The 72,089-nt window shown below is 31.5% G+C and overlaps 3 protein-coding genes, 1 long non-coding RNA gene and 1 other non-coding gene across 5 annotated transcripts in view; 4 read left to right on the forward strand and 1 right to left on the reverse strand.

Annotated features, from left to right (window-relative positions):
- Positions 1–12,715: 12,715 nt before the first annotated feature.
- LOC114406612 (putative SWI/SNF-related matrix-associated actin-dependent regulator of chromatin subfamily A member 3-like 1) lies at positions 12,716–17,245 on the reverse strand. The gene is made up of 3 exons (XM_028369370.1): positions 15,804–17,245; positions 15,279–15,561; positions 12,716–13,771 (listed from the first exon to the last, which is right to left on the reverse strand). Exons 1-3 carry the CDS (start codon positions 17,190–17,192, stop codon positions 12,972–12,974), a joined length of 2,472 nt encoding a protein of 823 aa, XP_028225171.1. The 5' UTR covers positions 17,193–17,245; the 3' UTR covers positions 12,716–12,971.
- Positions 17,246–47,633: 30,388 nt separating this feature from the next.
- On the forward strand, positions 47,634–48,900 carry LOC114406613 (transcription factor RADIALIS-like). The gene is made up of 2 exons (XM_028369371.1): positions 47,634–48,076; positions 48,591–48,900. The coding sequence occupies exons 1-2, from the start codon at positions 47,814–47,816 to the stop codon at positions 48,619–48,621; spliced, it is 294 nt and encodes a 97-aa protein (XP_028225172.1). The 5' UTR covers positions 47,634–47,813; the 3' UTR covers positions 48,622–48,900.
- Positions 48,901–64,611: 15,711 nt separating this feature from the next.
- Positions 64,612–68,557, forward strand: LOC114406615 (serine carboxypeptidase-like 45). Its single transcript, XM_028369372.1, has 10 exons — positions 64,612–65,167; positions 65,561–65,665; positions 65,756–65,851; positions 66,013–66,105; positions 66,455–66,525; positions 66,601–66,954; positions 67,299–67,411; positions 67,843–67,941; positions 68,073–68,190; positions 68,304–68,557. Exons 1-10 carry the CDS (start codon positions 64,918–64,920, stop codon positions 68,448–68,450), a joined length of 1,446 nt encoding a protein of 481 aa, XP_028225173.1. The 5' UTR covers positions 64,612–64,917; the 3' UTR covers positions 68,451–68,557.
- A 2,349-nt stretch (positions 68,558–70,906) lies between these two features.
- Positions 70,907–71,134, forward strand: LOC114407950. The gene has a single exon (XR_003665757.1). It is a non-coding gene; the product is annotated as a small nucleolar RNA U3 (small nucleolar RNA).
- Positions 71,135–71,991: 857 nt separating this feature from the next.
- LOC114406616 overlaps positions 71,992–72,089 on the forward strand; it is a 2,501-nt gene continuing 2,403 nt past the window's right edge. Inside the window, exon 1 of the long non-coding RNA XR_003665459.1 lies at positions 71,992–72,089. This exon is cut by the window's right edge and continues 100 nt beyond it. This is a non-coding gene — a long non-coding RNA (uncharacterized LOC114406616).

A 72,089-nucleotide genomic window follows, 5' to 3' on the forward strand; every position in this document is an offset into this window, starting at 1 on the left:
ATGGCAAATCATTAGTAGCAGACAAGGAGAAACAAATGTAACTAAGGTTCTAGAACATGGAAGTGTATCGAGTGAAACGAGGGTGTGAGACGACTGAGGAGTACATCTCAACCATATAATTAAAATAAATGTTGAACATTTTGAACTAATGAAAACAATTTGACCATTTCTATATGGTTGTATGGTCAAAACTAACTCTTCGCACCTCTCATGCACTCACTGGATATCTTTTAGGATATAATGCCAAAATAATGCAGCTTTACGACCAGATAATTTAAATTGAAATTTTCATTCTGCTGAATATTGAGTATGACAACATATATATGCCCAGGCATTTTGCTAAAAAAATGGAGCCAAAACTGCCAATACGTTACTCAATGCTTTGCCACAGGTAGCATATATATAAGCAATCAGTTACAAGGGATTACAATATTGAAAACAAAAGTGTGGGAACTACCTTCAATTCCGTCTGAAGTGATTCAAGCGCCTGATTCATGATCAATCTTTCACTAGTCCCCATAAATATAAACTGCAACTATTGCAAACTGGTTTCAAACAGGAAATCCTCTGAAACAAGTATTTCTCATAGCCAGATTTATTTCATACAAGGTCGATTTACTTTGAGGTTTTATCACACTTTTTCTTCATTATGGAAACAAGGAACAATAAATATTATGTTTCTCCCATAAGCAAACAGATAAAAATTCATATGCATACTGCTGTATTTGGAGCTTCCTTTTCAATTAATCCCAAAATTGCTTTCACTAGACTTGTATGAGAAAAAACTTAATGATTTTATTGCAACCAAATGTACGTATTTTATATGCTTCAATATAATTAAGGAGGTGGGTTTGTTAGTGTTATCAATAGTTATATAATTATATTAAAATCAACAATATTTAGTATAAGTGAAAAGAACCTATATCTCTTAATCAAGTGGTCTCCTTCATTGTTTCCCCAAAACTAATAAATTTATCATATAATTGTTTCTCCAAAAGTTATATTCTCTTGAAAAATTTAGAGCAACTCAATTATATTTCTGTTTTGTCCATGCTGACGAACAAAAAGTTAGGAACTCAGGAATCCATACAGTCCCTTTCTCATCAAAACAAACTGATTTCAAAAACATTTTGCAATTGAGTATGGAAGATGTTGGTACATTTGAGTATGATTCACATGAATCCACTGAAAATTTAGGCTTTGAATAGCGATTAGAATAAAATAAACAATATTATACCAAAGTGGTTCTAGCTATTTGTGCCATTTTAAGCAGTAATTACTAATAAATATTATACCAAAGTGGTTCCAGCTATTTAGGCCCTTTTAAGCAGTAATTACTAATCATATTGCACAGCTAACATCCACACAAAATCAAATTACAATACATGTTTACATAGGACTTCAAGAAACTCAGAATATGCAATGGGTGAAATGTTGAATTTGGCAATGAATGAATGCTTGATCACATCTATAGCCATTTCAAATAGATAAACCAAGAGATGTTCTGCACCACACAAAATAACTATGTTAGGGGCCAGATCGAGCCAAGCAAGGAAATTTATTTCCACTAGATAAACTTATGCAATATATATTAGATGGTATAATTTTAAATAATCTAACACTGATAAAACTTCCAAACCAGGGTCCTTCTGCCTTCAGAATATTTTGAGCCAAAACAAATAAGATAAGTGCTGAGATGTGGAATCTCTCTATGGAATCTGCTAGTCAGCAGTAAGATAAAGGGACAAAGAAAAAGAATATGAGACCAAATAAAAAAAAGGATACAAAATGCAATCAAAGAAAAAACAACTATTGTAGGAAAGATAACTCACCAGAGTACACCATACTGTGAACATTATCCTTACTATATCCCTTAAACACATAGCTTTTGATCTCAGAAAAATTATTTGACACCAGCAAAGCTGGCAGAGCATTGTAGTGAGAAACAATACAGACTGATAAAGTGATTGCCTGAACTAATAAGATAAAAGAATGAACAAGTATAACTAGTCAAGGAAAATAACCAGCATTTTTGTTTTATCCCTTTCCTTTATAAGATGAAATAATTACCCGTAAAAAAATTATTAGTTAGTGAAAAAGAAAAAGGATATTTGAAGCAACAAAAACTAAAAATTGGTCAGAAATAAATCTCCATATCCAGAATTTCATACTTTCTGTTTTCAGGGGACATCTTGCAAGTTCTTCTGCTGAATGAAATAACATTGGCAATACATCCCCAATAAAATTTTGAATGGGAGATTGGTTCAAATTCTTCAGCAAACACAGGACCAAGGCAGGACAGGTATAATAAAAAATTCAGGCATATATCATTTAGAATGTCTCGTTAAGCCAACTGTTTAATATGGGTAAAAAAATCATCTTGTTCTCATTCCATAAAAAACATTATGATTTCTGAACCAATGAACCAATGAAATTGATACTACATGATTAGTCCATCATCTAAAAGGATTGCACTAGATCGACACTGCTTAAATTACAACCCTGAACCAATGAAATTGATACTACAGGATTAGTCCATCATCTAAACTCATAGTCACAAGCATACTCAACATAAATTGAAGAAAGGTGGTGAACCTCGTTTTCAGAAGCCTCCAAATGGTCATCAAAATTAGATACATCTAAATTATAAATATCAAACAACTATTAGACTAATATATAAAATACATATCAAATCTTAGATACATGGCACAAACCTCCAGTTCCTGAGCCATCAATTCATTGTTTGTTGCAATGGTAAACAAATAAAATTACTCTAATATCGATGAAACTTACAACTTTTTTAAGGCCAACATTAAGTGTTTCATTTACTTTCACTAGGTGGAGTGTTACTTGATAATCTTCTTGAGCAAATACAAGGTTGTCTCTAGCTTAACAAATCAAACAAGGCTGTCAATAGGACTATGAAAATTATCAGTTGGACACAAACATGCAATATCGACACTCTGCCAGCACAAAAAGACCCTTATACTCAGTATGCAACTGCACATTGCAATTACAAAGCATTATGCAACTGCACATTGCAATTACAAAGCATTGTCCAACGGCTTTGGTGTAGACAAATTGAAAAAAATATATATTATCTAAATTAAAGGTCAATTGCTAAACAAAGTTGTTTATAATGTTTATAGTAAACATCAAATACACCATACTAGTTCGTCCTATATCATCTAAAGCTGTCTAAATGCATTGCTTTTAACTTGTAAATAATATGTTGCCCATTTCTTGCGAAGCGTTGTTATGACCTTGGTGTCTAACATTGTTCCATCATAAAACCACTACAAAATGTAAAAAATACAAATTAGTGACCTACATGAAACACTAAATTAGAAAGTGATACCAAACTAACAATTGAAACTTGTTATAGTAAATATACCATGTTCCATTCATTCTTCAAACCCCACTGACTATGTTCCACATCCAATGCATGACATAATATTCACTCACAGCCTCCAATTTGAACATGGCTCTAAATTCAAGATGAATTACATATAACATGTTCTACTGACAAAGTTACAAAATGTCACTAATCCGAAAAAACCATTGATTAAATGACTAACCTTTACTTCAATCCACCGAGGTGTAGGTTGATCCAATTTACCTTCCAAACTAGTGTTTAATGTCTTCATTGCACTGGTTAAAAAATAACATCAACCTATACAAGACCAAAAATCTATTTATGTTTCTTACTTCATAATACAGTAAATGAGTTATACTTTAAAACATAACTTGTTAATTGCAGCTTTTATGTTAATATCTGGTTTCTTATGCAAAAAACAAAACCAAACAACAATATTGTCCCTAAGACACACAAGAAGAAGTTGTCAATGTGCCTTAAAGTTCACAACTATAATAAGGTACGTATAATGCAAATATTTTTTGAATGTACTAGATAAATTTAACTTACTGATTCATGTAAGCTCCTAAGTACACCTCTCGTTGTGATTCCTTGAACCTTGTTTCAATGTAATGTTGACATTCATGATGTCTTTCCTTTACATTGTGTATAGACTGAGGCCTAAGGAAATCATACACCTAAGCTTGTACTCCAATCATCCATAAACCTATTTGGAACATTTGACATTAATATCCACACTTATATATGATAAGGGATATTATGCTTAGTTAATAAAAAATAGAACTTGTAATTGAATTTACTTACATCATCCACAACTGCATATAGATATGTTCAAACATTTGTCACCTGCTATTATTTCAGTTACATCAGAATGTGTGATGAAGAAGGATGCTTTTACATTAGGAATCCCAAATTTCGTCCCATCCAATGACAACTCAACATGCTTCTGGTAAACATACCTTTCGAATCAATTCACCCAGCGGATCAACTGCAACCACTTTATTGGACTTTCCGACAACTCCAACCGGTTTTGGCACATGATTGTCTAAATTCTATATGGTTAATGAAAATAAAAATTAAGTTAATGTTATGAAAAAAATTTAACAATGTAACATTGATTAAATATCTTTGCAGGAAAACAAATACCTCATGGGATACAGGTTTTACAAGATGTGTCGTCATCTAATGAATGTGTCAAGGGCTTGCATGACATACTGAATCTCTGACATCAGAAAAAGGGACTTGAGCATCATCGTCATAAGCTTTTGCAACAGTCACCCTAACCACACCATCTGCATAAGGGACATTGTGTATGATGGTCGCACTATCATATCCTTTTCCCAAGGCCATCGGGCATGTACGGAGATCACATACTACATACAACCCTATAATAGCCATATCAATAGCAGGAGGCTCTTCACCTAATGGATTTGCAATAGCTTCAACACAGCTCCCATTCGTGCTCAAACGTGCACCTAATAGTTGTATATTGGCCTTGACCGGGGTGAGTGCTGCTATGGCTTTTGGGACAACTCAACTTTGATGGCCTTCTTAACCTCTTGTCTGATTTTCTCTAGACTCTTCTTGTGTTCCTCTTTTACTTCTTTCCTCAACTCATCCTTCAAGTTTCCAATCATTTCAAGGAATTGTTGTTGGCTGATCAATGTACAAGGGTTGTTGGAGGCACGTGATGCATGTCCAAAGTATTGATTGATTGTCACACCAGTCCATACCTCATGAACAAGACTTGGATGCTCTGGTTGTGACATCTATGGGGAACAAAGTTGCCTTGTGTCGTTTTGATAATTGTTGTGCATAAGTATATTTTGTAATTAAGTCACATAGAAATTGTTATGCAATTAATAACCTTAACATCAAAAGAAATGGAAGAAAATAATATTAATCAATGACAATTTCATTTCATTTATTTTAGAGGAAATTACACTTGCACCCCCTGTGTATTTTTCAAATAGTACCCGACACGCCTCCTTTTTTGTACCCTACAAAAAACTCTCTTAACCCACTTTACACCCAGACCCCCTCCCTCCTAAACCCCATTTAATAATTTAACAAAAAATAGACATGTGTTGGTCACATAACTTTTAATGAAAAATTTATGTCTAAAATACCCTCATCTTCTTGTTCTTAACTCCATACAAGACAATACCATTTTCAACTTGAAAATATTTTAACATTCTTCCTTCTTTTACTTTTTTTTATCAAATTGGACGTGAACTCACCTTATTAGTATGCATGTGTTAACACCATTCCTTCTTCTTTTTTTAGTTCAATTTTTTGGGGTCATTTGGTTGCTGCTTTTTTGTTGGATGTGTTCCCAGCAATGCCCTATTGATTGAATATGGTCATTTGCTTTAGATTTTAGTATTTTGCTCCTATATTTGTGTTTTTAACTTTTTTCTTTGAAATATTTATTTTTGATGGTTAGGTGTTTGATATAATGTCTCAATCAACAATTACATCTTCTTCAAGTGTTAGCAACAATAAAGTAAGAATTAAATATTAAAAGAAAAATTGTTATTGCCTCAAGAAATGTCCATTCACAGGGTCAATTATTAATTTGTTATTGAGCATTTAACAAATATGTTAGGACAATTTTGTCTACTCACATATTTCAATTGATGTTAATTAACGTCATTAACAAAAGGAAGGTAAAAGTAATGTAAAAAAAATGAAGGAATATCAGGTGTAATTTGAGAAAAACATAGGGGGTGCAAGTGTAACAAAGATGTTAGGACAATTTTGTCTGCTTACATATTTCAATTGATGTTAGTTAACGACGTTAACAGAAGGGGAGTAAAAGTAATGTAAAAAAAAAGGAAGGATGTCAGGTACAATTTGAGAAAAATATAGAGGGTGCGAATGTAATTTACTCTTTATTTTATTCTTTTATTCATTTAATAAATCATATTAAATAAGGAGATATTTAATAGAAAACGAGTCTTAAATTCACAATTAGTATTAGGTATTGGAGACAAGATAATGAATTTTTATTATATCATTAATGAGAATTTGAATCCAAACATTTATTAATTGGTTATTATGCAAAACTAAAGGTATTAGTCTATAATTATTTCTTAATTAATTGTAATAAGTTTGATAGTTTTTCAAAATTTATTAATATATTACTAATGTTATATCTATATTGCCTTTAAACTCAAAATATAAGAAAAAAAACTAATTGTTACATTAATTAAGTAATCAGTTAATTTCATTTAATTGTATTAATCACATTTAAAATATATTCCCTTAGTTTCTTTTTAATTGTCAAATTTTGGAAATAATCTGTTCTATTATTATATCGTTTGAAAAGTTAAATATCACATTAGTCATCTTTTCTTTTCTTTTATCTCTACTTGTCTCTTAATCTTTAATTAATTTATACATGTATTTATTATGAAGTGAAAAACAAAAGAGATAAAATAGGAAATTCAACAACTATTTACTTATAATCAAGAAAATTTATTCCATTTATTAGTTTCTACAAAATAACTTTAAAAGAGAGATAAAAAGGAACAGAGGGAGTAATAATTTTTCTTAAAATGTCCTTAGTTTGAGCTTGATTTGAAAATAAGAAAGAGTCATTAGAAGAAGAACCTTAATTAATTAAATGATATTTTTGAGATTATATCATTAAATATGATTAAAGAAATTAATTTTTTTATATTTGAGTCTAATGAACTTTTTCTTTTGTTGCTTGCAATTGAATCCGAAAGTGCTGTAAAAGATTAATTGTAGGTAAACTAAATAAGATAGAGGATTTTTTATAATAATTGTAGCGGGCTGCCCCAAGCTTCTTTAGGGAATTGCTTGGGGCATCCAACATTTTTGCTGGGGCACCCAATAAGTTTCATAAATGCCGAAAATACTCTTATATGTATTCTTGGTTATAAATAACAAGAGCAGTTTTTCATTTCTACAGCGCCATTTTTTCCCCCGCAAAATCTCGGTCACTTAATGTAAGTTGCTTCCGTTAAGGTCGATTTCGAAGCGTATTTGGTCTTCGGTGGTGTACGTGCGTTGTTCAGGAGTATACGGTAAAGTTTGGTCGGCTTTCATTGCTGGAGAAGAAGAGTTACGAGAAATTTTTTTACAAACCTGCGGATTGGCAATCCGTATGAAATATACGGATTGTCAATCCGTATGAAACATACAGATTGCTGATCCATAGGTTCGTAATTTTTTTAAAAAAATTAATTATATGAATTATAATTTTATCGATTTTAAAAATAATTTTTTTTGTAACAATTTCAACAATTGTGTGAAATTTTTTTAATAATTTTAGAAATTATAATAATATTGATTTTGCGATATTATTGTGGTATAAAAAAGATATTGATTTTGTGATATTATTATATAGTGGTATAAACAAATGTATTTAGTAATTAGATTGTTAAAAAAATTATAATATATATAAATTTTTTAAAAAATACTAAAACTAACATTAGATTAATTAAATTTTAATTTAGTGATTGATTAAAAATAATTTAATTCATAAACATGACCAAATTAATTACTAAAAGATATTGTTTGTCGCTCAATGTTACTTCAATATTGTAAAAAATTTATGATCAACACATAGTAAAACAATTATTATATAAGAAACTGGTAACTAACAAAGGGATAATATTAGACAAATTGTTTGTAGCAAAAGCATTGGTAGGGAATTCATAATAATTAAAAGGAATAATGTTCCAAGTCCTAATAATGTTCAAAGTCGTAATAATGTTCCAAGTCCTAATAATGTTGAATTTAATTCATAAACATGGCCAAAATAAAATATCATTAACGATTGGATCAAGGAATTCGAAGACAATTTTCATACCAGCTTTGAAGGATAGGGTTTCACAAAAGTATTTCCATCCAGCTCCAATTTTAACTATCTTTCTCCAGTGATTGAACACAAGCCGACATTCTGCAACGTCCTCTAAATGCAAATAAGTCCAGCCTTTGTCTTTAAGAAAATAATACATGGTGCTTAGAATGTCCTGATATTAAGAATAGTGTTATGTCAACAATTTATGAAATTTAAAACTTAGAAGATAAAGAATTGTTAGCAACTAAATTAGAAAGTTACTTACCAGGTTGCTGCAGGTAACTTTGTGCGGAGTGAGATACACCTTGAAAGTGACAGAATTTGGCACATGATGGTATAACGAGTGTCATCTTGAGAATGATTTTGGAAGGCTACTGCTCTTGAATATGATGAGAAAGAATACACTCTTACCATAATGAGTTAACGACACTTGATGATCTCCGGTCAAGTGATAAAAATCTCTTAGTGTTGTCCACCTTGCTATAATAGCTGATTTGTCCAAATCTTGGTTGTAGACAACGGTATGGAAATTTCCATCCTTGTCAATGAAATGCCATAAACGGTCAAGTACGTCTTTCCACCTCACAACAAATGACCTACTAACTTCACCGTAAATCTACATTTGATATAACAAAATAAGGTTGGTTAGTTACACAAAATAACAGAATAATGATATGTTAATTACATCAAAATGAAGATGACCTAGCCCTTCGCGTTAACGGTGTTTAAAATAGTATCTAGTGGAACCGCGAACTTCAACATGATCTTCGCCATTTTGCAGCATTGTTCGTGCTCTTCATTTGTTAATTCTGACATAATTCACATTCAAGCACGATATAACAAAATTGACATTCAATTAGCAGTCATGATGAACGCCAATTCATTCTTAGCAATTGGCAGAATTATTAATCTATTAACTCAACATATATTCGAAAGAAAAATGATTTCAAATAAAACTGTTAAGTAGCAGAAACATAAGCTGAAACAGACATATAGATGTTGTTCCAAAGCATATAGTTACATCAAACAATTTAAAGCATTGGGAAAACATGACAAAAATTAGTCATCAGAATTACATAATTTTTTTCACCATTAATGTCAAAGTAGGTGAATGAAAACTAAGCTCCAACACAAGTGGCATATTCTTAATGAGACGATGAGCCAGACAATACCATATTACTACTTATTAGGGTATTTGACAACAATTGACCAAACATAACATCCTACTACCAAAGCTAACTAACTACAGACATGTCACATGTATGAATAAACATATCAACATAAAAGGTAAACATTCTTACTAGGCAGAGTCTCAAGAACCATTTCCAGTTTCTCGTTGAGGGTGCTTAACCGTGATGGCGGTGGAGCATAGCCTGAATGTCCTGCTTCTTGCTTCATCAATTTTGAAATATATTTGAAATTTTGGTCGGCAATTCGTAAGGTGTCTACACTATATTATTTTCAATTAAAAAAAACAAAAAAAAACATATGGATCATTGATCCATATGGTTCATACAGATTATTGATCCGTATGGTTCATACGGATTGATAATCCGTATGGTGTCTACACTATATTTTTTTTTTCCAATTAATAAATTTTTTTTATAGAATAACCAACACTAAAAAAATTCTAAAAATTAACTAACAAATTTTTTTCAAAACATAATTACACAAAAAATTTTAAAAATATTTTTAATTAAATTTTTTTTAAAAAAAACATACGGATCACTGGTTCATATGAATTGTCAATCCGTATGAACCATGCGGATCAACAATCCGTATGGTGTCTACACTATATATATTTTTTACAAAATAACCAACACTAAAAAAATTCTAAAAATAACTAAAAATTTTTTTACGAAACATAATTACACAATAAAAAAATTTAAAAATATATTTTGGAGTTTATTATTTTCAATTAAAAAAAAATTTAAAAAACCATACGGATCAGTAATTCGTATGGTGTCTACACTATATATTTTTTTTCCAATTAACAATTTTTTTTACAAAATAACCAACACTAAAAAAGTACTAACAAAAAATTTACGAAACATAATCACACAAAAAAAAAAATTTTAAAATTAATTTCAAGTTTGTTATTTTTAATTAAAAAATACCTTACAGATCAGTGATCCGTATAAACCGTACGGATCAATAATCTGTATGAAACATATGGATCATTTCATACGGATCAATGGTTCATACAAATTATTGATCTGTATGAATCATCCGTATGACCCATATGAATTACCGATCCGTATGGGTTTTTCCCACAAAACTCCATTTTTTCCAGCAATCATTCAACAACAACAAACAGTCATTCATACGAACAACAAACAACACCAAATACAATCATTCAACAACATCAACAATAACAACTTGAGAGGGAACCACTTACCTCAAATAAGATGACCCACCAAGAAGACAAAACGAAAGGACCACTGGAAAGAGGAAGAAACGATGTCGAGGCTAACCCAAAGACGAAAGAAGAAGAAGCGGTGTTGGGGCTAAGAGGAAGACGAAAGAAGAAGAAGCGGTGTCGGGCTAAGAGGAAGACGAAACAAGAAGAAGCCGTGTCGGGCTAAGAGGAAGAAGAAAAAAAAGAAGAAGCGGTGTCGGAAGGAAGACGAAAGAAGAAGAAGCACCGCAGGAGAGAAATGAAAAGTGACTCGTACGGACGAGTCACTTTAGCTTTTTATATCAAAATGGTGAAGGGCATTTTAACCCTTTCACCAACGTTGCTGGATGCCCCAACAAAAATGTTGGGTGCCCAAAGCAGCAGCCGCTTCTTTAACGCCCAGGCGCATAATTCACAAACCAAGATGTTAGAGAGTTACTTCTTGCATTCCCTTTTTTGCTTCTTGCATCCCAAAAAGACTCAACACAAACAAAAATACCCCTACTTCTCCAAACATGTCCCACCTCCACTCAACCACCCAAAACAACACCACACAAAGACCCAACACCATGCAAATTGAATGTTGTTTTCCAGAAAAGCTTTTCCATGAATTATGTTAGCATATTTTGGAAAAAACTTTTGTAGAAATTTTTAATGTTGTTTTTTGAAAATAATTTTATAGAATTTTGTTAACATAATTTTGAAAAAAAAATCAGAATGAGTGTTGTTTTACGTATATGCTTTTCCAAAATTATGCTAACATAATTCTAGAAAAGATTTTTTGGAAAACAAAACTCATTATGGAAATATTTTTTCAGAATTATATTAGCATAATTCTGGAGTGAGATGGAGGATTTGGTGGTGTTGTGTAGTGTTGTTTGCATGGTGTTGGGTGGTGTTTGTTGTTGGCTGGTTGCGATTGTGGTGCTTGTGTGATGTTGGATGGCTGCAGTGGTGGTATTAGGTGGTTGGGTGGAGGTGGGACTTGCTTAGGAGAGATAGGAGTATTTTTGTCCGTTGGGATTTTTTTGGAAGTGCATGAAACAAAAAAGTGGGTGGCAGGAAATAATTCCCAAGATTTAATTTAATTTGGGTTTTGGTGATATGTGAACCCATATTATGCTATTTGTTATCGCTACTCTTGACTCATTAAGAAATATTCAAGTTATATCTTTATGCATTTTTATGTTTTGGTAACTATAGCTTCTTCCTCAAAACCTATACCTAATCCAAACTCCTAACAGTGTCAAGGCGGGTATTAAAAGATTCATAAGCTTCTTCTTCGTACCTACACGTGTGTTTTTCTTTTTGGGACTTATTATTTCTCTTAAAATGGCAAAGACAAGCTATATAGAGAAAATAAATAAGTAGTGCAACATTTGTCATCTCTATCAGTATACTGTATACTACTTCGACTTCATTTTCTTTTTCCAAATCAATTAAATGACAATAACTCAAAATGTTAGAAGACTCTTTGAAGGATGGACACACGAATAGAGCAAGAAAAGGAGAATATAAAAAATTTTCTTAAGAAATGACTTGATTTGATATTTAGCTTGTTTAGTTTCCCACTTTCTCTCTTGACTTATATATGCAAATGTATTAGTAGATTATTTATAAATGCGTGTTTTTTTTTAAGCAAATAGTTTAGAAGTATTTAAATATAAATATTTTGAACTATAAATCACAAATTAGTTTAGTATTTTTTTATCACATTTACCAAAATTATTTTATACAGAAGTTTATTTGTAGTGTAATATTACACAAACAATACATACAAAACAAATATACTTATTAGGCATAATTAGATTAACCATTTCTGGCATCAGTCACGACTCAAGAAGTTATTACATACAATAAAAACTAATGAGTGTGACTAAGTGTGTTCGGGCATCCCAAAGTCACCAAGCATGCATGCCAACTTATCATTGTTTTCTCTAGTTAGAATTGCATCATTGGTAAAGTTGTTTTTGTTTTTTGCTCAGCAAAAATATAATAATATATAAGTAGGCGCACCAGGGGTACCAAACCCTTTTACAAGTAGGCATCATTGGTAAAGTTGTAAAACATGCAAATTACAATGCACAGATTCCAAAACTCATTTTAGTGTAAATTCTCCTTTAAACCAAAAAAAAAGTAAATTCCTGCAGAAATTTATAGCTGTTTACCATCATTAAAAAAACTACTCATTTGATCCAACAACTTTACACTTGCTTAATTTTGTATATCAAAAAGCAGTCATACACCCTTTGTCGTTTCAGTCAAACAAAATTGTAGGGCAACAGCAAAAGTTTGAGGGAATCAAACAGACAAAATTCACATTCAGCAACTCACTGCCCCATTCATGTAACCAATAACCATCTCTAGTGATCTAAAAGGAAATGTATATCATTTATGCCCATGCCCTTTAATCCTGTCCCAGATGGTTCCCTAGGCAGTTGTTTCTTCTTCTCCTGTAACACCAATATTTGTTCTTCAATGCTGTTTTGAGCAATCAATCGAACAATCTTCACAGCCTCTTTCTGACCAATGCGGTGGACACGATCCATCGCCTGTTCCTCAACTGCATGGTTCCACCATGGCTCCATGAAGTACAGTCTAGAGGCAGATGTCAGATTTATACCTGCACTTGAAGCCCTGAGGCTTGCAAGCAGAACTGTTGGCCCATCTATTCCTTGGGATTGAAACTGCTCAATAACATTGGCCCTGTGTTTAGCATTCATTGTCCCATCAAGACGCAGGGTCTTGAATCCAGCTGCATTCAAAGGCTCTTCCATTAACAATAGCAGCTTTCGAAATTGTGAAAATACAACAGACTTTGCAGCTGGATGTTGGTCCCTCGATTCTGTAAGAAGTTTTATCAATGTAGACACTTTGGAGGGTAACACTGTTTGTGATGATGAGCACTCTCCAGCACTATCTACCTTGGAAGATTCGGGAGGGGCTGAGAACAAGTCAGATTCTTTGAGGCGGCGCCGGCAAAGAGGACAACATGGGTTTTTATTTTGTAGAGCTCTCAGAATACAGATTCGGCAGAAGATGTGAGCACAACGTGTGATCACAATCTCTATCGGGGGAGACAAACAAATTGGACAGTCAAAATCTTCACCATCTTGCACCTGCCCAAGTAATGCTTGCAGCAGTTCAGGATTATTGGAGGCATCTGCTTAGAAACAAACCATGAACTGTTAGTAAAATAGAACCTTGTTATACATGATTCATAACTCTCCTGAATACTAATTTAATTGTAAGTTTCACTGAGTCAAAAACAGAAATCCATCACTAATGACATAGCCAAATATATTGTTAAATATCAGTTAACTACATAACAGACTTATTGACAATAATCATTTTGCAAATGGTCAAAGCAAATTCAATCAAGCATAGCAAACTCATAATATAAAATATTAGAAAATAATAACTTAATTATAAATAATCACATCCAAGGAGAGTCAAATCAAATGCAATGATTACAAAGAGACATTTCTAATTGCATAATAATTGTTTTCCTTTTAGCAGGCATTCCTTCCTTTCCCATTTGAATTAAGCTGCTAAGAAGTCATTCACCATCTAGAGTTTCACAGCCGCAAAGATTAAAAAATGGGACAGAAATTGCCAAGTTGGTCTACAAATCATCAAGTAAATTACTACCTTCCTATTTCTATTATACCCCTTCCCCTGGTCCACGTTCCAGAGCATAATACTAAATTCCAAACAATTCACATATTCATTTGGACATACGATCACAGATTCTATTTGTGAAAATCTAAATGTGAAGATGAAATGAGTATAATCTTCCATTTCTCAGTACATGTAACTGTGACCTCATTGCTTAAAATAAAATATTCTGCCAATATGCATGTAGCTCAATTTGAAGTGATGATAGAATTGGAGGGTTGATCCTCCATCAGTGTCCACATCCTACTCTCCTACCCAAGAACTTGCATTTCCATTGTATGCACACATTGATTTCAGTTCAACAGCTACATAATTGAACTTGGAGGAAAGTACTTTTCCACACCCCAATAAGAAAACAACAATTTTTTATAAGATAGGTACATAAATTATTCAACCACATAGATCTTCCTCGGTTCTATCTTAGTTCATTCATATAATGTCATACAAACAACGCTTCAGAGAATCAGAACTTCATAAAGCTGAAATATTTCCATTTAGATGAACAGCAATTTATGCATTCATCCAGAGATATGTTCTCAAGACCACAAGACACTCTCAACCTCCCAATGCCAACCCTTTAATTAGCTGAAGACATAATAGCTAACTTCAACTACTAAACAGTTTATCAACTAAATCTACTTCTTTAATCTCTCAATGGCCTGTGAGAACAACCCAGAGACAAACAGTTGCTAATGTCAGTGGCAGATGCTACTCCTCTCTTGTACCTTTCACTATTTGATAAAACAAAAGTGGTGATCTGACCTCTAAGGATGGTGATACATGCATGAAATAATCAATATGGTACTATTTTGTTATTTGTCATTGCTGGTAAAAGTTTCTTTGAAATTGAATGAGAAAAATCTTAGACATATAATGTTTTTAAACTAAATTCAGGATGAAGCAATGATGGAACTGAAAAAGAAAGCTTGAGAAACCTAAGTAGACCAAGTAGAGGAAACTATCAAGTAAAAATCTGAAAGGAAAAAACATACCTTCAATATTTGTAAGGAGTAGCGACTGAACATTCCACAGTTTTGAATCAGTACAGATTTGGCGAAGTCTTAGAATCCTACTTAGTACAGCAGAATAATGGGGCACTAGACTGTCATCATGGGCATACCTACTCAAAAATATCTTTGTATCCTGTTTCAACTGATCATACATTTGACGTTCATCAAAAGAAAGCTCGACATAACAAATCTCAATGGTTTTGGGTGGCAGCCCCACCAATGTCATATCTTTTGTTCTTCGCAAAGCAATTGCCTCCATCAAAATCTACAAAATAAGCCAGGAAAACCATAACCTTACACAAAAAATAGAAGATAGAAAAATAAAATACACCAAGAATAATTAGTAAGCATCATTAAATTTAAGCACCAAAATTCAGATTCAACCCCATTTCAGCATAAAAATCAAGCCTAAGCCAATGTTACACTGCAGTTTATGCATACTTGCAACGGCAACCAACCAACCTCTGATCAGAAAAATAACTAATCATACATCAATGATGATGTTACCTGCAAACGTACAAGCCCTTTGTCTTTGCCCTTATTAAGAGATCGTTGCACCAACTCTCTCCATTGTTGTCTCACTGAAAAGGGTTGAAACCGCAAAAAGACCATTATAGAAAACAAATCAATGCAACCACTCTGAATTGGCGTCCCTGTGACAGCCCATCTGCACTGAGCATTCAACTTGCTAACCGCCAAACTCTGCAGAGCATTGAAATTCTTGATGGTGTGTGCCTCATCCAGCACAATTCTCCGCCAATACATATTCTTAGCCGGCATCTTGGGCATACAGTGTTCGCCAGCCAAAATACCATATGTGGTCAACACCAGATCATACCTATTGAGATCAAAAGGATCATCCGTCCTCCTTTCTCCATAATACATGTAAGTCTTCAATGCACCAGGCACAGTGTGTTCCTCCAATTGTGTGATCCACGTCGACATAACAGAAGGAGGACACACCACCAAGGTTGCATTTGTTCTAAATCCCTTCTCAGGGGAACTGCTCTCACTTTCATTCTCACTTTCACGCATTCTTCTTTTCTCCAAAGTAACAACCTTTCTGTCAGTTCTCCACTTCTTCGAGACACCCATTTGGCTCTTTTTATCAAAAGCAATCAAAGAAAGCAAAGTTAGGGTCTTTCCCAACCCCATTTCGTCGGCGAAGATACCACCTCGTAAAGGGTCAGGCCGGTTATCCGATTGATAATCTGTCAAGATATTCACGAATTTGCCTTCATTTTCTTCCCAGAACGGGGGGAGATCATCGGAATTTTCGCGATGGACGAGCCATGCGAGACCCTCCTTCTGGTGCTGGAGAAGCTCTGTTCTGATGATGGTCCTCGGAGGCTCCAGGATTTGGATAGCAGGGTTCTTGCCGGTGTAGCTTCGGTTGACTTTCTTGAAAATGGCGTCGACGGAGGACGACTTCTTCTGCGCGCGGGTCTCCTTGACGGCGACGGAGTCGGAGAGGGTGAAGGAGGCGTCGGACCCGGTGATGATCTTGAGCCCGGCGTCCTCGACGGCGTTTTCGACGGCGCTGAAGTCGGAAACGCGGGCGAAGACGTGAATCTGGCAGGGGATGCGGTGGGCATTGCGGGCGGTGGGGACGATGGCTTCGACTTTGACGAGGTTTTGGTCGATGAGGGGGGAGAGGGCGGCGGCGACGGAGCGTTCGATGTAGCCGACGGAGAGGCTGTGGGTGTTGAGGACTACGATGGCGTGAGGGTCGTGCGGGTTGTGGGGCTCGCGGGCCAGGCCCACCAGAGGACGCTCGCCGTGGAGGGTGCCGGAGTGGTGCTGCAGGCCCACGATGTTGGACATGATGAAGCCCAACAGGTATTTGTCTGACGATTCTGAAGACTCGAAACTACGATCATCTTCTTGCCAATCCATGCCGCTCCTTCTTCAAGAGAGGGTTTGGGGTTTTGCTTGAATTCAAACGACGCTCACAAAGGGGCGGGTATTTAAAGATTATGAAACTTCTTCGTGTGCGCACGTGTCTCTGTGTGTGTGTGTTTTTTTATTTCACTTAAAATAGCATGGACATAGGATATAAGCCTAGAAAATAAATAAGTAGAGGCTGTAGAGAATCCTTTATTTATTTATTATTATTGAAATGGGTAATTTTGTTTCAAATTATTATTAAAATAATATAAATTTTATGTTATAAGTATCAGTAGATTTCGTGGTGATTTTTTGCTGCTATTATTTTAAATTAATGATTTTAAAATTAAAAAATTAATGAAATGAACACTCATGTTTCTAATTAAAAATTGAAAAAAAAGATAAAAAAATATTTAAAAATAATAAGGACAAAAATGACATTCAGTTTTATGTTAAATATAAAATAAGTTTTAGAGAGGGAGATAATAATGTTTTATTTTTTAATAATAAAATTGAAAATTGAAAATTCTCATTTAGAAGTTTATTTTTTTAAAAGTTGAATTATAATTATTTTTTATTTTTTCGCTATCAAATTCGTAAATTCATATACAACTTCTAATTTAAGAACTTGTCGTTAATATTTTTCTTTTTTTTTGTTCCTAACGCATTCGTCTTTGAAAGCAATTAAGACATTATCAAATTGAGATTCGAACTTTAGTTTGTCAAATTATAGGGGATTAATTTATATGTAGTTTTCTTATATGTACTTTTTCGTTGCTCCAGTTTTAGGGGTAGTCTTGTTCTTCATGGTACCACTGATATATCCTTCTATATCTAATATATGTATTGTTTGGCTGTTAAAAAAAATATTGATTGACATTACAGCTTTGCTTGCAAAGACAGAGTCACAAAGACCGTCAAAGAAAGGAATAATAACTTCGAGCTCTTTCAAACCAATTTTTTGAACACGAGAAACTTAAGACAAAAGAGGAAGAGCTTCATGCAATACAAAACTTAATTAATGGACAAGGTAATGAAATGGAATAAAAAAAAAACTTAGTCAATTCACTTGGGAGCAAGGATCAGTTGGTTAGCTTTTTCGACAGCTTGGTTCAAATAGGGAAGAGATTGATTCTCTCAAATTCTTTTCAAGAACTAAATTTAAATTTTTTTACTTTTAAATGATGAATTCAACTATTTATTCTATTTTCTTTACTCAAGCAGTCATGATTATTTTTGTTTCAAAGGAAGAACAAAATTTATTAATAAAAAGACCAAAAATCGAACACAAGATGTGTACTACCAAGCCAACCTCACATAGTAAAGATATGACAAGAAAGCAAAAATGAAGCTCCTAACCAAACCCAACACATGTTGTGAAAGCCGAACATGGATCACAGACATCAATACTAGGGGAGTTGCTACGTGCACCCAGCATTATTGCTGGGGCACCCAGCAAACAGTGAAGTGGCGAAACTGCCCTTCAGCAATTATTCTTCCGGAAGAAGATTCTTCCGGAAACTTTCCGGAAAAATTATTTCCGGAACTTTTCCGGAAGAATCTTCTTCCGGAAGAATAATTTGTGTCTTCCGGAAGTACTCACAGACAACTTCCGGAAGAACGTCATCCGGAATGTTCCCGGAAGAAGCTTCTTCCAAAAGATTTACATTGTCTTCCGGAAGAAGCTTCTTCCGGAAGTTAGTTTTTTTTTTTAACAAATATTTTATTTTGTAATAATTTACTTTTAATTGCATAAACTAATTTATAAAATAATTAATACTATTATGCATAAATAATTAAATGATAAAATAATTAATATTATTATGCATAAATAATTAAATAATTAGTGAACGTAATTATGACTAATATTTATAATTTGTTTTTTACGCGCATGTCAAATATTAATTTAAACCATAAAAATTAATTAATTCCTAAACGTGATTATTGTTTTATAACAAAATGAAGAAAAAAGAATTTTCATTTTATAATAATAAGTAAAAATAAAATAATATTTAATGCGTATGTAATGACGATTTTGCCCTTGTGTAAATTTCTTTAAATTAACGTGTTGAGGCTGTGTTTTACTGCGCTTTCTTTGTTTCTTCTTCCGTTTGCTTTGTTTCTTCTTCCGTTTGTTTTGTTTGTTTCTTCCGTTTGCTGTTGTTTCGGTGGTGGTCCCTTCAGCAGTCTGTTGGTGGTCCCGTGAAGTGAAGTATTTGAAGATTTGGTGGTCCCGTGTTCCGTATTTGAAGTTTTATTAGTGGCTGTTGTTCCTATTTTGTCGGAGGTACGCGTTTATTTCGTTTTCCGGTTAGTTTTTAGAGAAGAAAAACAGTAAAAAGTGTATCCGGAAGAAATTTTAGGCACAGAAGGAGGAAGGTCCGGAATGACCACTTCCGGAAGAATGTCTTCCGAAAGTTACGAAGGCCAATTCCGGAAGAAGTGCTTCCGGAAACTACTTCCGGAAGACCTTCTTCCGGAATTTGCATTCGTAACTTCCAGAAGAAGTTCTTCCGGAATGTTAAATTATTAGTAATTTTTTTTAATTTCTGTTTTATAATTTATATATATATATATATATATATATATATATATATATATTTCTGATAGTAATTTTTTTTAATTTCGGTTATATAATTTATATATATATATATATACCATTATAAAACAAAAAAATTATAATCCACAATATATATATATTTCTGTTTTATATTTCTGTTTTATAATTTTTTTTATTTCTGTTTTATATATGTTGTGGATTATTGATTTAATTAGGTATAATGGTATAATATTAAATGATTTAGGTAACTTAAATGTATAATGGTACAAAAATGTTTTATTAGTTGTTTATTATAGTGATAAGTTTAGTTTAAGTAAATAATGTAGTTATAAATTTAGAATATAGTGATAATTTTAATATAGTCGTGTATGATGCATATGTCCTATTAATATGTTTGTTATTTAAGGTGTAGTAAATTTTTGGATGTGGTTATATGATAATTTGAATGTACTTGTGTATGATGCATATGTCCTTAAGATGGACGAAGATCAATGGAGGTATGACTTTGCGATGTCACAAGAAGTTCATATGGATTATGATTATGATAATCAAGAAGAATGTGGAGTGAATGAACCACATGTCGATTGTTCAAATGCTTTTAATACATCTCAGGTAATCATAGATAATTTGAGTCATTGGTTGAATTGATGGTTTGTATGAAAATTAATGTGTTAGGGTTGCGTTGTAGGTATTCGCTACTCGAGATGATGTTTTGCAATGGGCTCGAACAGTTGCCCATGAAAATGGATTTGTTGCAGTGATTATGAGATCTGACACAGAGACCGGTAGCAGAGGAAGAAGTTCATTTGTGTTAATTGGGTGTGAAAGGAGTGGTACGTACAAGTGTAGAAATAAAGAATTCGTTAGAAAAGACACCGGGAGTAGGAAATGTGGTTGTCCCTTCAGGCTTCGTGGGAAACCAGTGCGTGGAGGGGAAAGTTGGATGGTGAAGTTGATCTGTGGGATTCATAATCATGAATTGGCGAAGTCCTTAGTTGGACATCCATACACCGGGCGATTGACTAAGGAAGAAAAGAAAATTATTGCTGATATGACAAAGTCGATGGTGAAACCGAAAAACATCTTGCTAACGTTGAAGGAACACAATGCCGACAGTTACACCACGATAAAGCAAATTTACAATGCAAGAAGTGCATATCGTTCTTCAATAAGAGGAGCTGATACCGAAATGCAGCATCTGATGAAGCTTCTCGAACGTGATCAATACATTCATTGGCATAGATTGAAGGATGAAGTTGTAGTGCGTGATCTGTTTTGGTGTCACCCAGATGCAGTAAAGTTATGCAATGCATGTCATCTGGTGTTTTTTATAGACAGTACCTACAAAACAAACAGGTACAGACTCCCACTACTTGACTTTGTTGGAGTGACACCAACGGCGATGACATTCTCTGCTGGGTTTGCATATCTGGAGGCTGAGCGTGTTAATAATATTGTATGGGCTTTGGAACGATTTCGAGGCCTATTTTTAAGACACGATCGCCTCCCTCTTGTTATTGTCACTGACAGAGACCTAGCACTGATGAATGCAGTGAAAACTGTGTTTCCCAAGTCTACTAATTTGTTGTGCAGGTTTCATATCGATAAGAATGTGAAGGCGAAGTGCAAATCTTTAATCGGGGAAAAAAATGCGTGGGACTATGTAATGGATAACTGGGGTACTTTGGTTGATTGTCCGTCCGAATACGAGTTCCATGAGTCATATCAGAAGTTTCAAGTTGCTTGTTCGCCTTGGCCGATGTTCGTTGACTATGTTAATGACACATGGATTATCCCCCACAAGGAAAAATTTATTACAGCATGGACGAATAAGGTCATGCACCTAGGCAACACAACAACAAACAGGTATTAACAACTGATTTTATTTGTTAGTAACGATTAATATTAAATGGTATTTAATTGTTGTATATTTTCATGTTTGTTGTGTATTTTAAATGTAGGGTTGAATCAGCTCATTGGGCTCTCAAAAGAGTACTACAAAATAGCGTTGGAGACCTATGTAGTGTTTGGGATGCCATGAACAACATGATCACGCTGCAACACGTCGAAATTAAAGCATCCTTTGAAACCAGTACGCATGTGGTTGGCCATGTATATAAAAAAACCTTATACAAGAGGCTTCTTGGGATGGTTTCGAGGGATGCTTTAAATCAGATTGCTTCTGAGATTGATCGTCTAGGTTATCTCGGCAACAATCTCTCTTCTTGTGGTTGTGTGATGAGAAGCACGCACGGGCTTCCTTGTGCATGTGAGCTTTCTAGGTATACTGCTAGCAGCATCCCATTGGAGTCAGTCCATCTTTTTTGGAGGAGACTTTGCTTTTCAGACCAAGGGTTATGTGAGACGGAAGTCACCATCAAGGAAGAAATAGAGGTCATATCTAAAAGGTTTGATGAACTTGATGTGGCTGGCAAAGTAAATCTGAAGAGTAAACTTCGAGAAATCGCATACCCTGATCATAACTCTATGTGCCCTCCTCCATCAAAGGTGAACACTAAAGGTGCACCGAAGAAACCGATGAAAAGAAGTCAAACATCCACAAAGCGTGATCCGTCTTACTGGGAGTATGTTGATGTTTTTCATTCTGTTCAAAGCAGCAACTCTCCAGTGAAACGAAGTGCATCCTGTTCTCAACCGCGTCAGCCAACAAGGATCATCCCGATGTTGGATCAATTTGCGTCATTCTTTCAAGGTTTCATTCGTGACGTTGTGGATGTGAAAGCGGACGGTAACTGTGGATATCGGTCCATTGACGCTTTATTAGGTATGGGGGAAGATTCGTGGCCGTTAGTGCGTAATGAATTGCTTAAAGAACTTGGCAGGTGGTCGCATGAGTACATGAACCTCTTCAGTGGCACAGAGAGATTTGAACAATTAAAGTTGTCCCTACTTGTTGATGGATTTTCAAAGGTATGTTTTTAGGTTAATTTTTTTTAATAACAATGTTTAAATTACTTACATGTGTATGTTTGGTTCATTCAGGTTAGTGTGGACAAGTGGATGGATATAACAGACATGAGATATGTGATTGCTTCACGGTATAACGTAATCCTTGTATCGTTGTCCCAACAACAAAGCATGACATTTTTTCCTCTTAGAAGTCAACCACCACCTGACTCTTCTGGCCACCGCATCATATGTGTCGGTCACGTGTTTGGAAATCATTTTGTTCAGGTACATTGAATATAGTTAGTGTAACAATTATGCAATGACTTCGCTTGTTCGTTTGGCACGGTCAGCGCATGATATAATGTTTGTTCATGTACAACAGGTTTATTTGAAAGACCATTGTCCGTTGCCGCCCCCAGCGCTGTTGTGGTCAACCAATTGTTATTCTCAGGCAAAGCAATGGGCAATTCCATATATTAGTAGAATGCAGGAATACACAAGCTTGATGTCATTCAAAACACACTATGTAGACCTAAATGAAGACTAAACATTCATTGTTTATTTATTTGTATTCATTATGCGATATAATTCGTTGTAACCCGTCACTAACCAATTAATATTATCAACTACTCGTTTGGTTAAGCAAGGAAATTGTTGGTCCAACAAAAATCATTTACGCGTACAGCATACATCATTGTCATAATTGACAACACATAATGACATGCATGCGCATTACAGTTTGAGCGTGACAACACATTGGTTGACTTCAGTACACATTTTGAAACTAGCAGTCGCTCGACAACACATTGGTTGACTTGACTACACATTAGCGACAACACATTGGCTGACTTGACTACACATTTACGCGTGTCTATTTTTTTGTAAACAAAGTTAAACAAAGGCTCGGTCACAACCATCTATATACATGGCAGACTAGGCTACTAAATCACACATTATCTTGCTTTCAAATAATCTCCCAACTGATACACAAACTATGGCATTTCTAGGAGAAACTAGTAGTCAGACGATTGTCAACTCAAGGTTGGCTTTCATTTATCCAAATGGATCGATTATTCACAATGATACTGGGGTTTACTTCCAAACTTCAACTCTGGTGCCCATTCGAGTACCAAATAGGTGTGATTTTGCAAGCCTAAAAACCAGAATACACAATACCCTTCAGCTATCCGACAAACAATTTTTGGATGAAATTCACTACCGGAAGCCATTCACCGATACAGGTAACCAAATTCGCTTTGAGTGTATCAAATTGATAAATGATGACGATGTCAACACAATGTTAATGTTTAATGATCAATTTTCTTGTGTTGGTCCGATTGAGTTATTATGCACCGTTGGAAGAACACCAGATGGAATAATAAACTTACTTGAACGCACTATGCCTCGTATTCATGACGCGATCCTGTATTACAACGGCAAATGGAACATGCCACCGCAGAACAAATTTGTTGGTTGCGCGTTCAGAGGAAAAAATCCTAAGAAATTTCAAATTCCTTCGACATGTACCATCGATGAACTGAAGAATTTAATCAAGCAAGTTGCACCTAAAGGGATTCCCCCTCTTGGAATTCACAAATCACAAACGGTAAGACGATTGTTTTTCCGCCAACCAGCTCGGTTTGAGTATTCAGATACGGTTATAAAATATGAAATAAATGAGCTGATCACCAACGAAGAACTGCTGAAGGTGTTAGTACAATCTAACTACTGGAAAAAATATGGACCAATAGAAATTTTAGCTGTCTTTACTAAATATATTGAAGACGAGGTCAGTGGGACGTCGCTAAACAACTGAATGTCATGTTTAATTTTTTGTTTTTTTGTTGATGTAACCTTTATATGTTTACGGCGTGTTTAATTCCCATAATAAAGTTGAATGCGTTGTTTCAGTGGTCCAAAAATTTAATTGTTAAAAGGGTTCGTTTCGTATTTTTTTGGATTTTGAGGCTTTGTTTTGACGTGTTAGTTGACGGAACTGGGGAACGGGACTATTTTTTTTGGATTCTTTGACGTCCAAACATGAGAAATGGCCGCCCTCCGTTGTCTCAGGGCACTGGCACACCCACGCAAAAAAATCCCAAACATGGGTACTTGAACATGGAAAAAGGGTTCATTTCGTATTTTTTTGGATTTTGAGGCTTTGTTTTGACGTGTTAATTGACGGAACCATGGAACGGGACTATTTTTTTTGGATTCTTTGACGTCCAAACATGAGAAATGGCCACCCTCCGTTGTCTCAGGGCACTGGCACACCCACGCAAAAAAATCCCAAACATGGGTACTTGAACATGGAAAAAGGGTTCATTTCGTATTTTTTTGGATTTTGAGGCTTTGTTTTGACGTGTTAGTTGACGGAACCATGGAACGAGACTATTTTTTTTGGATTCTTTGACGTCCAAACATGAGAAATGGCCGCCCTCCGTTGTCTCAGGGCACTGGCACACCCACGCAAAAAAATCCCAAACATGGGTACTTGAACATGGAAAAAGGGTTCATTTCGTATTTTTTTGAATTTTGAGGCTTTGTTTTGACGTGTTAGTTGACGGAACCATGGAACAGGACTATTTTTTTTGGATTCTTTGACGTCCAAACATGAGAAATGGCCGCCCTCCGTTGTCTCAGGGCACTGGCACACCCACGCAAAAAAATCCCAAACATGGGTACTTGAACATGGAAAAAAGATTCATTTATGTAATTCTTACAAACAAAACTCATGATTCTAAAAACTTATGTTTTCTATGTAATTCTTACAAACATGGAAAAAGGGTTCATTTATGTAATTCTTACAAACATGGGTACTTGAACATGGAAAAAAGGTTCACTTATGAATTATTAATCATTTTAAAAACTTTTATTTTTTATGTAATTCTGACAAACAAAACTCATGATTCTAGGTTCCCTTTTTTTAAAAATAAATTTAAAACAACCGTAAACTTCGCTTAAGGACCACAAACAATCGGAATAACAAACTATATTATAAAATAATAAACTGTGCAAAACACGTCAACTATATTAAACAAAAACTGTAATAATTACAAATATTCATGTCAACTACAACACAACAAAATAAATACAATGATCAATGGTCCGTGCGGCGTCTCTGACGAGCCCTGACCGTCCCATCAGCACTGGGTCCCCCTCTCGCGATCGTCAGGCAGTCCTGCATAATGTCATATAACTCTGAGCCTGCAGTGACTATCCTAAGGTTGAGCACACGCTCCAACCTCTGTGCAATCGCCTCATATCCCTCGTAATCATCCTGTCAAAGTCAGTAAAAACATTTATTATGAAATTCAAAATAAACAACAACTCATAAAACATTAAACGCGCAAATAATCTTACCACATATGGAGGGGGGTCAAATGCCACTGGAACCTGGGGGCTGGGCGGCTGTATGTAGTCCTCAGGGTCTGCAGCTGGTGCATCCCTCTGCTGGTCAGCTGCCTGGGTCGGTGTCATGAAAGGGTGAGATATGCGGAAAAACCACTCAATGTAATCCGCAGATACCTGCCCAGGCACTAAACAAGGCTGACCCGCAGGTAGTAAGTGATCCGCAAACTCCATCCACCTGTCATCTATCTGATCCTGTGACAATCGTGCACTAACAGGCGGCGGAGGGATGCTCTGGATGTAACCGAACTGGCGTACCACCCTCTCCGGTCGAACTGCGACGATCATAGGACCCCATCTGAGCTGACCCTGGAACGATGAAATCTCCTGAAACGCCCTAACACCCCGATGCTCCGTGTACGGCAACCAGGACACATCTGTGACGGTCAAACCATCACAACGTGCCCTGTAGGGTGCTCCTGTGATGCCCTTCATGTGCGCCTTCGACGTCAACCACCGGGAAGCACGTGGGGACGTCTCCTGGTATGTATCGTCAGTCACGCACTGATGCACACTAGGGAAGTGCTCATAGATCCAGCACTACACAATAATTGAGGTTAACATAACATAAAAACATGTTTAAATCATAATCGAACCTAACATATTAATAAACACAAAATTTACCTGAAGTAGCGTCAAGTACCCCGCAAGCTGTCGGGTGGTGGTCCTACAAGCCTCATCTAACTGGTCGTACATATGAACCAGCGCGGCAACCCCCCAAGCGTAACCACCACTATGAGCGAGGTCCCGGAAAGCGTCAAGGTGGACCACATGCACGTATGTTGCACTCTTATTAGCAAAAAGAGTGCAACCGACAAGGTGCAGCAGATAAGTGCGAGCTGCGACAATCCACCGCCGGGCCTGACATCTGGTCTCATAAATGTCACGAACCCATCCTAATCGTACTTATGCTCCACGTGTGAGTGCTGTCTCGGCTCTGGCCTCCTCCGCAGACACTTCCAGCAACTCCGTGAGCAAGAATCTGGCCTCCTCCGTAGAAAGAGCGTGGAAACTGTGCAAGGCGCCAGTGATGGGCAAATGTAGAATGGACGACACATCATCCAATGTGATCGTCAGCTCTCCTACTGGAAGGTGGAAGGTGCTTGTCTCACTGTGCCACCTCTCCACAAATGCGGATATAAGTCCAGGATCGCCAGTAATAACTGAACAATCTATCAGTGGACTTAATCCTGTGGTAGCCACCAGACCTTCAATCTCAGGCACTGGCCTCCCAATCAGTGTCACCTTCCTCCCATGTGACACTAACTTCAAATCAGGACGTTCCTGATTTGAAGTACAAATTATACAATTATTAAAAAAAAATAATCATAAACAAATAAATAAACAATGACAAATAATTAACAAATAAAAATACCTGTCCACTCCACACGGCATGTGCAACATGCTCGGCAAATGATGTGAGCACTGACGGGTCACGTGGACCACCAGGGAATCCCTCTGCAGCATCATCACCATCTGACCCCTCACCACTATCAGCACCCTGTGCGTCCGCACGCATCTCAGGTGTCTCCGTAGGCTGCTCAGGGACATCATCAGTCATGTCAGCGACGTCCTCAGCCATATCACGTCCCTCCGTAGTCATCTGATGAACGCGTAGCCTACGGGCTGAGGCAGTAGGCCTACGCCTCTCGGGAACATCGCCAGCATCCTCGTCAGCAGCTCTATCTCTGCCTACAACTCTACCTATGGCACGACCTAAACCTCGTGTTCTGGCCATGATCTGTAAATCATGTCCAACACGTATTTTTTTCGGTCAAAATATACACAATTTTCTTTATAAAAAATCAACTTTATTTATAAACAAATAAGACTAACTTAAATCAAATTATTTTCACACATACACGACCTAATTTTAAAAAAAAAAATTAAACAACTTCATTTATATAAAAAAAAACAACTAATGTAAAATAAAATTATTAATAAACATGCACAACTTAATTTTTTTTAAAAAAATTAAACAACTTCATTTATAAAAAAAAAACACAACTAATATAAAAATAATTCATTACTAAACATCCACAACTTAATTTTTAAAAAAAATTAAACAACTTCATTTATAAAAAAAAACACAACTAATGTAAAAAAAATTAATTAGTAAACATCCAACTCTTAATTTAAAAAAAAATAAGAAACTTCATTTCTAAAAAAAAACACAACTAAATTACTTAGTAAACATCAACAAGTTAATTTTTTTAAAAAAAAAAAAATAAACAACTTCATTTATAAAAAAAAAAAACACAACTAATATAAAAATAATTCATTACTAAACATCCACAACTTAATTTTTAAAAAAAATTAAACAACTAATGTAAAAAAAATTATTTAGTAAACATCCACAATTTTTTTAGTAAATAAAATACTTCATTTATAATAAAATAAACTAATTAATTATAAAAAATTAGTATTTTTATAAAACTTCCAAAACACACAACTTTAATTATAAAAATAGACAACTTCATTTTTAAAGAAAAAACACTAATTTTAAAAAAAAACAATAAACAAAAACAAACATAACTACTTTTATAAAAAAAAATTAATTTACAAATTAATATTTAGTAAAAATACACAATTTAAATTATAAAAAAAATATGACATCAAAAACCCAAACTTCATTTTTCATAAAATCTAAAAAACAAAATAACCAAAATAAATAAAATAATTCATTTAAAAAAAAACAAAACAATTTCTGTTTAAAAAAATTTTAAAAAAAAAACACAAAAAAAAACAAAAAAAGCACTTCCGGAAGAAGTGGTTCTTCCGGAAATATTCCGGAAGTAGGGGTTCTTCCGGAAAGGTCTTCCGGAACTTTGAAAGGTCTTCCGGAAGTGCGCGTCTTCCGGAATTCTTCCGGATGAACCACTTCTTCTGGAAAGTTCCCGGAAGAGGTTTTCTGGGAGTCTTCTGGAAGAAGTGTTCTTCCGGAAGAACACTTCTTCCGGAAACTTTCCGGAAAAGGTTCTTCCGGAACTTCCGGAAGAACCCCTAACGGGTCTTCCGGAAGACTCCGTCGTCAGCCTTTTGCGCCATTTTTTCCGGCGTCCTCTCGTCTTCTCCCCTCTCGTCTTCTACCCTAAGGTTACTATCCTAAGGTAACTATCCTAAGGTTCCATTGCTATGCTAACAATGCTGCATATTACAAGCAAAGGGTAGGGAGGGAGACTAACCTGTTCGCGGAGAAGAAGAAGAAAACCTTGTCTTGGGCGCGCCTCGCGGAGAAGAAGGAAGTTCACGAAGAAGATAAGAAGAACCAGGTTCACGGAAGAGGAAGAGAAGACGAAACTGTTCAAAGAAACAGTGTCTTCCGGGAGGTAATTCGCGTTTTTTATAATTTTATCTTAAAGGGCAAAATGGTAGTTTCAATAATTTGCTGGGTGCACCAGCAATATTGCTGGGTGCACCTAGCATTTCTCCAATACTAGCCCACCAAAAGAAACACATGAAGTGATGATTATTTAGAGTGGACAATTGCTTCCTAGAGTCCCCCAATTGCTTCCGGAATGAGAAGTAATATGAAAAATACAGAAAAAAGAAACACTCTAACATTAGTTAATTCAGTTTATAATTCTAGTCCCGAAGAATGAGAATATATATATAAATCCTTCATGACAGATATTTTTCATATGAATTTCTTTTTTTTGTCTCCCTTGTTTAGTTGTTTCCTAAGACTCCAAGGAAATTCAGTAATTCACATAGTAAGTTGTAGTGTTGTAAGTTGAAAATTATAAAGAGATTTTTTTAATTGATTAAAAATCACAAAATCATGTGTATTAAAAAAATAGTAAAACTTACACAATTTTGTAAATTTGATCAAATTTTAATTAATAATAGAAATTGTGTTAGAAAGAGAAAGAATGTATTAAAAGATGTATTATTAATCAATAAAGTCTAACTCAATTTATTAAACAGAGTATGTAAATTATTATAAATCTCCTTATACTTATTTTTTATTTTCATGAATAAAAAAATGTATTATTATTATTATTATTACTATTATTATTATTATTATTATTATTATTATTATTATTATTATTATTACACCCAAAAAAAAGAAAAAAAATGTGTTTTTAGTATTTCTCAATTATAATCCATACTCATTACAAACAGAAACAAAGTGTCCGATGCAACTTTGCATCAACTTCGGGATAGTGAAAGGCTTTAATTATTTTATTTTTTTTGTTTTGTTTTGTTTCGCTGTTAAGGATAGTGAAAGTTATTGAATCCAATGACAAGGTGCCTTACTTTGGAGAAGCACAAACCAACTTTCATGCTATCCCAAAGATTCTTTTATCCAACCTGATCCTAAAGGTACCATTTTATTTCCAATAACCAATCCAAAAATCGTCCACATACCCTGAATTTTCAAATGGCATATGCCTTAGGAGAAGGAAGCCATTATGGTAATTTTGTTCAGAAGAATGTAGGTCATAGAAAACTTATCTGACTTAGTACACACAATCATTGGCTGATGCTATAGAAATATAGAAATTTGGATATGAGTGATTATATTTGGACAACCAAAAATTTTATACACCCAAACAACAACTCTCTTTTTATCACAATACATCATCGATTAAATCAATCGTTTATTTCTCCTCTCTTTCTTTCTCTCTCAAGATGGAGACAATTCAAGATTGTCCAAAAAACATTTTTCTTTGGATATGGACATATCGACAAAGTTTAGTGAGATTTTACAATGGGATTAGGATGTCTCCATGATTAGCTGAATCAAAGTTGTCCAAATGACGACCAGTGTAATCATAACATCATGTTTAGTGGGAAAATATTGTTTACTTTTGGAGGCTTAGTACTTGTGATGCATTTGGTCTCACAGATGTAGACTCACAAAATCAGTCAGACCCAAAGAATTAAATGACTGATGTAAATAATGTTCTCAATTACTTCTGGACAATGTAGACACCACTTGTGGTATGCTGGAGAGTTTCATAGTGAAGAATATTTTGTTGTAACTAAATAGTTACACTATAAGGCCCCACTTCATGAGTTCATGATTGTGCAATACAAAGTTGTTGTTGTTGTCTAGGAGAAGGCCACATTCTGGTGATTGAGAAAATAGTTCACAAGTTGTTGAAGTTGATATCCATTGTATCACAGCTGATAGATGAATATTTGCCTTGATCCAGTTGAAATAATTTCTCTTATACAAACAAGTCAGTAGATGATGAACTGAAGAAATTCTTACATCGGCTGAAAAAGATTTTGAAGTATCACACACACAATAAAGATTTCCCACCATATAACTGATAGATATCCTGAGTGAGTAACTAAAATAGTTCAGTAGTAAATCATTTCAGGATCATTTAGAGGCATGAGCATAACAAGTAGCACATGGAACATGGAACATGGAGCATAACTATTAGCAGGATATTTGCATCAATAGGTAGACTACACATATCTATATATAGGGGGAGCATATAAATATGTCATTTGAGCCTTAAGTAAATTATTGGACTCGGAGGGGGGAAGGGGGAGGATAATAACAACTAAAGTTGTAATCCTTTGTAATAGCTATAACAAGATTCATAGTCAGCAATAATCCAATAAAACAAATAAGAAAAACAAAATCTTTGATGTAACATAATTATAATCAGTTGGTAATTCATATTGGCATCTATACCTATGGATATTGAAAGGTTAGTTTATGCTCAGCAAGTTACTTATGAGATATAATTAGTTCCTACATTTAATTAAGGTCAAATGCAGGCTGAGTCTCTCTATGCTTGTTGGGAGAGATTCAAAAAAATCTTTAAAAAGTTCCCTACCATGCCATATACCAGTGACTCTTGCAGTTGAATATGTAAATGGACATCAACAACATTCAAATCTTAGTCTCACCTCATGATTGGTGTAATAATTAAAGTTATGTTTGGATAAGTTTCTCTATAAATATTTAGAGGGGAAGAAAATAACAAAGAAAAATAAAATAAACTTCTCTTGAAGACTAAAATTAGTTTATTAATTAATATGGTGTATTCATCGACTTTGTTGATATCTGATTTCCGTCAGAGAATTCGATTTATCACCTTTATCGAAATTCTTTCTTTCTAATCACATTTTTTTCCACCTACAAGGCTCGAACTCGAGACCTTATTTAAGAGGGATTGAATTTAGTATCATCGGTAACTTGTTGGTGTTAAAATCAATTTTAGAAAAAAGGTAAAACATTTTAATTTTTCCAAGTATAATTTCAACTACCAACTAACCAGAAATGGTTATGACATCCAGAAATATAATCCACGAGGACAAATGAAGCTGAGCAATCATTTTAGAGAGCACAACTCATGATGAGGTATCGCCAAGGAGACAGAATCTAAGTGTTAGCTTCAACTTTTGAAAGAATGTCAAAAGTGAAAGCATAATAAGAGAAATGGGTCAAACATGGAAAACCTGCCATCATGCTATGCTATAGAAAGAAATTAAGGTATTTTTCATTGTTTTTGCTTTACCCTCATGAAATCACAACATGGATACCCTCAAATTCAATTCATGTTTATAAATTTGTGATTTTGTGTCTATGAGTGCAGAGTTCAATTTAATTTGCTTCACCATCTGCTATGAGTGCAGTAATGCATGCAAATTGAATACAACAATATTATTGTGAAGGCCATGGTATATGTTTTCCAACAATATTGTCAGAATCTAATTCTCAACTGAAACTTTGAGCTATAAAAAAAAATAGCCTTTTAGTTACAAGCAGCATATTTTCTGCATGTTCTTTTACAAGGTTAGAATTAAAAGCAAACAAAAAAAACTGCGTACTACTTTAATTGCAGAACCTTCTACATTGACCAAATATTCCATCTAATTAGAGCTTTCCCTTTATGCTTTTGCGGCCATTTTAGGACCAGACTAGATGCCATGCATTTTCCATCTCTCTTAAAAGTCTCAATATTCTTGGTTCCTTGCCTGCAATAATGTCAAAAGGCCTAATTTTGCAACAGTTTCCTGCTTAATACCCTTCTCTACTAATCACTCCGGTAAAATCAATAAATTATCCACGAGGACAATCTATGCTTAGTTATAAAAAGTTGTCCGCGCAAGTGATAATTAAGGTCTAGGATCAATACCGATTTAGTATAGAGTTGCAACTAGAAGTACCACTTTACTTCAAAATTGATTATTTTGGGGTAGATAATTAGTTGGATGTCAAATAAAAAATTTTAAATTTGTTAAAAAAAAAAAACATGATTACTTTCTTCATTAAATCACTTGCTATATTTTTATTTGAATTTAATAAAAATACACTAATTTTTACATTCTTATCCAATTGCATATTATCATACATGATAAATTTTAATAAATTTTTTATAATAATTACTTAACAAATCATATATATATATATATATATATATATATATATATATATATATATATATATATCAATTTATGATGGTTGACAATTTAAAATTATTTTACACAGAAAATTAAACTCTTTATTTTTTTTTAAGTATAATTCTTCTAATTCACTTTTGATGGTAATTTAATAGTTAAATAATTTAAATTATATTAATAATAAGATAGGATAAAATATATTTTTGATTTATGAAAAAATTAGTCATACTCCCTCTATTTTAAAACCGATGAATTTGGTCTTCACATTTGTGAATTACAGTGGAATAAGTCCATCACGCTCACTAAGTAGTTTTTTTCCTGATTGACTCACTTTATATATATATATATATATATATATATATAAGAGCACAAGTTGTGCCGAAGACAATTACAAGTGTAAGGAAAGAAAAACACGTGTAATGACTCACACTTCATAGTTAAGGATGGATCAAGTTATTATTGGTAATGGTAAAGTTATTACCTTTAATAACTCTGCGCACATATTAATTTCTATTAATTCAACAATTTAATATTTTGACATTGATTAAAAATTATACACATTAAAATTTTGATAAATTAGAGATTTGTAGTTATATAATCTTAAAGATAATATTTGCTTATACTTTTTTAAAAAGTATATTATATGTTATATTGAATTAATTTATTGATATATAAAAAATTTAAAAATTATTTAATTCATAGACTTTATTTATTTAATCAAATTTTAATATGTACAAAAAATTATTTAAGAAATAATTTTATCAAGAGATTTTTTTTATCAAGAATAATTCTTTATAAGGAGTCGCTCTTAAACGAACTTAATTTTCTTTAAAAATATAGATCTGATCTTATTTTTATTTCAAAATTGTAATCCAACTCAAATCATGGAGACGCGGCTGAAAAAAAACTCGGGTTAAATTCTATGTGCTACCTGTGACTAGACCGTTCCATAACGAGTTTGAATAAGTCATGGACACACTCTGAGATATTATTGTTAGTAAAAGATCTTAATTAGTAATTACAATGGGTTGGGAAAAAAGAATCTAATCCACCTCATAAATTGACACAACTCATGTGAGGTAAACTTGCAATCAAGCAGTGTAAGGGACTTGTGTCTAACTTACAAATCTGTCCAACTCAATTTATATTTTTGTGTTGAATTATTGAGTTGGGTTTGTTTTTGTTTAATTAACACATCCAAATAAATTTAGATGGGGTTATGGGTTCTTGAGTTTTAAAGTCGATTAAATTCAATCCAGGCAGATTATATAATAAAAATAATAACTGATTAATTTTTTATGCCGTATGTGAGAGAATGTGAGTAATTAAAAGTAAAAATGTGAGTTGTAAAACAATTTTAATGATTTTACTGAATACTAAAATTTAAGTTATATAATGATGAAGCAATGAAGTAAAACTTGAGTTGTAAAATTGTTGTGTAAGTTTTATCTAATAGATAAAGATTAATTATAAAAAAAATTCTCAAATCAACCATATATAATCAAATCAATATAAAAAAGATAATAATATCATTTGGTTACAAATGTCAATATTTATCACCTTTAAAATAACAATAATATATTATAAAAGAAAAAGATATTAACAAGGGAGATAGATAAAATCAAATATTTTGTTTTAAAAAAGAAAAATTATAATTATTTCTAGGATGAAGACTATAAAATAAAAATAATATTCATAAAAAAATAGTACATATGTCTAAATAGAAAAAAATATATTATTATTTTTTTAATAAATACTAAAAAAGAGAATAAAATATTTTGTCAAGAAATAAAATAAATAAATAAATAATAAATACTATAATTTCAATAATCAAAATCATTAAATAAAATAATTAATTTAATATTAAAATAGGACATATATATATATATATATATATATATATATATATATATATATTAAAAAATAGAATTAAAAAAATCAGGCCAAGGTCCCCCTCTAGGATATGTACGTCCGGCCCTGGTTGCTAACAAAAAGGTAAATACAATCTAACTCAATTAAATTTAATTATGATGAGTTAAAAAATTAGATTAAATTTAATTTATCTTAAGTCACTTACACCTCTGTTCTTTGGATTTTTATATCACATTTAGAAAATGCTCTCAAAGATATGGATGTTTATCACTCTCGATCAATCCAACGAATTAGATAATACAAATTATATTAATTAAATTGGTTCATTTTTTTTAATTCTGGTTGGAATCAAACCGAATCAATTGAAAACCAATATTGATTGGTTTGGGTATCAAAATTATACTTTTCAAATCCAAACAAAACTAATAATATATCTATTATTTTTTTTATTGTTTTTAAGCTTAACTTACTATTATGTGTGTTTTGAATCTTTTCATAGCGTTTCACAAACTTTAAGTTGGCTAATTTGATTTATTTCCTTTTTCTTATTATAGATTGAGTTTTATGATTTAATCAATTAATGATTATGTGTTTTTTTTTTATAATTTATGCTATTGTTTGTTTAGTTGGTGTAAGTCGATTCACTAACATATGTATTTATATTCTTTTATGACAATATTATTTGTCAAAATTTGGGGAAAAAATCATGTTATTTTTAATTTTTTTTCAAAACAGATTTACTTTTTATATTTTATTTGTTTGATATTCCATGTTCCGACTTCAACCAACCGGTCCAATATTTAATTGGTTTGGTCTGAATTAGACAAAAAAAATATCTAAATCAAACCAAACTAATTAAAATTAATTGGTTTAAATTTTATTTTTCTCCAATTCCAAATTAAACCTACCTATAAATATCCCTACCTAGAGATGTAACATTGTAGTAAACTTAGTAAAGTTATAAATGACTTTTGCTATATCCTATCTACCTTTTTACTAAGTAGACTCCCATTTGTTTAATTTATTTATTTATTTATCATATATGCTACTTATACTCCTAACAGTGATATTATTATTATTATTATTATTATAATAGAATGTACAATATTTTCTTTTTAGCATTCTAAAATGTACTTTCCGAAAAGTTAAGAAAAAAATCTGAAAAAATTCAAGTAGAACATTGGACCATTAAAAACCTCATATAAAGGAAAAAATGTACAACAATGAAGCAATTGATTAAATAAAATATATAATTGATATTTGTCCTTCAACCAAAACAACTCTAAAAGGTGATTTACTACAAAAACTTGGACAAAAATAATATCCAGCCGTAGGTTGTTGCATTTTTTTTTCTTGGGTCAATTCTATTTAAGTCAAGTAGAATAATTATGAGTGATAAGTTAGTTTTGAAATTTAATCTAGAGATAAAAATAAATTATTGCATATTAAGAAAGATAGATGGTTAAAAAGATATAATATATAAATAACACTTAAATATGTTTTTCATACTTATAATATAATTCATTTTAATTTTATTACCTAAAGCTTACTTTTTTATTTATTTTACTACCTGAAATTTTTGTATGTTTGATTTTAATATTTACCGTTAATCAAAATGTATTAAATGATAATGTAACAAATTAATAGTGACATATGATCAATTAAGTGGAAATGTGACAAGTTAACAAAGTACTAATCCATTGCAAAAGTTTATTACTCCCTCCATCCCAAAATAATAGTTGTTTTAGATTATTTTGTGCAAATAAAAAAAAAGCAAGAAATAAATGAATTAGAAAGTAATAATCATACAAAATTAACCAATCAATTTTGTCCTTATACTATAAAAAATATGTGAATTTAATCTCTACTCATTACACATTAACAACCAAAGGACCAAATAAGGACTAGATCCACCTATTTTTTAAAGTATAGGGACTAAAACCAAATTTGACTACAAACATAAGGAACAAAACAATTTTTTTTAAAATTCTTTTGGCAACAACTTCATCATGTCCATATTTTCAAAACTCATCTGGTTCCTAAATTTTAACTTATCCAAGCATTATAGATACAAAATTTGTTGGAAGAGATAAAACTCGCTCCAATGATTTTTACGCCTTGAAAGGAACTAGATTCCAATCATGGTTAAGTATATTTTTTATATAAAAAAGGGAACTAAATTATAATTTCTACCAAAAAATAAATTGTCCATTCACATTTTTTTGTAAAACTCTAATTGCTTTCTCAACTTTAAAAAAAAATGCTCTTTTTAGTGTTTCTCCATAAAATAAAAAAATTTAGATTGATTTTCGGGTTACTAAGATTTTTTTTTTCTTTTGCAAAGAGACTAAAACGAGAGTTCTTCAAAATCAAGAGATTGAAAAAGATAAATGTAAATTTTGGAGACTAAGAATTCCAAATTTAAGATATTAAAGGCTTAAATATGTTTTTCCTACATGAGATATATCTCTTTTTTAGGAAAAAAAATCCAATTTTTTTATTTTATTTTGCTACTTGATGCTTATAGTTTTTGGCTTTTGTACATGTTGAAGGTGTCTATCCGTTAAATTATGATGTGACAGACACAATGTCATGTCATTATCATGTCCGTTAATAATAAACTTTTGTTATTTGTTGTTGATAGTGTTGACTTGGGTGATGCTAACTTCATATATGAGATTATTAGTTGAAGGAACAAATTTGTCTTATGTTTGACAACACCACATAAGGAACAACACCAGATAGTACTCATGTTAGTATTGTATGTACTCATGAATCCATTTTTTTTTATCATGAATGTTATACACTCGAAGACATTTGAGATTTCATTTTCTTATCTTTTTGGGACTTCACGCAGACCAATGCAACTTCACCAACATTTAGTGCCACTTCGAAAAGGTCATCGTGCTCAACCTCGACGACCCTATGGTAGGTTCCCCTGGTTTCACTGACAGCCTCAACCCCCTATTGGCAAGATATCTACGCTCGTCGAGTTCACCACTTTTCCTTATTGGTCCTCTCCCTGATTAATCCTCCTCTAGTTTGAAGAACCTCACATTTCTCGGTGTCAACTGCAACTCCATCTTTATCTCCATCTCCGGCAAATTAACTTCATATTTGAAGTTAGTGTCGGCTTAGCTGACGCTAACAACAATAATAAAAATAAGAAAAAACTGTTATTAACTTACATGACAATGATGTGATAGTGATGATATAGTATTATGTTTGTCACATCATCACTTAACGAATAAACACTAACGATAGGTACCAAAGTAAAAAAACTCCAAAAACATTTTGAGTAGCAAAATCAATTTTTTTTGGATAAGTAGTAATCTAAAAGGGTCCAAAGTCAAAAAAAAAAACATTTGTGCTTGACGAGATGTATTATTTTTAATGAAATTTTGAACATATTTTTTTTTATGAAATATATTTTAATATAAAAGGGTCCCTATTTTTTTATCTCGTCATGAGCCCACAAAATATCAATCATGTATCCATTGTCTGCCATTAATATTATAAAACTATAATTAAATAAAAAAAATATAATTAATATTATATTAAAAATTTAAAATAATAACTATTTTGAAACAATATTTTGTTTTCTTATACAATTATAATGAGAAAAAACGAGTAACAAGAAGCCGAACAAAGAGGTTCGACCGGGACACCTTTATGATAATAAAGGACCACTACTGCGCAAGGAATCTTCCAGTAATGGTATAAGTGTCCATATGTTACAGTGTACTAGAGATAGAATTGGGTGATAAGGATTCTATATACTGTACTGAGGATGAGGCAGATCTTCAACCATGTATCTCTTTTTCTCAAAGATTCTTTGAATGGAGTAATTTTAAGCCAATGATCACGGCTAACCTCCATTGCCTATCTTTGTGGTTCGGATCCAGATCGAATGACCATGATTGATGCAACTTGACAGTGAGACTACATATATAAACCTAAAAATGTTTTAAACCCTCTAGAAAGCGCATAATTTACCTTAATAAATTAACCAATATCTTTATCAATTTTGGACGTACGTCAATAGAATTCATATCTTGATCAGAAGTGTTATGAAATTGGTGTGATACGACCGATTTTCTAATTGGTCTAGGAGAGTCAATGATTTGGTGGGTTTTTAAGTCAACCGGCATATTATTGATTTAAAATATATATATATATATATATATATATATATATATATATATATATATATTTAGTACTTATAATTTCATTTTTTTCTTGTTTTCACTCCATGGTATTTTATATTGTCTAATTTAATCTTTATATTTTATTAAAAATGTGTTTTTAATCTCTCTGAACATATTTTTCACATACGATGTTAATTTTATTTATTAGAAATGATTGTGTGGATTTCTTGTTTTAAAATTAATTACAATGGCACAATTTTTTTAAAGAAGTTATTAAAATGTTTTTCACAAACACACTGAATTTTAATTTTCAATTATTTCATTCCTGTCTTTGTTTTCATCTTCATTATTTAACAATTTGTATTGTAGATCTATAAGTTTTATAGTTCCTCATTTATATCTATACATAAGAGTTGTCATTCAAAATGCACTTGTTCTTCAAAACCAAGACAAAGGAAATGTGCATGTTCTAACATCCTCTATCCCACACATTTAGCTACTAATAATTAAAAAAATAAGAATGCAGAATTAATTAAAAATTTTAACACACATTTAAATAAAAGCATTTTAAAGGATAAAAGGACTCACATTCACTCTTCTAACATCATAATAGAACTTGTCCAAATAAATAATAAAATAATCTCGGCTCAAAACAAGGTAGTCCAAGACTTCATGCAATTAATATAGAAACTTATACCTCAATGTCACATCCTATCAGAGCATTGTGTTCCAGCGTCCTCTAACACGAGGTTCTCCATAGTCATTCACTTAATTATCTGCTCCCACGAACACAAAGTTTAAGGTCATCACAGGATCCAAACACAAATAGCACACAAGGAGTGACTTATCACATTCCTAACTAATAGAGAGAAACATGACAACATAGATATATATATCATATAAATGAGATACAACTTACTTAAACATAGTTCACGTCATTTCACCACTTTGTCGCGTAACATCACATCACAACACAACACGTCTCATTCATTTTTACACCATTCACGTACTTAAGGATCAAAATACAATATCACTAAATCAATCAGTACACAAGCGTTATGCAAAAAATACACTAAGACTCAATCTTATATGCAATGTGATACCATGTCAGTGAAAAACCTCATCGGGCGCCTAGGAGTACATGACAAGACAAACCACACATTAGTAAGTCAGGTCACTCTCACTAGGTAAAATCATAAGGTGACCAGTCAAGGTCGCGTTGTTTTGCGAGAATGTTTCAGCCATGTGAGATCGACAGGCTTAAAGGAGTACTCAAATCGGGTGTATTTATTCCCAAGGCCTACACTCCGAAGAGTCCGTTAAGGCCTTTCCCTCCTGATTCAGGTTCAACCCAGAAAATATTTTAGCACACATACTCTATCTATGAACTGTACAAAACACACGACTTCTCAATTGTTCTCAAAATAATTTTATCTCGTTGCGCTTGTGATTAAACTCGTTGGGTCCCCACAGTGGTTCTCACACAATACTCGTCGCGCATTAACTCATCTCCCTTAAAGTGTCTTACAATCGTGTGATTGTGTAGTTCATAGCTTACAACTTAATGCATACAACATCTCAATGCACATATATATTACAAGTCAATACATACTCAATTTATCACATACACTCGGTCTCAATCACAATGGTATAATCTCAAAGTAGCATGTTTCACACCTCATGAATCATATACACTTTACATATGAATTATGCAATATACACAACTACTCAATTGTTTTCAAAATTATTTTAACTCGTCGCGCCTCAAAGTTATTTAACTCGTTGGGTTCCCACAGTGGATCCCATCACAATACTCGTTGCGCAAAAACTCGTCGCCCTTAAAGGGTCTTACAATTATATGATTGCACAGTTCATAGCTCACAACTCAATACATACAACATCTTAATACACATGTATCTCACCATTCATCAAAGGTTCAATTTGTCACTTACTCACAATTTGAATCACCATTTCATAATCTCAATATAACAATTTATACAAAAATGTTTCTCACAACATGGGGAGTAAAACATCTCAAACAATTTCACACAATCATATTAAAATCAATGAATCAAAATCATAGGTCAAAAATACGAAAACACCAAGAACACTCCATTTTATCAACCAATTCGCATCAGTACATCAATTGGTCCGTCAAACACAACAATATTGTATTTATAATTGTAAAGGAAAATTATAATTCAATAAACGTCCCAAAATAAACCCTAATTTAATCCTCTAAGGATCCCTACACATGTTCATTCTAACTCCCAATTACAATAAACTCATCCCTTACCTCTAAGAGGGCTCACATGTGTATTCTGGTAGTGATAGAGGCATCTTTAGCGATTTCCTGAGATTCCTCAAGCTTTTCCCTTGGTTGCTCTATTAGGATTTTCAAGCGTTAGAGAGGAGTAGAGATTGAAGCCTTCATTTTATTGTCTGCATGCGATGAGTATTTCTCCATCCCAAGACATTAATTTGAAAATCTCAATGGTGAATATGTGCGGAAATGAATTTCAAATTAGATATCCAAATTTTACAAAGATCCAACAGTTAATGAGTTCGGGATCATAGTTTGACTATAACATGTTTGGGTATATGCGGGGAAAAAGAAAGCTACAATGCGAAGGGCATTTCTCTTACTTCATATATTATTTCACAAATTCCAATGGTGAGAATGTTCAAAAATGAGTTCCAAACCTGATGCTCAAATTTCATACGGTCCAACGGTTAACGAGTTTGGGATCGTAGTTTTACTAGAACAAGTTTGGGTATATGTGGGAAAAAAGAAAGCGACAATACGAAGGATATTTCTCTCACCTCAGACATTTTTCCGCAAATTCCAACGGTGAGAATGTTTGAAAATGAGTTCCAAACCTAATGCCCAAATTTCACGACGATCCAACGGTTAACAAGTCCAGGATTGTCATTTTAATGAAATAGGTTTGAGTGTATGCGAAAAGAAATTAAAAAAGGAGAAAGACAAAAAGAAATTTGAGAAGAAGAAAAAGTATAAAGATGTATTGTCAGTTTAAAAACTGGCCTAATGTATCTCTATTTATAGATAGGGTACTCTCAGTCTATTATTTACTTTATTTATTTGTTTTATAAAAAAAACTCTATTTTATTTCCTATCAAATGAATAAAATATTTTTTTCTTTCAAATTATTATTTTAATTAATAAATTTATTTCTCCTTATTTATTTAATTATAAAAATATCATCATTTTTCTAAAACTCTATTTATTTTTAAATAAAAAAACCGTTTTTAATTTATTTTACGAAAAATGAGATACTACATGTGAGAAAAAATTATTGTCGTTGAAAATGAGAATCAACCGTAATCCATTCTCTAAGAACTAACACTGTTTGTAAAAAAAAATATGTGCAGATGGACAAAAAATACATTTTTAATAAAATATATTTTAAATAAAATATAGAGACTAAATTAGACAATATAAAACTTCAGGGTTAAAACAAAAAAAAAAGAAATAAATATAAACACTAAAAACATATTTATCCTCAATTTTTTTAAATAAATAAGTTAAGTAAAAAAAAATTGACGTTACGATTTTTCTTAAAAAATAATATATATTAATTCATGTGAAACAATATCCATGTTGAATTAATAATCAGTTTAGATTTATACTAACATTTTAACTCATGCAAATGCATGGGTAAATATTTTTATAAAATTATTTAATTATTTAAATTAAAATAACTTTATTATATTCTTTCATCGAATCAAAGAAATATAAAAATATTATTTAATTTAACTGAAAATTGAGAATGAAAGAATTATCATAATAAGGATATATAATTAATATAATTTAATAGTATAATCATGTTAATAATAATTTAAATTTGTAGAAAACATAAAATCTCATTTTTGTAAAATGTGTATGAAGATTTCTATGTAACTTAAAAAGAAAAGAAAAATGAATTAATTGAGAGAATTTTTTTAAAAAAATGTTTTTTTTAACAAATATTCAAATTTATTAGGGAAATTTACGGCTAAGGATAATCCACATACCTGAAGTCACCAAAACTAACCCAATCATTTTAGGTTAAGTTTATTGAGTGTTTAGGTTGAACGCGACTTAACCCAAATTATTGCATATATCATATTTGTTTTACAATTAGCTTGAGCTTGATAAACACTTTATTATCTTTGACAATAGTTGATATCATGATTGAGAATTAATACAGATATACCTTAGGGTTAGTAAAGTTTAGCATTTGATAATAAAAATATTAACTTTTAAAAAAATTTAAAATAACTTTAAATGTTCAAATTCGATTGACCCAATTCAAATTAACATATTTGTACTCGGAGTTAGATTGAGTTGAATTTGCCAATAAAATCACATAAATCCAACTCCACTCAACTTGTACAATTTTTATTAGGATGGATAATGAATTACAACAATTCAAATGAAAGCTCTAAAATTTAGTTGGTTAACACCTCTAAAATTTATAATGTGAAAACAACATATTAGATTAAAAGAATATTAAACTTAAACCAAAACTAAGAGTATGTTTATGAATGAGTTAACTCCAACGCAATGGACATTCAAATGAAAGCTTTCCTCATGTTGCTTTTACGTTTTTGTCTTGAAAAGTCCAATTTTTCCATTAAATGCGGATTGAACGTGTTTCTAAACACACTTTAAGCCTTCTTTTTCTGGAGGGGATTTAAAATTTAGTACCATAAATTACAACAATTCATGCACATATTATTCAATCAAGTTTACTTCCTTAATACCAAAACTGAACCTTATGTGCGCCTCTTATATATATGAGAAGTATACATCAATTACATTTTTAGTTATACAAAATATCAAAATATTTCCCAAAATTTACACCAAAAAGTCTTGGACACATAAATGTCTTATCCTTTTCAACGGGTAACCATCCTTATCATTACAGCATCGAAAAGATTTTCTAAAGAATTATGAGCTATATAAAGTTAAAGTACAAATTTCCTATATAAACCATTATTGAAGGAAATTTCTAAATATTGAGCATCAATTTTAGGTTCTTCCGGCGAATATACTACACTGAGGCCCTAAGCCTACTTGCAAGATGTTGGAAACCAAAACAATTCCATAGGGCGGGGGGAGTCTAAACCAAATTGATACCTGTAGACTTAGCATCGCTACACCGACCCCTTAAATATATGGTGCTTTTCTATGCTTTTAGTGTTATTCCAAATTTCCTCACAAAAAAATAAAAATAAAGTGTTATTCCAAATTCCAAAATTCAAACTGACATTTTAGCCTTTCACTATATAATTCTGTCATTTTAATTCTTGTTTGGAATCAACGTATATATACATTTATTTAAATAGTAATAAACCTAAATGAAGTATGCTCAAGATTGTGGTGTAGAACGTTACTAATCACATTCATTGCACGTAGGACACTGAATGGTTTGTGGTGTAGAGTGATTGTGATTTTTCAATTTTCTCGGCACCAAGTCTCTGTAGTCTGTGCTTGAGAATCAACAAATGAAGAAGTGATGATTATAATTTTTTTAAAGAGTATTCCGATACAAGAAATTGAAAAGCAGTAATCACTACTACAGGGAAAAGAATGGTATGGTATCTTGTAATTGCTTAAAAGAAACAGAGAAAATATGTGGAGTATAAGACTGGTAAAAGAAATTGCAAAAGCTGGTTGTAAAAATAAATTAAAGCAACAATTGCTTTGTAAAATTTGGGAGAAGGATTAGCAGTAATTAATTAAATTTAGCAGAATAGTGCCGGTTACTACAGTTCAAAACTTGTATAATTTTCAATTTACTCTCTGACTTTACAAAATAGCATTCACTTTATTTTTTTTAAAATGAAGTAGAGAAAACTAAAATAAATTATTTTACAAAGTTATGAAGAAAAGTAGGGATTTTGTAAAGCTAAGGATTAGAGTGACCAACACTTATACAATATATCATGAACTAAAACTTATGATTATCGTTCTGTATCATGGCATACTCAAATTAGCCTTTCAAGAACAAGGTTCTGGTTTGGTCATCTTGACATGAAGAGTTTATAACAATTTTTAGAAACTAGGCTGATGATGGTATCTGTCACCTTATTTGTCTTTCTCTTACCCAAGATCAACCATATATGAGTTAAAAAGATATGATACATGTTCTTTACTTAACAAGTATAAAAGCCAAACAAATGAAAAAGGCCAGCTAGGCTCAACCCACGTGCTAATCCAGAAGAGGGTAAAACTCCAAAGTGTTCCTGCTTTGATGAGGCTTCACAGAACTTATTAGAAGCAAAAGATAATTATCCCTACACTACAAATTGCTCTTAATTAGTTCTGCTTCATTCCAATGGCCTAAGCCCTAAGGTAACAGCAAAAGACAAAGCAAAATATCATGGGAGATATTTTATATATAATAGTATATGGCAGTGGTGCATTTGTTGGCACTTGATGTGGTGATGTAATCCACGAAACTATTTTTGACATAAGAACAATGGAAGGATAATAAAATATTATTATTTATTACCGTACCAAATATGGCTTCCTCTTTAATTTCATCCTCATATACAGGTTCCTATTAATGTTGTAATGATTTGAATTATTTGACCACTTGCATGTTACATGATTTTCAGACTACTTATAATGAACGTTGCATATAATGATATGCTTATCTGTTTCCTACATGGCCATGACCATGCTCCAAGGTTATTCCTCTTACGTAATCACAAGACACAATGCTTAAGCTAGTTACAACTTATGTAGTTGCTATGAAAAACATATTCACTTGCTTAGGTAACCTTTTTATTTATTTACATGGTATTTTTTTTAGTGCATCTAACTAAAATCAAATTAATGGGTAAGAATCAAAGAAATATATCTTAGTCATAAACCATGAATGAAGTAAAGGGGAAAAGGGGCCCAACAGTAGTCAGTAACCTATTGAATAACCTTTCCTCGGAGTAAAAAAGAAAGAAAAACAAGAACAATAATTGTACGAACACAAGTGGCCAAGCAGGAGTGTTGGAATGTTGTTCAGGACAAAGTACAGATACAAGATTACCACCAAGCAACATGAAAACACAAGAGCTTTTAATTTTCATATGCAATCGAACTGTTTTGAACATGATATATTGTGGTTGTTTGTGTGTGTGGCATGCGTGGAAGTTTTTGCACCGATTAATTATCATGCACAGACTTACATAGTCCTCACATACTCACATGCAAGCCGTTGGATAACACTTGGTCCCACTTTTAACTTTTTTTCTTCTTCTTTAAGTGGTCCATATTATGCACATATCTGACATAGTTTGTTTCGCTTTTGTACCTGCTTTGGATTCAGTGGATTTGAGCCTGGACCCACCAAAGACCCTGCAAGTAAAAGAATAAAATAAAGATAGGCATTAGCTGACCTATCAGATAGAGTGTTGTTCTGCATACGTTCTTATGTTTTGAACCACAATCCATGTTTGTGTCTATTTGCTAAACTAGTAGTATTAATTACAATATCTACCAAAGTATAGTTTACGGATTTTACATATTGGTTATAAAGTCTGGTTTGGAAGAGCTTATATCCAATTCATTTGGACTGATTTTATGTCATAAGTAAGTTTACTAAAGAAAAATTATACTTGGACACTTAATATGTCAATTAATACCTACTAAGAGAGAGATAAAAGTGAGAAAAGTATATGTATTCTGATATAATATGTCCGTAAGTTGTTTTGGGCTTATTTCAATAAGCTTTCCTAGATAACTTATAAAACAGCTTATAACTTGTATAAAAATAGTTTAACCCTATTTCTACTTATTCTGTAAGGCTTTAATTAAGTTGTTTATCCAAGCGGCCCTAAATTTACAAGCTTCAAACTTAAAGAAAAATAAAATGTTCACTCATATGATGTGTATAAAATACAAGTAGGGGAAGGGTAAGAGGAGAACACAAAAAAAATGTTTTAAAAAGCTCTTGGTTAGTCCTATCAAAACATCCACTCGTTTTTGCTGTATTAAGATACTGATTCTCAAACATCGCTGCTGCCCAATTTCTTGGGCCTTCTGAATTCCATGGTTCCTAGGAAGACAAATCATAATAATTCTATTTCATTTTGGCAAGATTTTGATGCCAACTGGCACTACCCCACCTAATACACCTTCCATTTGTGCTTATAAAAGGAGCAGGCAATGCTACCTCCCAACACATCAACTCTTCCTTGAGTCTGATCACTATATACACACTACTCTTCAGCCTTTTCATATTTCATAACACCCCTTTGCTACCAAACCAATTCAGTGATCTTTTTGCTTTGCTCTTTCCTGAGTTTGAAAACCTTAGAACCATTTCAGTACACAACACTTTCTGTTCCTTAATGGCATCCAGTTCAATCTCAGCCTCTGGCTCATGGAGTGTTAAGGACAACAAGGCCTTTGAAAAGGCTTTAGCTGTTTATGACAAGGACACTCCTGACCGTTGGTACAATGTTGCTCATGCTGTTGGTGGCAAAACTCCAGAGGAAGTGAAAAGGCACTACGAACTCCTTGTTCAGGATGTTAAGCATATTGAGTCTGGACGTGTGCCATTCCCAAATTACAAGAAAACTACTTCAGGGTCAACTGATCAGGAGGAAAAAAGGTATCATTCCCTTTATACATTTGTGTTTGTTTGATCCGTATAAGAATAGAAGGCAGATATTAAGAAAAGTTGATAACAACGCACCTTACTTAACCATCTGAGTTACATCTTTAATCTTATACATTAATAGTGTCATATTCCTACATGTTGCTTTTCAAACAATGCTGCTATCTCTGCACAGAATAATCTTTTTCCCACAAGAAAGCAGAAGTTTATGCAATAGTTAAAATTAAGCAAATGCTAACCAACCAGTTTCCTTGGAGTAATAGTTAAGGAAGTAGAATTAAAGAGCAAGTTTTTATTTTTTATTATTAAAATATGTAAAAATACGTTCTCTTATGATTTCAAAATATACTCTCACATTATTTTTAATAAAACATTTCTGCTTTTAACTCTTTCCATACCGGGTGCTCCTAACTGATTAGTAAGACCCTTAAAATTATGCCTAACAACTATGCACCCGACAAATTTATTTGATCTTCAAGACTCTAATATTTGATTTTCTTTCTTTCAGGCTGAGGAATTTGAATTTGAACCTCCAGTGACCCCCCTCAAGAACAACAAATTGATTTTCTAATTTTCATATCAACCAACATCATTAATTTCCAGCATCCCTGGTAGTACTACGTGGTGTTATGTCACACATAATTGCTAGTGCAATAGCATCTTAGGCTATATTAGTCATCATAAGAATCATATGTCCCGTGATTCCATCTGGTACTTTCTTGTCGTTGAAGCTTCCTCTTGAAAGGGTCAACGACCGTTTCAGTTCCTCATCGTCCTAAATAAATTTATAATTTTATAATATGCTTAATTTATTATCATAACGCTTTTTTTTATTTATAGGCAACTTTATTATCATAACGTATATCAGTTACCTTATTCTTGAATAACACAGAGCAATTAGTTCCCTAGAGGAATCTAATCCCAGTGATGAATAATTAGTAACTGCTGGCAAAATATATTTTTTTGGTGAAACTGGCAAAATAATTAATTATCAAGAAAAAGAGACACGTAAACCTTTTTACTAGCATGCCATTTATAAGTCACTGTGCTGATTTTGATTTTTCCATAATAGGAACATTATTATAGAACTGGAATTACTCATACATGTTCTCTATGAAACCATAGCCATTAGAACCCAAAATGATCAAAGAGGCGGGAAAATTTGCTTTAAATTAAGGGCTAAGCTTAAAAATAAAAACTTGATTAGTAACCAAAGTTTCTCATTTCTTTTGGACAACAAAGTTCTGCAGTAACATGAATTCTTTTTTCTTTTTTTAAACAAAAAACATGAATTCTTTTTTTAAGACAGTGGTTTTATAGTAAGTACTGCACACCTTGTAGACGCAATCATTGCCTTCTATAATGCTTAATAGTGGACTAAAAATGACATGGAGAGGAAAGAAATAATAAAGGACCAGACAAGATAAAGAGAAAAAAGTAGGAAAAAAATTCTCTCTACTTATTTATATGGATAAAAATAGTAGAAATAAATACATTATATAAAAAAGTTATATTAATTAAAGAAGTAAATTTAACTTAATAGAAATTATACTTTTCATTATTTTTCTTAATTAACATAAAATTATTATTATTCAAAAACATAAACAAAAAAGATTGATTCTCTCCATTGCATGTCCCATTTAGGAAAAAATATATATTTGGAACCCACAGCATCATTTCCTTCATACTTTTTATCTCAAAAATTGAAATTTGATATTTCTATATATCTAAATGTCATTATAATAATGCCAGAAATATGAAGTAGAAGAAGAAGAAAGAATAATGATGTTTTATGCATATATTATTAATAATAAGAACGTTGTTTTATGCTGATGTTTTCAAAAAATTAAAAAATATAATACATCTTGATTTATTGAGTTACAGAAAAATCCAAAGTTTTTCGTATTAATAATAATAATAATAATAAAAGTTGAATTAAAATTTATGATAGAATGACGAAATTTGAAGAGATGTCATATTCCAATACATTTTAAACTCTTGTGTTTAAATTTTATTGGGTCACTTAAACATAAAAATCTATTATTGCATGGCATCAAATTTATCAATAAAGAATGAAAAGGCCCTTTTAATTTCCCTGTCTTTTTTTTTTTGGTAGATTAGAAGTTGTGTTGAAGTGGTTGTCTCTATCTGAGATTATAAACCTCTTAATATGTTATTTCTTTGTTTTGTTTTTGAGTATATTAATTAATATGCTGTTCTCGGATTAGTATTATAGCCGTACGCTCCAAACGCCGTGACCCTCTATTATGTATTTCACTGCTCAAGTGCTCATAGATGTTATAAAATCATTCACGTGATTATACGTACTGCTGTGTTCATAAAACATTTAACTTTTTTTTATAGAAATAAAATAAAATACATTATTTTCTTCCGTAGATTAAGGCTTACGCATAATTAAGCAGAAACAAATCGCAAAAGTTGTAATTATAGTAATTATATATAGATTAGAGATAGGGTTATCCGGTCGGACAGGTTAAAGCGAAGAAAATCGAACTCTATTAAGATGCCATAGCCCTAGGTCGGTTAGTTCAACAACCTCTGCCTTGACACTATATAATGTTAATGGTCGCTTAAACAGGGAACAATTATTTTCTTTTTTTATTGTTATTGCAATTGCACAAAACTTTGGTAAGGGAGGGAGAGGATAGGTGCAGGGAGATGGGGAACCGGCACGAGTGCTGCTACAACTTTGACAAGCATACACAATTATACAAATAACATAAAATGAAAGTTGAAGTATTATTTTCTTATGTAATATTTGACACTTTATATACTTTTTACTTATTAGACAAAACATAAAGTAAATTTAAATCAACAACGATTAAGAACTCAAATAAAGATGACAACATGAAAATAAAACTAATAAAAGGAGGTTTTGATTCTCAAGGATCTAGATTGCGGAAAAACATTGTGAGAAACATTGATAATAAATTAATGTTGGGGTTTAATTTCATTAAACCATTCTCTCATGCATACACAAACTATTAACCAATGTTTATCATCCTTTTATTATCACCAACTCATAAAAATGCTCAATCCCTAACTCCTTACAAGAAGAGCCCAAGTCCCTTAACTAAACTATCAATTCCTTGCATAGCTTAGCCAAGTTACTTGCTTTAAGAAAAGAAGTCAAAGATGACTAATGGGTCTTACTCTATTTCTAGCAATAATACCCATTAGGTGCTCTTCTCTGGTTCATAGTTCAAATACATTTTCCAATCGCATTTAAACCATAAAATCAAACAAATGGGTGATCAAGCCAAAACAAACATTAAGCAAAAAGGAAAATACTTAACGGTGAATAATAAACATCTATTAATAACTCAATAGAAATACATGAGTTTGAGTTTAGTTACATCAAATCCCAACAAGGGAGAGATTAACCACTCATGGGTGAGAGGAGCAACAAAAATGATAGAGAAGAGATGAAGGTGGAAAATGGAGGAAGGAAAGTCTCACACAACTGCACACCAACCAAAACCTAGGTTTCAAGAGAATGTTTTCTTCTCTTGCAAAAACCCCATTTAATGCTCTGTTTTCTATCCAAAAAGTGTCAGCGTGACATTTCTGGCCTGGTGAGCACAACTTCTTGTTAGACACACGACATCTCAGAAACTGTGATAACTACTAACTCTCTTTGGCTCGACGCACACCTTTATGTGTGGCTAGGCCATAATTAAAAATATTTTCTTTTTGACTTTGAATCATCCTCTTTTAATAGTACGCTTCGAAACCTTTACTTAAAACATAGGAAAACATAAAAATTGACTTTAAAATCTAAACATACTATTATTCTTTATATAGAATTCATCCTTTATATTATTCTTGTGGGGGCATTATGTAAATGAGGCCAAGCGTCATTTTATAATATCGTAAGAATAATTATATGTATAAGATTAATGGTGAGGGGGATGAAAAATAATAAATATGAGAAATTTCTATTTCTCATAAATATATATATATATATATATATATATATATATATATATATATATATAGATAGATAGATAGATAGATAGATAGATAGAGAGAGAGAGAGAGAGAGATAGATAGATGAATGAAGAGACAAATTCTTTTACTCTTTAAAAATAAGGGGACTAATGAAGTTGTGAAAAATTCCAATTCTCATTCTCATTTCATCTGTTAAAAAAATCCTTTGAGATAGAGAACGTGAGAGATTTCTTATATGCCCACTATAACAAAAAGAAAGTCTTTTAAAGATGATTTTTTTTAACACTTTTTATGATGATTTTTAACCATCTTTAAATCTATTCTCGTGAAAAAGTGTATTTTTTTATGACGATTTTTAAATCGTCTTAGAATGTTAATTTTTACATTAGTTTTTTTAAAAATCATCTTACAATGTGTTATTTTTTGTTTTAAAATATTCAAAAATGTGAGAATTTAAAGAAGATTTTTCTAAAAAAACATCTTGGGAAATATACATTCCAAGATAGTTTTTTTAAAATCATCTTAGAATATACATTTTGTAAGACAATTTTTTTGCACATATCTCTTAATATCATGCACAATAGAATTTCATTTTGCCATTGTGCAAGATAGCTGGGTTTTTCTAAATTTTCAATCCTACAAACTCATGCTAGCTACAAGTCAAGCAGCAAGTGAGGAAGAGTCTAGCATTCCCCATTGTTTTAAAGCATAGTTCGACTAATTACAAATAACAAAGAATTTGTGCTTCTTCAATAACAACTATAATATTTATCATGTATAAACTACTAAGCTTAAGAAATCCACAAACAGAAACAAAAACAGAAACTTAAACATGACCACAATCAGAATCATCAATGTAGTTCATGTTCAAAGTTGAGCCACAACTAAAGGCCAATAAAATTCAGCAAAACAAACACCGAATTTGTTAGATTTTAAACAACGAATTGGGTTCGTATATTTCTAAGCACAAACAAACTAGTACAAATCTGGCTAAATTGCATCAAGTTTTCTAAAAGGCTATTAGACAATGCATATAATCATTATTGGCCTAGGCTTATAATTATACAATAAATATGAACCTAGTAGCCAACTTTAAAAAATGACACTCTTCTTAAAGTTGCAGTCTACAATTGAAATCAACATCCATGTATAATGAAGATTATTTTGAACTTCATTAGAAAATGAGGAAATAAAAAATTCACCTCACAAATGAAACTGCTAATGTACATAAATATAGCAGATCTACAAAAATGAAATGAAAGCATGAGTATGTTGCTGCATATACCCTCAAGAATGAACAGGTAATATAGCCTAGTGTCATGAATAAACAATTAATCACCCAAAAGACCTAGAAGGAGAACATATCAGATGGAAATTAAGTCATGTACCTTTCAACAACCCAATTCATGCCATAAGTTACTATCTCATGTAATCTCCCGAAGCTATCATTAGTTCATTACCAAACTATTTAATTTCATTGACATATTTCCAGCTTCCAGATTTCATGTAACAAAGATTTTAAAAGCCTTATAATATAAAAAAGCCAAGATTGTGAATAATAAAAAAAAGGGTACAATTCAATAGTTTTGTAAAACTAAAGTTGTAACAAGTACAACACCATAATACTTCAATTTTGAAACATGAAACCATACATATGACTTAAAACAACACTAACATTCTCTCATTATAATATGTGGAACCTCAATGAGGCATAACATATTCTTACGGTAAGAAATAATTAAAAAGAAATTACTTCTATATGTTGCTAGAAAACCAAAATCATGATTCCTCTAAACCCAAGCTTTCAAACCATTTTATATCCTATTTAATTCAAATCATTAAAACGTATCTTTGTTATCCATTTTATTAAAATGAAAAGCATCTTTCAAATATGAATGCATTAGGCTAAGACAAATCATCCCCATTTTCATTGCATGAGTTGGAAATCATCGTAGCACCCATCTCAAATAAATTAGTTTGTAAAGCACTATTTCTTCCTACTTAGTCTAACCAAAATTAATTAAAATTAATAGATTTGTTTGGGTTTAACTCCATAAAACAAAAATGAAGACTCTAAAAATAGAGTTGGAGTCCTATATTACAAATTGAGACTATGTGATTCGTTAGTTCATTTTAAGAACCAAATATTTCACAAAAATAATCTTCTATGTTCAACCCACTCATACACTACAATTATTCAATTATTCCCTTAAAATTCAGCTATTAACAACCAAGAGCTGGCCATAGTAGCAGAAGTGGATATATACCAATAGGGGAGGATAACCAAAACCATTCAAAAACAAAGAAACATAATATGTAGCTTTATCATGTATTAGGATCACATTCGGGTAACATTGAAAGAACAAAGTTTTTGAGTGACAAACTCCTAAAAGCATCATGTAAAGGCCATAGAATCAACGAGTATCCCATAAATAAATAAATAAATAAAAGTCACCATATTCATGCACAATTACACATTAAAATTAATAAAATTTTGTCCATCCCGACATCCATACAACAAGATAACAAAGAAAAATCCAGTTGAAGTCTTTCATAAACCTAAGTCCTTTAAACCAAATCATATTGCATTAAATCAGGAGATCCAACTTTCAAGCTATTAATCCAGTCAAGATTTTATATTCCTTTTTTTTTAATTCAAATTGAGCTATCTATCTCAATCATTAAATCTACAAAGTTCCGGAAATGAAAAATTCATCATCCCTAAAGAACACAGAATAATACATATAGACACATGCAAGACATTACACAAAACTAATATTCAAACTAAACAATAAAACAGGAATAACACTAATGAGAGTGATTAAAAAAATATACAAATTCAAGGTCATGATAACTCTGATTCTGTGTATAGGGAAGCCCAAATGCATGAAGAATAAAAGGCACTCATTACTTGGCACTTAGTTAACTTTCTGCTAGCAATACTTTTCCTTCGGGCCATGTCAAGTGTCAACTAATTCTTCTTTGCTTATGAGAAACTACCATCAAAATTTGTTTGGGAATCCACAACCCCACCACCTTTTTCTGCAAACCCCTAATTAAAAAGAGAGTATAATAAACACAAACAGTTTCTGGGCAAAAATGAAAGAAAAAGAGAGTCAAAGAGTGTGAGAGCATTGAAAGAGGGAGGGTGAGCGTAAGAGAGTGCGAGATTGGAGGGAGAGTGAGAGAGGGCGACAGAAAAATTAAAATTAAAACTAGCATTTCTTAAGACTATTGTACTAAAACCGTTGTGGAAATCATTCTAAAATATTGTATGTGCACAATAGAAATTATTTTAAGACGATTTTACTAAAATCATAAGATGATTTCTAAAAAATCCTCGTGAAATTATAGTTTCTAAGATGATTATTAAAAAATTGTCATTAAATTATTATTTTTATTTAAAAAAATGTTACCGTGTTATTTTTTACAATAATTTTTGCTCAACCGATGTTAAATTAAAAACACATTTGTGTAGTGTATATTAGTGAAAATTAAGAGGTAACCTTTTAAGAGGGTAGGATTATTTGAGAATTAGAAATATATTGTTTGGATTAGGACATTTCAAATAATATTCTAATTAGAGTTACGACCAACTTAGGAAGTGTATTATGTTCTTAGAACTCGCTTCCCCTTTTCATATATGTACATCTTTCTGTTAGGTGTATCTTTTACATGTGGTTATATATTTTTTGAAAATCTTATGCTAAGTATTCATTTACATTTGATAACTGCTAAATATGAGTTATTTTGATAATAAAAATATCTTTAAAAATATTTATTTAGCAGTTATCTTTGATTTAAATATTAAGATTTGATATTTTTCTTATTTATGGCTTGCAGATATGAAAAAGAGAGATTAAAAGAGAAAAAGATTGAAAAAATATCCAAAATATCAGAAAGTCTTAGAACAAATCCGAAAAATATCAAAAAAATATCACTGAGGAGATTTTTAGCATTAGATCCAAGTCCACTCCAACAACTATAAAAGAGAGTCAAGCCAAGGAGGAGAAACACCACATTTACTCCCTTTCTTTCACCTCTCTTATCTCATTAGTTCTTATACCCTATCCATTGTAAAGTCCTCAATGATTATGAGTGGTTAAACCCCAAGTTAGGGCCTGACAGGCCTAAAAGCCAAGCGATGTATATGCAAAGGTATTTTTTATTATATTATCTTTTATGCTTTTATCTTACATTATTCATCTTTATATTCTGTTAGGGGTTAGACGCTCGGGAAATGGTAATTTCTAAATAAGATTTAAGGAAGGTATACATGCATTGGTTTTAGAGGTTAGATGCTTGGAAGAGGGTAACTTTTAATAGAACAAAAAGAAAGGATTTCATAGAAAAGTCATTACTAGACATAGAATGATTATTTTATGCCCATGCATTCTTGCAAACATCTCATACTTGATGCATTTGTTTGAGTCTTTGTAAAGAAATTTGGGAGATAGATAAATAAAATAGGTTTGTCATCCTGAGAAATCAGGGAAAAGTAAATGAATAGAATAGATGTGAGTAGAATAGAATCACCTCACCTAGCTTGATAAATAAAAGTCATAAACTCATACATATTAGGTAAATGCTAGATCCCAACATTATAACGCTCTCATTTTATTTTATTTTTATCTTTTATTTATCTAATCTTATCTTTTCTTATTTTTATCTTTATCTTTTATTTTTCTTATCTTTTACTTTTATTTTCTTATTTTCTTCTTCTTCTATCTTTATCATCTTTTAATTTAAATATTTTATTTTTATCTTTAAATTTTTATCTTATCTACTATATTTTATTATCTTTATTTTAAATTTTTTATCAATTGTTTTTAAATTGGGTTTGTATTAATCTAAGTACAAATAAAATCCCCGTGAATTTGACACTCGAATTTCTAAGTTTAAAAAAATTGGAGGTGGCCTTGGCCACTCCAAGTCACCCTTGGCTCTACCATTGTGTGAGTGCGAATATTTATATACCAATCCACTAACATATATCTTTGTAAAATTCAGAAAACAAAAATACATTCATTTTTTTAATCCAACCCCCCCCCCCCCCCCCCCCCCCAAATAAACAAAAAGAAACTATAAATTGTAAGCTTGTGCATGGCACATCCGACCATTGAACCTTGACTATTACTTCGTTGTTATCATATAAACTTGTATTAAGTATAAAAAAAAAAAAACAAACTAAGACTGATGCTAAGCCTAATCAACATTATTACACCCTCACTATGAAACAAAAATTAATTTTCTAGAGTAAAGCTATTGATTAATGAACAAGGAGAATTTATCTATTAGTTCTCCAAGCCTTCTAAACCTTACAAAGCCGATTATATGAATTATTAACTTTACTTTTTAATTTTACAAATAATGTTGAATGATCCATCAACAATTAAAAATCAAATAGACCCTAACCATAAAAAAAATAAAATTCAAGTGATGAAGTAAGTTTTATCAGTACACATTTTCAAAATATATTTGTCGATTTACATAGTACCCATTCAAAATTACTATAATCAGATAAATCATTTTTTTCTAGTTTAAATTATAAATGATGTTTTATTTTATTATTGTTTGTGTCCAATAATGATACATTGATTGATTATATGCCTACCGTGTTTAACTTTTCATGTATATGATTAGAAATTGAATCATAATGAATTTGCTTAAATTCCCTCGTTATTTTAGTTTTTTTTTTTAGTGAAGTGCAAAAAACAACAACTATTTTATCTATAATAATATCTTATTTTAGTCACAAAATAATTGAAAGAAAAAAAATAAAACAACACAATTTTATAAAACAAAATTATTTAATATGAAATGATTAAGCTATAATAAAGAATTTAAGATATATAGTATTAAAAGGTATAAATTATTGTTTGTTGGGTGTTATGATATTATATTATTTATTTATTTACTAGTAGTAAATTTATATGCATTTTTACCTTCAAGCGTGTGAATCAACTATTATGCAAACATGTGTTTTGAAAACTGAACTGAATCATGGATCAAAAAACTGGTGAACGGGTCCAGTGACCGATTCAAATAAATCACCAAACTGACTTGAAAAAGAAATCGGTCAAAGAATTAGAAAACCAGTCAAAAATTGACAAGCAAATGGCTTATTGTGGGTCAATGAAAAGTACTTAATATAAAATTATTTTGACGTTTTTTTCTTAAAAAAATGAAAACCAACCTAAAATATTTATCATTTTCTTTTTTTTATTCTAAATGGATCTTCTCATTATTTTTTTATTAACATAAACCAAACAACTAACTTGAAGAAAAACCAGTCAACGAATTGAAAAATTGGGTCAATAAAAATTGACAAAAAAACTGATTTATGATGGGTCAATGAAAAATACTTGATATAATGTCATTTAATTTTGACCTTTTTCCTTTTAAAAAATAAAAATTAACGTAAAATATTTATCACATTCTTTTTTTATTCTAAATGAAACTTGCTATTATTTTGATTAACAATTTACTTTTATTATTTTTTCCTTAATTTCAAAGGTTTAATCTTTTTAATTTATTTTTATTTAATCACATCTTAGTACTCTTGATTATTATTACTCTTGATGGACAGGCACATCTCATGGCTTATGGTTATGACTTTTAATGAACAGTTACATCACGTCTTTGTGAATAGACTCATAATTTTATGAACATGAACATGTTGGGGATTATTTTAATATCAAAGTCAATGTTACACATCAACACAAATACCTTTCGATCAGTTTTCCTTTCAAAATTCAATGGTCTTGCCCAGCCAAGAAATTTTGGAAAACGGTCCCTTGTACATGCAAGTGTACTTCCCACACCCAAAATCATTCCTAATCGATGCCTGACGTACGTGCATGGTAACATATGCCAAATCCGTTGTTCAAAATCGTCTTCCTGGCTTTCATTATGAAAGTGATGCCTCGTTTTGTATTTTTACTTTGCTTTTGAATATTAGTATTTACAAGTTATATGATGAGAGCAACGATGACATCTATAACATGATCTTGATGGAGTCCGTGACCGTGAGAGAAGTTGAAACGGTTCCACTTCTTGCATCAAGCACGGCCATTGAATCTCTCGAGAAAGTCAAGTTAGAAGATGATGCTGGGATAAAAAAAAAGAAGAAGAAAAGGTGCAGTATTTGTTTACATGAGTTTAAAGATAACGTGGAGGTCTCATCAATGTCATTTAATCATGTGTATCACCAAGAATGCATCATCACATGACTAAAAATAAATCATGTGTGTCCTATACATATGTCCCAAACCCATGCCATTAGCTATTGTTATTCAGATTCAACGCCTTTATATATTAAAATCCAATTATATTACTTTTAAGATGTTATAATAGTTTCTTTATTAACTTATCAAATCGATCGGAACAAGTAGATCAATAAAATATATATAAAAAAATTCAAATAATCTACTACTTAATAATGACACAATATATTAATTTTTCTTTTTATTTTATTTTGATTAGATTTCCTTTCGATTTATATAGAATTTTTTCATTAGAGAGGAGATCAATAGTTGGCCCCTATCTTGTGCTACGGACATGTCTATCTATTGAATAAGATATTATACCAATAAATATGATTTCGAGCGGTTTAGTTCGATTTAGGGAAATCGAACTATTTGATAAGTTATATATATGGACAATAGAATTATATAGTTTTTTTAAAATTATTCTTGTTTAGTTTAGTTTAAGATTCTGCTTAGTAAAACCAATAGGTTTAATTGTATTTTTAATTCTTATAATTTATCAAATAGGTGATTGTTTCAATTACTTGTCATATAAAATCTCACATTTTAAAAATTAATTCAATTCGATCCAACATTTAATTTACCATCATCTTAACGACGTTAGGTGACATGAATTTCATTTAAACTTTAAGTTAGGGTTTAAACTCACTATTTTCTGCCTTAAGACACTTAATTCTGTTTCTTTGTTTTTCTTATTCATAAAAAACCAAAATGTACATATATTTACTATTTTATATTACTAAAAAAATAATTTATACAATATAATAAAACCAAATAAACGATGATTTATAATTTTAACATTATATATATTAAACAATCCTTTTACTCGTGCAATGCATGGAGCTTGTTTCATTTTGAGTGTAAATTATAATAGATAGTTAAATTAAAATTTATATTTAATAGACATAAATAATATGACAAAAAATAAAACACATATAAGTATCTTTTGAGAAGAATGTATAGTAAACAAATAAATTATAAAAGAATTAATGTTCAATAAGTTTTGACCAAAGATATATATATATATATATATATATATATATATATATATATATATATATATATATATATATATATATATATATATATATTCATGAAATGAAGTGGATAACATTGTATTTGACGAAAGATATATATGCATGAAATGAAGTTGCATACATTAATTATATGATTAATACTAAAATTAAAATACAAAATTGATGCTTTAGGTTCTAAAAAATAAATTATAATAAGTATAAGAAATATGTAAAAATTGTTAACGTACATTTATTGGACATAAAACTAAAGTACAAATAATACAATTGATTAAACATGTTATAGAATATATAAAAACAATGGACCCTAAATAAGTTAAGAAATATTACATTACAACAACAAATTTAAAATATGTGTAAATATTTTATTAATACTATCATATTTTAAAAATAAAATATTTAAATATTAATGTTACAAAATATTACGTTACAATAACATATTTCAAATATAGGTATAAATATTTTTATTAATACTATTTAAATAATTGCAAAGTCATGGTCAAATTTTTTTTTTGAAAGATTAAATACAATTTTTTAAAGACTTCTTAATTAATTAAATTAATTCATTAGCATTAAACAATTTAATATTAAAAATAGAATTTATTAATTACAATAAATAAGACTTTCATATGACTAGTCATTAAACAATAAAATGCATATTACACATCCCATTCAACAACAAAAAAATGCATATTACAAATCCAATTTGAGAAACACATTAAATAATTGTTGAAAATAAAATATATCAATTAATAATGAAGAATTTTTAAATGAATCCTTAAATTATAACATTTAGACTTCGATAAAATATTGGTAAAGTATTTTATTTTATTTTAAACAATAAATATTATTTTTTATGTGATATCATTATTTAAAAATTAAAACTTATAACTATAATAATGAATTCCCATATTCAAAAATTTTAATTGTAATAACATTATTTTGTTTTGATTTTAATTATTTTTAGAATAAAAAATAAAATTGTTGAAAATAAATTACTCGTTTTATTTTATTTTTGTATATGAAATATTATTTTTAAAATAAAATAAGTAAGTAGCATAAATGAAGTGATCATTTATATCTATATTATATATTATACATTTATAACTCATTTTGAAGAAAAGTTTTGTCATGTGTCTTCCAAGTACTCTTACTAGTTAATTTTCATTTTTCTTGTGCGTATTTGTACATGTAATATAAATAAAAGATTTGAATTTAAATACTTAATATTTGAATTATAACTTAAGGGGGCGTTTGTTTTAGGATAATTTTTTTTAGTCCCACGAACATATTTTTTTCTGGAAATATAACATGAAAATTTTATTTCATGTATTATTAAAAAAATGTGTTTTTATTAATTATTAAAATTGGTTGAAATTATTTTTTATATTCCCATGAATGATTAAAACATATGTTTAGTTGAGTTATTTTTTTTCTAGAAATATATATTATATTATAATTACTAAAATAACTTTTTTACGAAAATTCTTGTTACACCCCTTGTTTCCTCTTCATGTGTTCCACGGTTACAATAATTGAAAGAGAAGCAAAAATTACCTATTAAAAAATGAGCATTGGAAGTAAAGGAAAAATCATTGTAAAATGTAGGGTAAAAAGTCATTTTCATCCATAAATATATAGAGCGCTAACGAATTCCTCTTCAAAATATGAATTCAAATTTTAGTCCTCGAAAGTGGAAAAAAGTGCGACAAATTCATCTATCCATTAACTTTTGAACGTTACCGTTAATGAAAGAGCTTACGTGACACATTCAGGGACGAATTTGTCAGCGTTCTACACATTCAGGGATAAAAATAATTATTTATCCAAAATATAATTTAATCTTCATCTTCTTCCCTTTTTTAATCGTTGCAAGCATAACATTACAATAAACACTTAAAAAATAGGAAAACAAGCATAAGTTAGAACAAACATAATAATAAGCATAATATTGATTAATAAACATAATTTGTCTATTGCTCTGAGATTTTTAATGTGATAACATTAAGTAATGATAAAATCAAGTTGGGTCTCATTTTTTTCTAAGGATTAATTTAATGGTTGTGCATTTTTGTTTGAGTATCATATTTTGAGTAAGGTACGGTCACATTAGAAGTTTCAGATCAATAAACAAATTATGCTTATTATTATGTTTTTTTTCCTTTTTTTAAAATGCTTATTGTAATATTATGTTTACAATGATGGAAAAAGGGGAAGAAGATGAAAATTAAATTAGTCATCACTAGATATGTCACGTAAGCTCTTTCATTAACGGTAATGGACAGAAGTTAACGAATAAATATATTTGTCGCACTTTCTTCACTTTGGGAGACTAAAATTTGAATTTTTATTTTTTGGAAACATATTTATCAACGCTCTACACATTTAAGGATGAAAATAATTATTTATCCTAAAATGTAAGAATAAATCGGACAATAAATCAAATTACAAAAAAATTAATTGGGCAAGAATGAAATTTGCGGGATGTGTGTTTGGATTTTTACTCATGAAAAGGTATTCATGTCCCATGGGAATAATTTTTCTCTGTCTCCTCTTAGGACTAAATATTGGTAGAATGTGAGATTATATTTTATCTAGGAATAAAATATACCCATGATTAATTTTTTTATGACCTCATAACAAACGTGAGATAATTTTTTTGGATCATGTATTTCCGAAAAGGCTAAAATATATTTTTCGTCCCTATAAATATTGAAAAGTTTGCAATCTGTCCTTGCAACAAATTTGGTATGTTTTTAGTCCTCATAAAATTGAAATATGTTATTTTTTGGCTCAAAGCTAGACTTGGATGAATCTAAACCTAAGTGTTTGATCCGTGTCCATTAGAAATTGGACAGGTAGAGCTATGTCACCAATCTACACTCAAACATCACCCCTCATCATTTGTGACCAACCACTGCAACTCTAACCACCGTGAGACCAACCACCACCCTACTCATCTCCTTTACGTCGCGCCACTACCTGCACCACCTCCTCCACCACGCATGACTACCCGCACGAGTCATCCTTTATGTCGTCAACCCCGATGCCTGGTGACATCGGGGTTGGTGGCACAGAGGGTGGCTCGTGTGCGCTGTGATGGTGTTGGCTGGTGTAGGTAGTGATGTGCAATGAAGGAGGTGGTGCACGTGGTGGCGTGATGTGTGATGGCTGTTATGGGTTTGGGAGAAAGGGGTATTTTACAACAAAAAAAAAATCCTACAATTTTATTTCTTTTTACTATAATTTTTGGCGATTTTTAACCATTGGAAATTGCATTTTATAATTTAAGTTTTAAAAAATATCACATAGGTTTAGATTTGTTCAAATCTAGCCTCAAGTAAAAAAAAAAAAAACATTTTAATTTTATGAAGACGAAAAACATATAAAATTTTTTGGAGGGACGAATTCTAAACTTTTCAATATTTATAAGGACGAAAAACATATTTTAGAAAACTTAATAATTGCTGACTATTCCTAATAATTGTTTATGTAAAAACTATAAAAAAAACTCCTTACTTAATAAATATTTGAATTGAATACTTTTTTATGTAAAAACTTGAATACTTAATCTTTGAATTACCACTTAAAAATAAAAATTAAACTCTCATAAATACCCATAAGAAATATTGACTACCCATAATAATTAATTTTCTATTATAAATGAAATATTTGAATGTAAGTATATATCCTCTTAAATATATCACTTTAAAACAAACCATCGTAGACATCCGTGATAAATATTGACTATTCTTAATAATTTTTTTTATTTTCCATGCATATTTATTACGGGTAATATAAACGAAATATTTAAATTTAATTCTTTAATATTTAAACATAAAGAGTTTTTTTAGTATTAACCAAAAAAATTTAGCTCATTTGATTTAATACATACATAAATTATTGTAAATCTTTTGTTAATAAAATTTTGAATTTTATTTTAAATTCTTAATATTTCTTTAATTTTTATCCCTAATAATTTTTTTTTTACTTTTGCCCCTAAATTTTTTAGATAGTATTTTGAAACCATAAAATAAAATTACTTAAATAACACTTTAGAAATTAAAAATAAAATACAAAATTCATAGAGAACAAAAAATAAAATTCAAAAATTTATTAAGATAGAAAATATATTTAAGTGAAAATAAAAAACCAAAGTGAGAATTACACTAAACATAAAAAGACGTGTTTGCCCTTTTTATAAAGAAAACATTACACACACATACTCAATAATCTATAGATACCAATTGACTTAAGACGACCTCCTTAGACTTCTTTTTTCTTGTGATGACAATTCACAAAACACCAAAGTTAATCAAACAACGTTCTACGATGGTTGTGGGATGCCGACACCATTAACAAACGGGAAGTGCGGTTTAGGACCTCCATGATCAACAAGAACATGCTAGAGCTACTCAGCTAGTTACTATTTTTTTTATCTGTAAGAATTGAAGACAAATTATCTCTTACATGCTCAATAGACTAAGCTAGCTAGTATAAGAAAAGGCCCTCCCTGCCCTACTCCTTTTTCACTACACTTTCTCACCCACTACACTACACTATGTTTCCCCAGCCATGGATCTTCTTGATAGCCACCATCATTGCAATTTCACTGTTCATGTCCTCACTGGTTGAGTCATTTCCAGTAGCTGATAAGGTCAAATCCTTGCCTGAACAGTTACCTGTTTCCTTCCAACAATTTGCTGGCTTTGTACCCGTTGATGACAAGAACCAGAGAGCTCTTTTTTACTACTTTGTTGAAGCAGAAACCAACCCTGCTTCAAAGCCTCTAGTTCTCTGGCTCAATGGAGGTAAATCCATATCTCTTGTTACTTCCAACTTTGTCTACCAAACACCTTAATTTCTTTGTGCTTTGTCCATGCTATTAATTAATTTATTATCTATCGAGTCTTACATTGACTAGAAATAGTCTCTGATATGATTTTATAAAACTTGAGTGGTCATTACACATAAAATTAATTTTGTAGAGATGGGTTTAGCTTAAAATCTAAAATTTAATCCATGTCATATTTTTTTACACTAGGTTAGTAATGAGGCTTTGGATTTGACACTTTCCAAAGTGTAAAAACAGAAATAATGTAAGGAAAACATTTCTCTTTTACTATTAGCATGTTAGAGATGTGAAAAAGAGAGTTATTTATGTGTCATTTTTTCAAGTCTCAATTGCCTTGTTGCCTTTGCAGGGCCTGGTTGTACATCTGTAGGAGTTGGAGCCTTCACAGAACATGGTCCTTTTGTTACAAATCAAGGAGAAGCTATTGAGAAAAATCAGTATAGTTGGAACAAAGGTGCTACAAATTTCAAAAAACCTTTATTTCTTTGCCACAAACTAAACTAAGATCAGCCCTTGAGCTTCTTTGAGTCCTTTCTTTTTGCAGAGGCAAACATTTTGTACCTAGAGTCACCAGCAGGCGTTGGATTCTCTTACTCTCTCAATTTGTCATTTTATAAAACACTGAACGATGAAATCACAGGTTGGTTCACATTCTTATCCCTATGCAAAACACTTAATCAATTTGTTCTTATCTTTATTTTCTGTTTTGATTTACTTTTGTGTTCATTCAGATTTTGTTAGATTCCCTTCAGAAGTTGAATAAAAAAAATTAACATTTCGTGTGTCAATTGGTTTTTCTAGCCCGAGACAGTCTGGTTTTCCTGCGGCGCTGGTTTGCCAAGTTCCCAGAATACAAGAATAGAGATTTTTATATAACGGGAGAGAGTTATGGAGGTAAAGACACAATAATTTATTTACCTTCATATAAAATCTACTCCCTCCTTCTTATTATAATTATTTTTATATGTTGTTTTACACAGATAAAAAAACCAATAAATAAATGACAAAATATAATAATGTTATAAAATAAATTTTATTATCATTAATTCATTTCTTATTTTTTAAGCACATATTATTAATATCATAAGAGATATAATTAAAAAAATAATTAATGTTACATTAAAAAATTAAAATGATAATTATTTTAAAATATTTTTTGTTGTTGTTATACGATAGTTATAATTGGACCGAGGAGTATAGCTTACTAGTACCAATCGACTGACATTGTTGGTTTTGGTCTCAGGTCACTATGTACCTCAACTTGCTGAACTCATAATTAAGAGTAAAGTGAATTTCAACCTAAAGGGCATAGCAGTGAGTAAAATATTTTACTTTTTTTTTCTTTTTTTCTGTTGCATTTTCTAAGTTAACTTTGCATTTGCATTGCAGATAGGAAACCCTCTTCTGGATTTCGACACTGATATGAATGCAGTCGATGAATATTACTGGTCTCATGGAATAATAAGTGATTATGCATACAAAATCAGGACCTCTCTATGTAACTCGTCTAGAGTATTAAGAGAATACTTCAGTGGCCAAATTTCCAAAGATTGTCTTGTTGCAGCTCAAAAAGTCTCAGAAGAATATTCTTTTACAAATTTCATCGACCCATATTACGTTGTTGGGGAGAAATGTCTTTCTTACAATGTTTCTCAGGCAGGTTTTCTTAGGGAGACGCTAAATTCAGGGATGTTTCAGTTTAGGAACTCTCATTATGTGCTTCAAACAGAAGAACCTGACCAGGTGAGATTTCTATAAAACTATAGTATTTTGATTCATTCTTTATTTAAATTATTTCATTCTCTGTTCCTACATTTAAAGAAAATGGTATCTTTTTTTTGTCTCTAAAAAATTCCTTAATAGGGATTAAAAGTACAGCATTTTTATTTTTATAATTCTAAAGGACTAAGAAAAAGATAAAATAAATAGGGACAAACCAAAAACCACAAATTTTCATGTGGTGAAAATGTATTTAAGCCATGTATATGTCAAATATGCTTTTAGCTTTAAAATGTTCATATTTTATTCTGATTGAATCTGGGTAGTGCTGTTAATCGGAATTTTGCATTTCAATTTGGATGGTGCAGCAAGTTGATGAGTGTAATTTGAAATATTCAGAGATGTACTTGAACAGGAAAGATGTGCAGAAGGCTCTCCATGCCCGGCTGGAGGGAACCACCAAATATCGTTTGTGCAGCAAGTAAATAAAACTACTGTTTAAGACTCTCATTATTTCATTATGTTTTAAATTTTATTTTAAAATTGATTGGACACAAATAGATAATGTATTGCAGTTAAGATTAAATTGTTTGAATATTATTTAAATTTAATTGTTGACGAAAATAATTATCGATTATATTTTACTTATTTTTTGGTTTAAATTTTTTTTTCCGGTTAAATTTTTTTTACTCTCAACTAATTAGAGATAACTTTAAATATCACTTTTCAAATAATTATTACATAATTATTGTACATGACAATCAATAATAAAATAATGTACAATGTAAAAACGTTTTACTATGCAGACCATATTAATTAAATTCTTTTATAATTGGAGACAGACACTGTGAGATAATGGACATGAGGAATCATATATGGTCCAGCTCTTGCTGACACTTCTTCCAATTTCAGGATTGTACAAACAAATTATGACCCATTGAACAGAGAGATACCAACAATTAATGTTGTCGGCTTCCTTGTAAAATCAGGTCTTCGAGTCATCGTATACAGGTGATAATATATAAATTTGATCCCTTAATAAAGCAAGTTCTACTTTATTGATTAATCCATAATTCACATATATGAGGTAATTGATCACAAAAGGTGTTGCCTGTGATAATTCATTTGAATGAAATCTATAGTGGGGATCAAGACTCTGTGATTCCATTCATGGGCACGAGAAGATTGGTTGATAGACTAGCAAAGACACTAGGACTTAAAACAACCCTGCCTTACAGTGCCTGGTTTGTGGACAAGCAGGTCAATATATTCATTCTCTTACTTTAGAACATTGTTTACTGGGTTTGACATAGGGATAAAATCATTTTGCTAACTCCTTTTCTTTGCACATTTGCTTTATTTTTTACACGTAGGTTGGAGGATGGACACAAGTTTATGGCAATCACCTCACGTACACCACAATAAGAGGAGCTTCACATGGCACTCCAGCTACTCAACCAAAGAGATCTTTTGTTTTGTTTAATGCGTTTCTTCAAGGGAAACCACTCCCTAAAGCATGAAAAATTTAATGCTTAGTTAATAAATGTCATTGCCATATAAGAAGAAGTAAAATATTGATCTATTATCTGTTATTTGAAGAAAAAAAATGCTAACGCACTTCCTAACACGAGAAATTATTACATGATTTGTGATCAGAAGGATCCTGGCTAAGTTTCAAATCAAACATCAATTTGAGAAAAAAAGAAGTTAGTAAACATGTTACATAGAAATTGGTAAAACTTACATTGTTCCCGACCATAAAATAATTACATGGAAATTGAGAGAAAAAATGATTTTTTATTATATATATATATATATATAATATTTATATTTATATAAAATAAACATTTTCGGAAACACTATATTGAGATTTTACTTTTTATTTTTATTTTTCAAATTTCAGTCTATGGGCATGTCTTTCGACTTACCGAAGACCAATCTCTGTGGGCCTAAAAAATTTAGGCCCAATCATGTGAGTCCAAAATAAATTCCTAGTAAGCACTAAACAGAGCATGGCTAACAAACTGAAGAAGAATGACATATTATAAGAGTAGAAGTCCATGAATGGATTATGGGCGGAAATTGTGATAAATGAAGAAAAAGTTCAGCAAAAAGATTTGATGAATAGTGTTATCTATGCTTACAACTTTTGTATAATGAGCAATTTTTGAATCTGTATTGACTATGTAATGTTAGGAATAAGAAGCTCCCATATGGATATGAATATGATGACTTTAAAATGGTTCGCACCTGCTATAGAGACATGATGAATTGCTATTGCTACTACCGCTAAAAGAAATGCACCTTACAAAATATTTAGAATGGCAATTGCAAAATCTTGTCAAACATAAAAAGCTACAATCAGCCCCCAGTCATAAACTCTACATAAGAAGCTCTCTTGCACTTCATGCTTGCATGATATAATTCATTACTCAAACAGAAGGTTATTCAATACAAGACTAATTCCACCACTAAAATGCATTAACCTCCATCAAATTGTTTATTTCCGTGTCTCCTTGATATATACCATATATTCATCAATTTGCAGTGACAAATCAATCAGATCTTACCGAAGGAGTGTTTGAAACAATTAATCTTGATTTATGCCTGTCGCCAAAATGTTAAAAAGGTTAACCCCATTAGATTAAAATGATTCATTGGACGGATCTCGGTAATGCTAGTTATCTTATGACTTATAATTCCCTGACCAATAGTTAAAACAATAGTTCTTTTTAGCTTTTGATGTATTAATTGCTTACTTATCCTCATTAAAAAACATCAAAACAGAACACAGAATGTCCTCCTACATTGATATGGATATCAATATGTAGTTGATCCTTTTGAGAGCATATCAATGATAGTGCTGCTATTATCATGTGATTACAAAGAGGTGATGCAAATCTTGGCATGGTGCACCAGGCATTTTCCTTCTGCTCTCTTGAAGATTGTTCCTTCGATTATAAGCTACTCCTGAATATCATCTATATGGCCTATGGCCCATTCCAAAGAACATCTTGATACTAGAAATGTCTGTGCATCAATATGCACACACTTGAGAACCATTGTAATAAAAGCATGAGATATCCGAAACCAAGAGAACCATTAAAGCATGGTGGGCAGATATCTCTGCAGTGTGTATACTAATTGTGTGAGTCTGTTTCAAAATTAATACTAGTACACAAATCCTAAGAGGGATATTGAATCGAAGGTTTAGAATCATCAACAACTTCACAAGTGAGATAACTAATTATTTTTGTGGTTGTGGACCCGGATAACTGAATTTTCCAGTACTGAATCTTAAATCTCAAGCACAAATTTGATGTAGTCAAATTCACCAACTTATTCCCAGATAATGGGATAATAATCTTTATCTTTTCCACAAGCAGGTGAAGATGAGTAAAAAAGAAAGTTTGAAGGAGGTGAATCACCTCATTCGGCAAAATCCCATCAAAAGATAATAAAAGTAATAACAATAAACAGATTCAATTAATCAGGCAAGCTAACATTCCAGTAGAAGCCTTACCTAATGACATTGCCAACAAGATATAACAAGAAGCCTAATATTTCAAAAGGCCTTTTGGTCCTTAAAAACTAAGGAATGCATCTCCAGAAAGAAGTACAATCATAATAGTTGCTAAGAATGCAGCAAAATTGATAAATTAATCGAGAAACCACACCACAAATCACACATGGCCATTAGAGAAAAAGAAAGGTTTCAGGAAAATAAAAGAAAAGAAAAAGTCAATTACTGCTTAGCTACCTCTCTATATTCCCATGTGCCCCTTGCTTGAAATTGGAACCACTACCAGGCAACAGAGTTGTTCCCTTTCAAGCAATAAGAGTTAGAAATATTTTTATATCAACCGAAGTGGCAAAAAGTCAGAAACCATGACATACGTTTACTTTGTTAGTCCCACATTGGATAGTTTTAGTAAAACACAGGTCATTATATAGCTAAACGCTAACATCTATGGTCACGACCTTACTTGAACAGGATCTGTTCTATAGGCTCGTACCTCTGTGTCCTTGAGTTCTAAGGAGACAGGAACCTACGTCTGGTGGATGAATCATGACCGTGTGATCAGAGCGTGATTAACGGCCGGGGTGAGTTTCTCTTTGGAGTAGTCTCATCTTTGGCTGTAGAGGATCGTTCTTAGGACACTTCCATGTGCCTGGGAATGGTCATACGGTTGTCTGACAGACCTAAACTTTTTTTTCCCCACCATTCTACAATTTGTGCACATTTGCATGGAAGCTAGTTTGTGTTTAAGGAAGGGTCTCTTCCCTTCCCCAAAGATAAGTTTAATATATTTTTGGGTAAATAAATATGTTGGAAAAAAAAAACTCAATACTCTTTTTTATTTGGCTTTTGAGTAAAATTGTTAAACATCTAACTTTTTTTCCGGTTAAGACACTAATGCAACGGAACACTCTTAGTTTTATTATTATTTTATATTCATCATTGGAGTCAAATTGAGGTATCAAGAATTTTACACCTTACATGCAGATGGTTTAATTGACTGAAATTGATTAGATCATTGCAATCACTTTTAATCATGATTATTATTATCGTTATTACTATAATTAATATTATGACTCTTGTCATCATCCTAACTAGTGAGATGTATGGTGATACACCCTCTCTCTCTATATATATTAATTGATATTGATATTTATTTTGATGTTCTTTGTTTTAGCAAACAAATGGCAAAAGTGAAATTATTGATCAAAGAATTATTAATAATTGAAAACTTCTTTAGACTCGCGAAATTTATTAAATTATGTATTTTTAATTTTGAAGCAGTTTTCATTAAAAGCGATAATTAATCTTTGTCCGAAACTTTGAACGCATACAAGATATGTATTTTTCTCTTAACACAATTTATTTTATACTTAAGGACTAACTAAAATCTGAACCTTAAATCCACTGCTAGCACTTATGTGTTAATCATTGTTGGTTACTTAGATTTTATTTTATGTTTAAGTCTTTTGTTATTTCTTTTTTCTCTTTTTCTATTCACTATTTTTGCTTGATATTGAAAATCATGATTTTTAATTTTTCTTTTAAATTTGAAGCATCATGAATACCGGACGGGTAGAAATGCTAACAACAATTATGGATTTTCTCTAACTGACAGTTAGTGGATAATCCCTACTCA

This window comes from Glycine soja, chromosome 3 (genome assembly GCF_004193775.1).
Source record: "Glycine soja cultivar W05 chromosome 3, ASM419377v2, whole genome shotgun sequence".
NCBI classification, from domain to species: domain Eukaryota; kingdom Viridiplantae; phylum Streptophyta; class Magnoliopsida; order Fabales; family Fabaceae; genus Glycine; species Glycine soja.

Excerpts from the sequence above, each read along its gene's own strand:
- LOC114406612 (XM_028369370.1), bottom strand. The coding sequence starts at position 17,192 with ATGGATTGGCAAGAAGATGATCGTAGTTTCGAGTCTTCAGAATCGTCA. Across the intron at positions 15,562-15,803 it reads AAGGGCTTGTACGTTTGCAG|ATTTTGATGGAGGCAATTGC; the intron begins GTAACATCATCA and ends CTTATTTTGTAG. Across the intron at positions 13,772-15,278 it reads ACTCCTTACAAATATTGAAG|ATGCCTCCAATAATCCTGAA; the intron begins GTATGTTTTTTC and ends GTTTCTAAGCAG.
- LOC114406613 (XM_028369371.1), top strand. The coding sequence starts at position 47,814 with ATGGCATCCAGTTCAATCTCAGCCTCTGGCTCATGGAGTGTTAAGGAC. Across the intron at positions 48,077-48,590 it reads ACTGATCAGGAGGAAAAAAG|GCTGAGGAATTTGAATTTGA; the intron begins GTATCATTCCCT and ends TCTTTCTTTCAG.
- LOC114406615 (XM_028369372.1), top strand. The coding sequence starts at position 64,918 with ATGTTTCCCCAGCCATGGATCTTCTTGATAGCCACCATCATTGCAATT. Across the intron at positions 65,666-65,755 it reads TCAGTATAGTTGGAACAAAG|AGGCAAACATTTTGTACCTA; the intron begins GTGCTACAAATT and ends TTCTTTTTGCAG. Across the intron at positions 66,955-67,298 it reads AAACAGAAGAACCTGACCAG|CAAGTTGATGAGTGTAATTT; the intron begins GTGAGATTTCTA and ends TGGATGGTGCAG.